This window comes from Thermobia domestica, chromosome 8 (assembly GCF_964235325.1).
Source record: "Thermobia domestica chromosome 8, izTheDome1.hap1.1, whole genome shotgun sequence".
Lineage (NCBI taxonomy): Eukaryota > Metazoa > Arthropoda > Insecta > Zygentoma > Lepismatidae > Thermobia > Thermobia domestica.
The window spans coordinates 209,210,065-209,265,935 of NC_137461.1; the positions used below are offsets into that span (position 1 = coordinate 209,210,065).

The 55,871-nt window shown below is 36.1% G+C and overlaps 1 protein-coding gene across 1 annotated transcript; it reads right to left on the minus strand.

The window, feature by feature from the left end:
• Nucleotides 1-13,184: 13,184 nt before the first annotated feature.
• Nucleotides 13,185-14,871, minus strand: LOC145692439 (uncharacterized). Its single transcript, XM_081767748.1, has 2 exons — nt 14,047-14,871; nt 13,185-13,988 (listed from the first exon to the last, which is right to left on the minus strand). Exons 1-2 carry the CDS (start codon nt 14,869-14,871, stop codon nt 13,185-13,187), a joined length of 1,629 nt encoding a protein of 542 aa, XP_081623874.1.
• Between the last annotated feature and the right edge of the window lie 41,000 nt (nt 14,872-55,871).

The following is a 55,871-nucleotide window of genomic DNA, read 5'->3' on the forward strand; positions in this document are numbered from 1 at the left end:
TTGTTGCCATTTGAAAATTTGAAGTTGGCTTCTGCGGCCCTATGATGGGGATCCTGGGGGCACTTGCTTCTCACAGACTTTTATCACCCCCTGACATTGGTACATTCCTGCACATCTGGATCCGTCACATTTTTGTTCATTTCGCAAATCTTTCAGATCACAAAGTTTGGTGGGACACCCTGCATATTTCCACATAGACCCAACCATGACATAATGTTCACTACTTCTATTATCGGTTGTTGGCTCAACCCAACCATTTCAGGTTCCCCGACTTGACATTGCCTCAATCACTCCAGCATTGATGCATTCCAAGTGATGCCTGTTGCCGGAATTATCTTTTTGTGAAGCGAGTGGCCTAACTATATTAGAATTGTCTGGATATTCATGGCCAGTGTTGTCAACTTTGGAACTCGTTTTTCTTTTCGACTTTAGGTACGTCGCGTCGGTTTCCTGCATATTCGGTGCTTCTTGTTTTGTTCATTCTAATATGCACAGCCCGTGATCTAATGTGGTACATTATGGCCAACTCCGTCTTTTCTCTATTTTTCGTACTTCTGTTTTTTCTATTTTCTTTTGTTAGATTGTACCACCGATTATACACTCCATATCTTATGTTCTATATGACAGATTGACACTGAATATTGCACTCACTTCTTATAGTGCTCTTTGCAAAACATGTACTTTTCATTGCAGTTGGCAACACTGTTAACCCCGCTGGTGGCCTTCATTTATTCCCTATTGTGGCAAGTCTCTTTCTATACATCACTTGTCAGCATTGTATTTTGCCGTGCCCCATCTTTTTTTTTTCTCGGAATTTGCACTTTTCCTCCTTGTCCAACCTTGCTGTTTCCCGAACTTCCACCCCTTATATTTCTTGAGCCTATTGCTATGGGCAGCTAATTTTTTGGGAATGAACATCTCTGTTACAGCTCCTTCCATTGGCATAGGCCACATCTTTCACTGCAACTATCTTTCTCAGAAGGTTCCCTTGTAAGTCATATATCCGTACTGTTTGTATTGGTTATAGGTGAAGTACTATAGTGTAATAAGAAAAACATTGGTTATCACTAACACAGTCTCATATCACAATTTTCATTTAGCAAAAAAATGACCGTGGATTCCTCTGGAGAGAGTAATTTTATATACCTTTTAGTTTCTACTTTCCTGATTTACGAACGGAAACTCATCAAACTTTATAATAATATCCCTAAAATCTTCATGAATCAGTTGGCTACCAAATTTTAAATAAATTAATAATTGGAGAAAAACTTTGAATGTTTCTAATCATATCTGTGTATTTTGCATTGACGGTGTTCACTTCTCTAGGAGAGTTTCTGAAATTTTCTTCGTATCCTAAAGGGAAGGGTAATTTAGTGAAGAGTAAAAATTATAAAATACAATTATTACTAAAACCTCTAATAGTTTTTATACGTATATCATTATTTCAGTAATAACTCTATAACGTAGGATAAATATTTTTTTTCAAAAAAATCTACGCGTACTAATTTGTGCATTGCAATGTGTTCTTTTCGAAGTACTTTCTCAGAACGTAATATTTTAATGATACATTGGCTTATTTTTCATAGATATACAGTTCATTAATAACATGATAGTGTCATTTATTCTGAATAAATGTACAAGGGGTGGTGTCCTTACACGTAAGATATTTTCAAATATTATTCATCCAATTTTTTTCACATTTCATAAATAAATATTACATAAATATGACAAATAATTTACCACTAAAAAGTTCATGACGAATATTTTATTCTTAAAGATAAAGGACACCGTAGTAAAAGCATTGCATTTCCTCGTGTGTCCCATTTGCGTGATTTTTGGATATGTTGTAGCTGAGGATCTCCTGGTCAATTGTTCATATCGGGTAAGCTCCCTATGACCAACCTCTAGAGGTCACCAAAAGTCACATAACGGGTCTTGGCAGAATGGTGCAAACTTAGCATACAAAAAATATTTGTGTTATACTGGGCTACGTCAAATGAGGATTGTGCACGTAACTAACCGTGTGATCTCCAGAGGCCACGAAAAGGCACGGGCCGGTTGCACTTGAAGACAAGGTAGAATGTGACACACAGTATACGTCTGAGGTTCAATTAGGAGAAGCCGGTAATCTGCGTGTGCTAATGCTCTCCCGGTTCTCAGGTTCCATGGAACAACAACTTTGGACTGCACTTAAACAACCCAGCTATATGCACCCCGAAGACGACAGCGAGGAATGATTCGAAGATCCATATATTAGGTTGCTAATGCACGTGCAAAAGCAGAGCTGGAACTATTGGTTGTTGCGCACACGTTGCTACGTGCTGTGGTACATGAGTTACGTAGACATGTATCAATTATTCACTATCCCAGCAACAGACTCCTGTGTACGTTCCTTAATGCTGCAGAACGTTAATTGAACGTTACTTTTGAAGGAGACAATTTTGAAAGTTCTGGAAATTTAAACCTTACGACCAGTTGTAGGCAACATCAAAGCATGAAATCATGTAGCAAGGCGATTCAACCGGTTGTCCTAGTTAACAAATGTGCCAAGGAAACAGAGTAATCGTTCCTTGCTTTCCACACAGGTACTGGAAGAAGAAAGTCTAGTGGACCATTTCGGGGAGAGGGGTAAAGTACCCTGCTCCGGGCAACATTAAGACTGTTCTGCCGGCTGACGTCACCCACAGTAAGTTTTGATTGGTGAGCTTCCATTATATCACTACTGCATTTTGTATGCCAAGTTTGCGACAGTTCGGACAAAACATAGTGTGTGACTTTCGGTGACCTCTGGAGGTCACAAGGTTGGTCAAAGAGAGTTAACTCCATAGAAACAATTGACAGGTCGGTCCTCAGTTTTGACGTATCCAAAAGTCACGCAAATCGGACAGACGAGGAAATGCAATGCGTTTCGTATGGTGTCCCTTTTTCAAACATTTTTTAAAATAACTTAGCCGATTTTGTTCATGTCTCATAAATAAGTATTTGATTAGTAATTATATAATGGTGAACCAATTATTTTCTACGACAATATTCACAATTGGTAGTTTATTTTTTGTTATAAGTGCGTTTTCACAGTTTTCTCAAATAACACCCATTCGATTTTGTCGAAAATTACCTCATTGCTGTATTTTCAAAATAAAAACATATTTGTATGTTATTTATCTACGTGAATTGAAAAGCGAAATCATTCAGAAATAAGAGATACTCATGTTTACAACTGATTTTGAGAGATAAATTAAATTTTTAAGTAATCACTAACTTACGGGTAAGTACATGTTAGGACCACTCTTGCAAAGGTATAATCAACAGCGCCATTAGTAACTAAGAAATGGGGCATATTTACACAGATACCCACACATATTTGCTTACGATATAAAATATGGCATGCCTACTTAAGGGTTTATAATTTTATTTACAATTTGAACTTCCGTATTTTGATACAGAAAAATATAATCCCTGTGTTTCCAAAAAAAAAAAAAAAAAAGGTATTTTTATAACTAGAGTAGGCATTAGGCCATGCTGTTGATAGTTTACATTTCTATCAATAATATTGAAGTGCATATCAGTATATTTTATTCTTATTATTATTATAAAGGTTAGTCATACGCCTTATAATATTTACATAACCTAAAAGTACTCGCTTTTATACACCATGATAGGCCGTAAATACAAGATAAAACTAGTTCAATAGGGGTAATCTGACTATTTAACACAGAGTCCGCTTCTCTGTCAATATTTGGCGTGGGAGACCCGGGTTCGATTCTCGGCGGGAGCTCATGTGGTTCGGATTCCACGTAAATCAGTAGGTCCACGTCTCATATAGCCTCGCTGCTGAAAGGGACGCTAAACTAAAATCAACTCAACTCAACTCTCTGTCAATATTTTCAGTCAGTTCTTTTAACGGCAGTGACTAACGCCTGATGTGTGAACTGTTATTTGATGGGTTTAAACTCGAATTTAACTCTACTGTAATAAAAAAAGAAAGTTTGTCAGAAGAAAGAGGAATTTGCAATGAATCATTTCACATCAATTTGTTGGTTCCAAAAATTTCGTTCAGTTCTAAAATGTCCAAGATCAGCGTAGGTCCAGCTGCCCTAGATTAACGATTCTGAGATCATTCAACACGTTATTGACGAAAACCAATTCAACAGGACACAAAGATTGCAAAACCAATTGGGTGTATCCCAGTCCACTAAACCGCGTTACCTTCATTAATCTAATAAAGCATTCAGCAACTCCAGCATTGTGTTACATATTAGGTTACATAGGATGACTCAATATCAGGGCCGGAGGAAAGTAGTTGTGCAGAGACAATTTCTGAAAAACTCTCGTTTCGAGCATTTTTCTGAAACTGAATGTCACAAGTGATAAAACGTGAGTGATTTTCCCGAAATTCTTAAATGGAAAAGCAATGGTTGAGAAAGCATCTACTATCAAAACTGGTTGTCAAACATAATCGTATCGATCGTAAAGTCCAGCGGGCCATAGCAAAATTTTCAAATGGGCAAAGTGCCATTTTGGTACCCCCTAGCCTATATTTTACATTTTATTACAGTGAAATTAATATTTTAAACCCATTTTTCAAAAATAAAAATTAACACTCAAATACATGATATATGTGTAAATAGTAATTAAAAATATATACATAGTATCAATTACACTGTGTTTTTATTATTATTATGTACTGATATGTATAAACAAAAACAATATCGAACAGCATTTATTGAGTACTTCTAGCCTTGACATGATTACCGCTATATTGTAAATTGCTTTGTTATATTAATAACGTCAGCATTCTACCTTATATATCCAACTATGTAACAATCTAGTCTAATAATAACATGGAATACCAATAAATACATTTCACATAATATGTTGAACGTGTTTTAAGCACAGCAATATAAACAACCATTTTTATGTAGGTTCCCTAGTAGTTGAAGTCCATAGCATTTATACTAGGAATGCAATGGATATACTCGATTGCAATTCAATGAGCTGAGCGAGCTTAAGCAACGTAATCAGTTTATTGTGACTTTTTAAAACAATCAGTATTTTCATAACAATCGCACAATTCTTCGTCTTGACCTTTTGTTCCGGCTAAAAAAAGTTTAAAAAATCGTTAATTTGTTTTTAAATTGTGATTAAAATTTAAAATTTTTACGCTAAAAAAATAAAAGGGCTTCGCCGGAATTTTTGAAAATCACGCGCAGATTTTAATTGTTGACAAAAAAATCACGTGAAAACTTTTTCCCCATGTTAAGCCTATGGAAGCGTTTTTCGGTGATTATTCCTCGATGGTACATCCGATTTTTTATTTCGACCTATGTTCTCACTCAGCACGACATACTCTATCAGCGTGCTAAGTTTGGTTGAGATCGGCCAAACGGTCTAGGAGGAAGCGTTTTTCGGTCATTATTCCTCGATGGTACATCGGATTTTTGATTTCGACCTATGTTGTCACTCACCACGACATACTCTATCAGCGTGCTAAGTTTGGTTGAGATCGGCCAAACGGTCTAGGAGGAGTTCGCGGACAACCAAACGGCTAACCCGAGTATAAGAGCTTCGCTCGCTCAGCTCAAAAATGTATCTTATGATTTTGTACAAAAGCTAAACACTCTTACAAGACTAAGGCTTAATAACCGGTTTTATAAAGTATTAGAAATCCTCTAATTTTAGTAAGTTTGCAGCTTCTAAACCCTCCTACGTTGTTGCAGAGTGGTATATTTGGTTTCACAAATACTGTCGAAATGAACGATTTGGAGAAAACTATACGCAGTGAAGTGAAACAATACCACCTCCTAGACACTTTTTTCAACAAAGGCTGACAATTTGGCGAGGCTGTGTCGTTTTTAAGAAATAATGGTAAATGCTGTATATACACTGTTCCCTTTCCACTACCATTCTACAAGAGTAACATGTATAAAATCCAATAACATTCATTGCCAGGGAAAAGTTCACAAAGAACATTTTCCGCTATAAACAATACCAACTCCCCCACTTTTTCGTCTACATGTTATCTCCTTTTGTCGATACAGAACCATCTAGTAATATGTAACCCTCTTCTTCCGTGGTGGAATGGAAAAAGGATGTAATTGAAGCTACTTTACAAGAATATAAACCAAAAAAGTTAGTAGAAAATATGTTATAAAATTTACATTCTGAGGCTCTTTTTGGAAACCTTGATTGTGGCGCTCCGAACAGTTGTCCGGATGACCCGGCCCTTGGTTCGCCCCTGGTCATACTTTGTATGTAATATAAATACGAGCGGATTGTTCACTTCAAATTCGTCATTAACGGAAGTACCATCAATGCTGACCTTTATTCCGAACAGATCGAGAGGAAATATCAACACCACTCCAAAACGGTTTTGCATTGATGAACTGACGTTGCTTTCTGCTGGTATAATATAAAGCATAACCAAACTCGGATTGGAAAATAAATCAAATGCGGAGCATCTTCGTGGTTTGAAGTTGCTTCTATTTCAACAAATAGCACTAACGTTAACCCGGATTATTACCCGATTTTACTTATAGAACTCTGCCTGAAATCAGATAGTAGAAAATGAAACAACAATGACTGACTTCTTTGTCTCTATGTGCAAGACATACAGAGGGTGTTCAACTTACATTGGCCAATTTCAACTTACCTAAAAATTAAGAGGAATCCATGGGGCCAGGTCCGTAAGTGCTCGACGTGTTTCCCTTGGTTCCTAACAATAACCCGATAGTGTAATTTCCACTGAAATAGGATTCTCTGAAGAACGAAGAGGGAGATCTTGTCCCATTCCCTTTGCAGAGCTTTCCAAAGTCCTTCCACAGTTGTCACATGCCGTTTCCCCAAAGCCAGCTTCAGCAATCCATAGGACTTGCATCTGAAGATTTAACAGGTACCTCATTGACTAGCAGGTCCGCCATCTCCCTGTAGAATGCGAGGGACGATCGTGAGGTATGTTATGAGGCCTTGTCCATGTGAATGCGCACCAGATTGGCGTCATTACCGTACATTGTTGGAATCTTATGCTCGTAGATCAGCCGCATGATCTGTTCCTGAAAATACTGCGAATTTATTTTGCAGTTCTTCGTGACCCTACGAGTCTTCATGTTTACCTCGGAAACAGTAGCCAGTAATGACCATGAACCCTTTTGGGAAGGACACGGACCCACCTTTTGAAGTTCTTGGCGCCTTTCTCTCGGTACATGATGGCTCTCGGTTCGCCGCAGTCGGAAAGATAAATTCATGCTTCATCGAGCGTTACGACGTTCATCCACCTTTGTTTTGCCAGATGCTGTTTCCACAGCTCCCGAGCGTTACACTTTCGTTCCTTTTGGTGGGCATCCGTGAGAAGATGGGCGCTAGCTTTCGTGACTTTTTCCAGCTTGAGTTGATGGTGTAAGGTCCGGCTCACAGCCCCCAAAGACACGTCAAGACGATTAGCCATACATCTTTGTGTTGGCGGATTTTCTTGCATTGCCATTTTGCGTAGTTTCCTCTGCATGGTGGAGGTGGCCTTGGTGCATTCCCGCTTCTTAGTCAACTTAGTTGGTGATCCAAATGGTGGAGCTTCGTTGCCCTTATACTTTCAATAACATTTTTATTCCATTTAAATTGATGTTGCAACCATTCTTCGTGCACTGTTTTCTAATGACAGAAACACTAAAGTGTTCGTCATAAAGAGCCGCAACATAGTCTTCCCAAAACCGGCTTAGTTTGGGTATCATTTTGGTCACAGAGCAGAAATCTACACACTTAGAAATAAATTTAACACAATACTCACAAGAATGGTCCTGTTTAGTGCGTTATTTTCGTCCGCGCGGAAATGCAACTCCGTTTCCAAGGAGCCATTGCACAACACTGCAGAACGAAACGAGCGATCGGGTGAGTCCATTCTGCCCGGGAGGGGGAATGAACGAAATCGGCCAAACGTAGGCTGTAAAATCTCTGTAGAATATCGTTATCCAGAAATCCAGAATATCGTTATCTTCAGCTGTTTTCAAAAAAGTGGCCCTGTAGTGGCCAAACGGTCACTGATTTGTGGTTGTGTTCATTGAGACTTTTTCTCAGTAAAACCATATCTAGAAAATAACATCGTTTTAAGCAATTCCACCGAAATCGAATTTCCATAAGGATTGTGCGGGGTCTTTTGTCATTTCGAAGGGGGCCATAGCCCCTGGAACCCTTTTCTCGCAAAAACGGTAGAACCCGTATTTCCTACTTTGAAGTCATCTTTGCATCGGGAGAGTTTCGTTTGTTTAAATTGGCCCTTTTAATCAAGAGGGTAATTCTTTGCAAAGGGAGCCTTTGCCACCCTACACCTATTTTCCAAAAGAAACAAAAAATACGTGTCGATTTATTTTCGATCTGCTTAATCAAAGTTGTAGTACATATAAGTAATACTACTGTAACAATAACGATATGTTAATTACTTCTCTATTCATGGTCCTAGTTATATTAAATGTCCCGAGTTCGAGACCCGTAAATATTCTTACTGAAATACCTTAAAGTCATCCTCGCACATTCCGCTCTTTTTAGCATGCGATAGACTCAGTCTAGGACGCTGATAGTAATTACAAGAAACATTCAACGACACTTCATAGATGCATACTACAGAACATGACAGTATGAGATCGAGTCTCCTCGCAAGCACTTTATATGTAGTACACTCTTGAACCTTGATAGAACTTTGCTTACCTTTTCTTCTTCTCTTTTGGAGAAGCACTTGGTAAATTGGTAACCACTAAGCTATAATAAAATCAAAAATAGTAAAGCAAATATTACTTGAGGTGTAGATTTTGACTCTCGAAAACACCAGTAACATTTGATTACACGGACACGCTAATTTACGTCCACTCCCTTTCACTCTTCTAAATACATATCACTAAATATAATTAAAAAACCTGTACATAACATTTTAGCACTTATCACTGCAACCTTTCATCTACGCGCGGCGTTCGTTTTGGAGAGGTGTCCATGTCCTTCTTCTTCTCCGGAATTGAACACTTCCACCAACTAAGCTGAAATAATAAAAACACAAAGCCTGAGATCTTAAGAGAATAATCTGGAGAAATACACAAGAACAACATACTAGTTTAATAAAATAATAGAATATATAACACACACGTTACGAACAAATTAATTAGTAAATTTATTTTGAATTGTACTATTAAAACACTACGATATTGGCAAATACAAAATATTGTCTGTGTTAATCAGACTTAATTTTTCATGACACGCCGGTTGTAGATCAGCTTGACGCTATTTTAGCCCTCCAAAATGAGCAAGTTGCGATCAGCGCGTTCTTAATAATAAACAACAACCGTTAATTACTCAACATTAGCGGAATTTTTAACTAAAATTTTTGAGACAGAAAATTTATAAATCAACCAACTGAAGGCCAGAGATCTACGTCCGATAGCCGTAAAATCGCACAAATGACAGGTTAAATACAATTTAATACACATTATTCCCAGAGTCTCGAGGAACTTCAAACACACTTATTTTCACGGACTCGATGCTTATTATTACTTTGCGTGTGAGATCTTTTCGTTTCAGCAATTCTTTTCCAGAAAACATCTACCAGTAAGCCAGAAGAGGTAAGGATCCTGAACCGAGTTAAGCCCATCACTCCGGATAAGTAATGAGTATCTTTTTCTATTTCTATATTATATTACCATACCACTTAATTAAGCACAAATATTATAAAAATAGTAACTATTCAGTGCACGAGATAAAATTAATCTCAATTAACTTAAAGTATTCAAATTCATAGTAATGCATAAAAGTATTCAATACAGGGTTTTCATAAAGTATGGACGGATTTAATTCGCTTATAATTTACATAAAAATGCTCATATTGAAATCAAATAAAGTGCGAACGGTAGCGGAAGAATTAAATTTTTACATGTAATCTGCACCAGCTCAGTGCATTCACCGCCACACCTCCAACTGGGCTCCCTTTACGTCCACACATTCGCGTAGGCTGCGCTGGAATCCACTCACAGCGTTCCGCCGTGTTTGATCCGAAATGCCAGCCACAGACGCCCTGATTTTGTCCTTTAAGTTCTCCAAACCACTTGGCTTCTCTGCATAAAGTTCCGTTTTCACATGACCCCAAAGCCAGAAGTCGCACGGGGTAAGGTCGGGTGATCTTGGCGGCCAAGCGGTTGGGCCACCGCGGCCAATCCATCGGTTAGGGAATTTCTCGTCAAGGAACAGTCTCATTTTGATTACATAGTGAAGGAGTGCGTCCTGTTGGAACACGATGTCGTTCTGGATTCCACGTGCCTCCAGTTCCGGAATGAGGTATTTCTGCAAGATATCCAGGTACGAATCTCCATTCACGGTCTCCTCTTCAAAAAGGAACAGTCCAATCAGATGATCATAGGACACAGCGCACCAAACGTTCACTTTAGGGCTATCTCTCTCATCTGTCTCAAATTCATTTGGGTTTTCCGTGCCCCAAACGCGACAGTTGTGTCGGTTAACCTTCTCGGAGACATGGAAGGTTGCCTCATCTGAGAACATGATGGCTGAAAGGAGAACGTCGCAATGTTCCAACTGCTTGAGCATGGCGTCACAGAAGTTAAACCGGATGTCCAAATCTTCATCATGCAGATCCTGGACTATATTGATTTTGTAACCTTTCGCATTGATCATCTTCTTGGCTATCTTAAACACGGTTGTCTGTGAAATTCCGAGTTCCATGGACCGTCTAGGAATCGACTTCTGTGGACTGTTGATGTTTTCCCTTACCCTGCTCATTGTTGCAAGCGATGTTGGCGGCCTCCCACTTCGAGGACGGTCCAAGACGCTTCCTGTCTCCAAGAACTTAGCATGCCACTTTCGGATTGCACTCTCAGTCGTTGCCGGCTTTTTGAACTCTTTGGTGAACTTTCGACACGCCAGAATTGGTGATTTTAGCTCTGCGTACCACAGAACACATTGTGCTTTCTCTTCCACGGACGCCACCTTTGATACGGTAAAAAAATAATCTTCTCAGAGGAGTTTTTCATTTATTTATTTCTTTAAAAGACACACACCAATACAGCTTACAACTTACTTTTAACAGTCAACATTGAAACAACAATGAAAACAACATTGGATGGAATTTGGTAAGAAACTGACCCTTGCCCTCCCTCTCCCTCTCTCAACGTGTTCAGAGTTGCCGCTTATCTAACAGTGTTGCCAACTAAACATTTAATCCTTCTGCTACCGTTTGCACTTTATTTGATTTCATTATGAGTATTTTTATGAAAATTAAAAGCAAATTAAATCCGTCCAGACTTTATGAAAACCCTGTATTAAATTTGAATCCATGGTATGGAGTAACAGGTAGTAATTTAAAAAAAATGACTTGAAGAATACTACACAAAATCTTATAGGAGAGTAAGTAAAATCTGGCAACAGACAGGTTAACTGGAATAGTCAATACATTATTGTGCGTAACTATGGGATGAATGTCTTATCTTGAACACTGTATGTATACTAGCTAATTATAGACGTAAACTAAATATGATTTCATTTAAAGGAATGATGCATGCCTTCAGAACCTACCAAATTTCATGAACTTAAGTTTAAAATACTACTACTACTACTGCTGCTGCTAATAATAATAATAATAATAATAATAATAATAATAATAATAATAATTATTATTATTATTATTATTATTATACATTTGAGCTACTAGTTGACGTGCATTCACAAAATACAAGAAGTATAACATTTTGTGTTAGTGTATAGATAGAATTATAAGTGATCAATTTCTGAGAATTGAACATGGAAAATTTTGAGAAAATTTGAATATTAAATTTAAATATTAGAAATGCTCCCAGGTACTTTAACTAAGTATGATCATAATAATAATACAGTTAAAAGTTTGTAATATGCTTCTGCAACATGGAAATTAATCATCTCTTTTGAATTTTTTTTTTCAAACAGAAGACAAGAAAGGGTAGATAATCAAAGCCTATAAAGGATAATAGTGCTGTACACATACTCAACACATTCCATACTTATAAACATATTATTACATTCCCAGATAACAGTATATTAAGCAAACCCCACCCTCTTATTCTAATATTAATATATAAAATACTTATCTGACAGTTTTTACTGAAGTCTCTCTATTTCAATGGCTTCGATTAAAATGACTGAACTTCAGCGTCAACTACAGTGTAAAGGACTCTCGGCCACACCCGTTTCCGTACAAGAGACCCCTTGCTCTTTTTGATCACCGAACAGGACCAAAAATCTTGCGGCTGACGATGGATTTCAATCGGTGTTATGCCCTGTGCATTCAAAAACTTTATTACTGCTCGCATTTCACAAGCGGCGGTAGCTAGAATAGGAACGTCCATTTTTAACCACGGCCACGACGCTACTGAGAGCACTAGGAAAGTTCCCCTAGTACATATGCCATGCTAGGACCTTACTCTTTCACGTACTCGTAGTCGCTTCGCGCAACATACCGTTTCCTAGCTATGGGACGCGTGGGAAACTTACTTTCTGGATGCGCCTCGTATATATGTTACTCCTTTAGAATAGTAGTAGAGAGGCAACAGTGTATATACAGCACTTACTGTTATTTCTTAAAAACGACACAGTCACGCAAAACTGTCAGCCCTTGTTGAAAAAAAGTGTGTAGGAGGTGGTATTGTTTCGCTTTTTATAGTTTTCTCCAAATCGTTCATTTCGACAGTATTTGTAAAACCAAGTATACCACTCTTCAACAACGTAGGAGGGGTTAGAAGCTGCAAACTTACTAAAATTAGAGGATTTCTAATACTTGATAAAACCTGTTATTAAGCCTTAGTCTTGTAAGAGTGTTTAGCTTTTGTACAAAATTATAAGATACATTTTATAAATGCTATGGACTTCAACTACTAGGGAACCTACATAAAAATGGTTGTTTATATTGCTGTGCGTAAAACACGTTCAACATATTATGTGAAATGTATTTACTGGTATTCCATGTTATTAGACTAGATTGTTACATAGTTGGATATATAAGGTAGAATGCTGACGTTATTGATATAACACACCAATTTACAATATAGCAGTAATTATGTCAAGACTAGAAGTACTCAATAAATGCTGTTTGATATTGTTTTTGTTTATACATATCAGTACATAATAATAATAAAAACACAGTGTAATTGATACTATGTATATATTTTTAATTACTAAATACACTCGTCTTCTCCTGCAAGACTTTGAATTGCTTTGTCCACGCCTCCTCGTGGCTCTAGAAAGGAATTGGACGAGTTTACTATACAATCACCAGCTAACGTCGTGATTGAACCGTAATAAAGCGCAACTTTCTTATTAATGTCGTGGTTGACGGCAAACTTAGGTCTCTCCAAACCTTCCACTGAACTTGTTTTCGGACCCACCTGATCCCAAGATGGTAGATCGGACATGAAGACAACTTTCCTTATAAACAACGATTCTAATTGCGTTTCGTTATCTGGATCTTGGAATTCCATCAAGAAGGAATTTACCTTGTCCACTTCTTGGAGATTTTTATCCGGTACTCCCTCTCCTACTACATCAATCTCAGATGTTTCTAATTTACGTAAATTTTTAGGCAGTCCTTCTGGAGGAGGATAATACTTTTTTAACCTGTCGATCGCTATAGAATCAATCTTTATTTGACCTCGGGGAGTTCGGTATTTTACATAGTAACTATTGCCATGCTTACGGGATACTATTTGTCCTGGTCCAAAATATTTTCCAGAGAATGCACTACAGTCACCTTTCCGTTTCGTCGCATCGTAGATCCACACAAGTTGACCCTTGTTAAATGTCTGCTGCTCCCTCTTCTTATTATGTGACTTTACAGAAGTCAGATGTTTATTGCACAAGTTTTCCTGGGCCTTGTCCCTTATGTACTGAAGTTGCTTAATTCTGTCTTGATTCTCAGAAAACTGACATTGCGTGGCTAATATAGCAGAGTGTAATAGCCGTGGGGGAATATCCATGAAGGGCTTCGAAAGGACTAAAACCCATACTCAAGTTACAAGTCACGTTGTACGAGAACGTAACCTGTGGAAGTAATTCTATCCAATTCGACTGATCATATTTGTCCAAAGCTAACTTCAATTGCTGTTCTATATGCCGGATTACGACTTCAACTGTTCCGATACCGTAATGCCCTTGTACATCTGCAAAGTGTATCTGTGTTCCTAGGATGTGACAAAGCTCTTTAAACACAGCACTAGTGAAAGCTGCTCCGCGGTCACATGCGATCTCTGTTACTAATCCATATTTCAGAATAACGTTCTCGTATAGAAAAGAACTAACGGAAGCCGTCGAAGCATCTGGTAAAGATCCAGTGATACAGAATCGTGTCCCTTCATCCACGACAACGATGAGAAACTTGTGTCGTAAGATATTATTACAGGGGTACACCCCTCCTAAATCAACATAAACTCTATAGAAGGGTGGAACACAAGGGTGTGTCTGCAGACTTCCGTAAGGTTTGCCACTACGCTTTTTCAATACTTGACAGCTAATGCATTGTTTGCATTTTTCATAAACGAATTTCTTCATGTTTACAAAATAAACAGATTTCACTAGGAGGTTATACGTCTTACTGAAACCAGCGTGATTGGCACCTAATTTCTCTGAATGGGCCTTCTCGAATACTACATCCCTTAACTTGGTGGGCACTGCTAACAGAAAAACTTTCCCCAATGGCGTCTTGTTAACTTTATACAGGATGTTGTTACGCAGGGCAAAATGCGATGCTCTCCTCTCATACTCCGGGTCTTTGTCGGGACTACCCTCCAAATACGCGATGATTTTGCTCAGAAATCCGTCATTCCTCTGCTCCTTCTTAAGGTCAATGCTATCCAAGTCTTCGATCATGAAGATCCTTGGGTCTGAGGCACTCGCTTTTTCGTCCTCCTCGTCTCTTCGATGTTTTACAAAGCGGCTGATGGCGTCTGCTTCTAAATTCTCGGAACCAGCAACATGAGAAATCGTGAAGTCATGAGAATCAATCTCTGACAACCAACGAGCGAGTTTCCCTGTCAAGTTCTTACTATGGCGAAGAAATGTGATAGCCTTCGAATCAGTGTGAAGATGAAAATGACGTCCGAGAATAAACTAACGAAAGGAGCGTGAGGCGTAGAGAAGGGCTAAAAGTTCCAAATGATAGACGGACAAATTCTTCTCCGATGGAGCAACTGCTCTGCTCGCATACGCAATTGGCACCAATTCAGCATCCGGCTCATCTCTAGCTGGTTGTTTGGCTACACAGGCCAAACCTTTCTTGCAAGTATCTGTAAAAATGTGCAGCTCTCTTTCAGGCTTGTAGGCCATTAAAGTTGGACTCTCCAAAATCGCATTTTTTAATGCTTCGAAGGATTGCTGCTGTTCGGAACCCCAAGTAAATTCTTCGTCACGCCTCATCAATTTCTGTAAAGGGTGCGCTATCTGGGCAAAGTCCTTAACATACCTTCTCAGGAAAGAACAAACGCCGAGAAAACTCTTCAAGTTCTTCTTTGTCCTTGGACGTTGGTAGTCCTTGATCGTGTCCAGCATCCGGTCAGAGATCTGTAAACCATATTTCGAAAGTTTATGGCCTAAAACCACCATAGAGTGATGTGCTATTTTCGTCTTCTCGGGTGACAATTTTAACCCACGTTCTCGAAGTTTTTGGAAGAGGATGGTGCACCAGTGTATCATCTCGTCCACAGTAGAGGCCACTACATAAAAATCGTCAATGTAATACATTATATTCGAACTCGGGACGCCTGCGAGAGTCAATTTCACTAATCTATTCAAAGCAGCTGCCGAGGACACATGGCCCATAGGCAGAACTTGGTAAACATAACTCGAAGCACCTGGTACGGAGAATCCTGTACACTCCTGACTCTCTTTTGTGATTGGAATTTGGAAGAATCCCTGCTTCATGTCACTAGAAGTGTAAAGAAGACGTCCAGCCATAGGAGCAAGCAAGTCATCAATCGATGGCGTCGCAAAGTTCGAGGGGAGCGACTGCCCATTGAGGAGGCGCAAATCTGACACAAATCTGAACTGTCCATTGCGTTTTTTCACTAAAAGAATAGGGTGGTTCCATGGAGACGTCTGCTCACGAATCGTTCCTTGTCTTAGCATAGTATCCAGCTGTTGTTTGAGGACTTCACGTAGGTGGTAAGGTACTAAATAAGGTGTTTTGTTTACTGGCGGGGGGTTGGAAAGTCGTATCTCATGCTCAAAACCACGGGCGAGTCCCACATCGTCTTCCGACCAACTCCAAACATCGGCAAACTGGTGAATTAGGTCATAAAAACGCTCCCGGTCTTTTGGAGACAAATCTGGGTTGACATCTACTCTTTGCGGGTCACACATCTTTCTAGACTGTTCCAACTTCTCTGGAGACGGTAAAGATTCTTCTGACGCTGTCAATGTCCTCGTTTCTGGTTCATCTGGTACTTCCTCGAACTCCTCTGCATCACCTATCTTCGTTCCTTGGCGCAACTTCACGGTGTTGACGGTGGGATTCGTTACAAACACCACTGGGAACTCACAATCTACTATTACTCTCGGGACGAAAATTCCCAACATTTCCTCTATACGCTGAGATGGTAACAGTAACGCCTTTTTCCCCGTAATGTCCCAACAGGAACGTAACTTCACTAAAGTGTGCGAACGAGGTGGTAAAACAGTATTCTCTAAGACTCTAAAAATAGCTCTAGATTCCCGAGCGATTCTCGCTGTTAATACTTCCGATAAATTGACCTCTAAATTCCTAGGTGGTAACTTCCTGGACGGAGGACGTCCAAAACGATACAAAGTCAAATTTTGCTTATCATAGCTTAAGATGGCTCTATGTTTTTCTAAGAAGTCTGCACCAACCAAAGGACCATAATCAAAATTTGGGATTATTCTAAAAACGTGAGTAAAACACCTGTTGCCAAGGAAAAATTTCAACAAGGCAATTTCGGATACTTGAATGCTTTTTCCCGTAACTCCCTTCAATCTGGTGTTAAGACGAAAACGTCTTGCGTTCTTCGGAACAAGATTCTCCCCGAGACAACTTATTTGGCTACCAGAATCTATCATTATCTTAACTTGCTGACCATCTAAAAGGGCCGAAACATGTGGTAAGTCGTTAGAAGATACAATGGGGACTATAACGCACCTCCGAGCAGATTCGTCCCTGTCATCTACTCTGTTTTTGAGTTTAAAGACCGTACCGTGCAATATGGTTAGGCATGTTACATTTATAACATGCAATAGGACCCTTACTAGGAGTCGAACTCTGGGTCTGTGAAGAAGATTGCGTGGAAGAACCTGAATTGCTTTTATTATTGTTGTTATTATTGTTTCTACGGTTTTGACGATTATCACTTCTCTCGTTATTACTCTGACCTACATTCCTTTGCTGACTTTTCTTATTTTGTGCATAATCGCTACCTTGATTGTCATCATTTGAGGTTAACGCGGATATCTGAAGAGTCATTTTAGCTAATTGCTGTTGCAAGTCATTCATTTGATCACTAATTGCCTTAGTCTGTTCTTTCTGAGCTGTAGCTGACTGAACAAAATTCTCTTGCCTGTACAGCGGACTTTGAACTGCTGACTCCGCACTTCTACATAACTATCAACTTGGCTTGGCGGAAGCACTGACGAATGCAAGACCGCAGAATTCTTTTTAAAGAATTTTTCCAACTCTTTTCTCTTGAGTAATAGCCGAGTCTTTTCTTCCACTACTAAATCACCCAATAACGCAGCTACCGTATTATATTCTTTACGAATGACGACCTTGAAAAAGTCGGGCAATAACCCTTCTATGATCAGTTGTATTTGTTTTCTCTCAGGCGCGTTAGGATCTGCTCTCAGAATGAGATCCTGTTTTGCATATACATAATCAACAACTGACTCATCATCGCCCTGTTCCCGTCCTCGCATTTGGGCCTCTGTCAACTGAGGAACCAAATTATCCTTAAACGCTGTTATTAACGCCTGCTTAAATTGCTCATAAGACAGCTGAGCAAAATCCGGCTTTCTCTCCATAGATGTAAACCATGATTCAGCTGGAAACCTAAGCAAATTCCCAAGTACAAGCTTCCGTCTCATCGCATCCCAACCATTGATGTCAGCAATAGATTCATATTTACGCACAAAACGTTCCACGTCTTCCCCTAACCTAGCGTAGAAAGGCTCTGGTCTTACTATGGTATTAAAAATAAGCAACGGTTGGTTATCGCCTCCTGACGCCATGTCTAAACTGGGCTTCTCAACGGTAACTTCTAAAGAATCGGGTGTAATATCGGATAAGACCTCTGAAAATTCTAACTTTTTCCGAAGCTGGTCTAAATAATTTCTGGTAAACTTAGCCGATACAGGGCACGAACAAGCCGCGGGATCGAAATAAATCGTGTCACTAAGATTTAAAAAGTCATCACCCGGTACTAAAAATTCGTCAACAAGACGTCGCAACATATACACAAAAAATAAACTAAAATGGGCACTAGTTTAACGAAATACACAGTGTACATATATAACTACTTAAGTCTAAATAACACATGAAAAAACTTAGAGGGAGGAAGAGAGATAACAGAATGTCTTAAAGCACAAGAGGTATTTGGGGTTTCTCCACCACTCTTCAAAGGATTGAAGAGAAAAGAAAAAAATCTTGCGAATAAGAAAAAAATAAACTAATAGCGTTTGAGAAGCGTAATACAGAGAGGGTGGGGGAGGGGTAGCGGTGGTGAAAATGATTAGAATAAAACTTAATTGAAAAGTTGTAAAGAAGAAACCAGTATATCCACCATTTTACGGGGGGGATAAAGGGACAATTACTGATAAAAGATCAGCATCTCCGCCATTTTACGGGGGGGAGAGAGAATAAAGTAGAAATTACTAAGAAAGAGCCAGCATCTCTACCATTTTACGGGTGCTTAATTTGAAAAATATTTTCAAAGAAAGCTGTGTCGTCAAAGTGAGATTCTTGGGATGTTTCTCAAGGGTAGAACGGGTCCTGGAACCGGACGACACCAGTCTGATTTTAAAAGAAATAAAAATAAGAATTTTAGCTTTTCTTGGAGAAAGAGAGAGAATGGATAGGTGAGAGGTGAGGAAGAGAAAGGAAGAAATCTGACGTCACAGTACCTGAAGCTTCATCTTCTCTGCTGGGCTTCGTCCTGTTGTTCGTCTGGTGTTCAATATATCGAAAACCGAATTATAGACTGTTCGGTTTGTTTTCCAAGTTACTCCCGAAGTGCCCGATTGACTGCCGTGCACTTCCCGGACCGACTCCGATGACTGTCTTTTGATAACTTCGCGACTAAAGACCTCGATAACCGACTTCAAAGTCTCCAAGCGACTCCAAAGGCTCCGTGTGACTTCGAAGGCTCCGTGTGACTCCCTGTTTCCGGGATGGAGGGAGTATTTAAAGACAAAGATCTTCTGGTAATCCTGCTGACTCCAGACACGTGTAGATGAGATGTTTTCGTCCCAACAGGTACTCATGACGTCAGAGATGGACAGATAGTTAGGAAAGGAGCTTTCTCAGCTTTATTACATAAAATACACATTGACATAATACATTATATAACATAAACAAACACTTCCACGATTTAGCCACGAAAACACAAAATTACGGAAGAGAAACGTAGACTAAATTCTCAGACATACATGAATTTCATAAACTAAGACATCCGAATAACTAGCGTTCTTCGACACATAAGAGATAGCTTTATGAAATTAGGAAGAAAAGAAAAAAAAGAATAATCTCACAACACCGAAGATAAGTCTTAAAGAATAAATGATTTTGTGGGAGATCAACGAAAGTCAATAAATATTAGTCTCTTCACACTATGTATATATTTTTAATTACTAAATACACTTATATCATGTGTTTGAGTGTTAATTTTTATTTTTGAAAAATGGGTTTAGAATATTAATTTCACTGTAATATAGTGTAAAATATAGGCTAGGGGGTGCCAAAATAGCACTTTGCCCATTTGAAAATTTTGCATTGGCACTAACGGAGTAGTAAACTTGATAATGCACCACTTAAAATACGAGCTAATAATAATGCCGGTAGGAATCCACCCTGCTGCATTAATAAGTGCTTCTTCTTTCCGATGGAGTTTCCTTTGTTCACAAGATATCGAAGCGTCCTCTTGTATCGTGTTAATCTTGCTTTCTGTGTCTTCGTAAGAGCTACATCCCCTTTTAATACATTATAACAACATTCGCAAATACTACGAATCACTGCAGAGTCTGTATTTGCCACTATAGCTTTACGTAACTTAGGATTTGCTTTGCACAGCGTACGAAGAAAAGCTCACTGTTTTACTCTTTTTTCTTCTATTTTGTTGCAATATGAACGTAATGATGAAAGGAAAGACATTTGTTTGAAAACTAAATTCATCTCGCGTATCTTGTTTTAAATCAATAAATAGATATCCTTATGGTAACAGTTGCGTCGTTGAAACTTTCTTGAAGAAATTTCGGATTCTTTGTGATTTATCAATTAGATTTTTAAATAGTACGAGATAAGAACAATTCAAGCTCATATCTCTCCTTCCTTTTCCCTGAAGAAATATGTTTTGTGTAACAGATAGTACACTAAGATTCCTCTGTTGAGAATCCTTTGTAAAGAAATCATCTATATTGTAGCTCACTTCACACATATGATCATCAATAATAATAAGATGAGATCCAGTTTCAGGTAAAAAGTCTATTGCTCGAGGTAATTCTTCAATAAATGTACTTTCGTGGAAATTTCTCTGTACGCATTTTGCCATTCTGCATAGCAAAAATAAATATGACGAAACGATGTATTAACCATACGTGATAAATTAGACAGGAATCGTGTTACAAACGAAGTTATTCCACCTCTACTTGGTCCGCCAATAATACATGAAAGGGGATGTTTACACACGTATCCATGTTAAGAATACGATAATTCTCTCCTCATGCGGATATTTATAAGGGCCGTATTACATTTCTCTTCTTCCTTTGTTGGAAGAAGTGTAGCCATATGAAAGAGTTTCATATAAATTTAAAATTCTATTCTGTTTTATATAATTTACCTTATATACTTTTGTTTCGAGCAAGCTGACGATAATAGTATGACCTTTGCTGCGGAAATTTTTTTCTGATTTGTAATTTTGAGTTGGGTGGGACAAGTCTTCTTCTTGTTGTTCTGCCTCCTCTTCGTCATCTACTATAATTTTCTTCATTACATCAAAATTTAAGTCTATAGAAGATTCATAGTTTAATGAAAAGCCTCGTATCTTGCATACTTGATACTCCTTCTTCGTACTGGGATCAAAAATACGTAACGCGTAATTCTTTGATCCAGCCGATATATATTCTGAGAAATAGGCCTCTTTACCATTTTCAAGTAATTCATTTCTTAAATCACCTAAAAAAGTCTCCAGTTGGAATTGTACTTTAACCATTTATTTGCGTATAAATTAATGAATCAATATCACAATACAATACTCTTTCTTGTAATTGTTCTCAATAATTGTACAATTCCAATCTTGCTTGCGCTGTTGTGTATGCGGCTATGGCAAAGCTTACTGCTGGTAGGGAAACAGGAACTTCATCTGTGTATTGCCAATATACATAGAGCATATCATTATTTACTGGAAATATTTGACGTACGTCTATACCATGGGATGTTAATTTACCATATAATTCCTTGGAATCACTAATAATGCTTACATGCCCCATGTTCTCACGTTGACAAAATTTTCCTGAAAATGAATTTATCATTAATTTAACTAAACTCCGAAGTGCTGGATTATGTTTAATTTTCTTTACATCTAGACGTATTCCTCCCTTTTCATAAAATTGCTGTATGTACTTCTCCATTAGCTCATCTGTATCACACTATGATGGCCAGCCACTAGCTTCCGTTCTTCTTTACAGAAAGGTGTTTATGTACTCTGCAAATGAGCCGCCACTTTTTGTTTCTTCATCTAATTAAACAACATCAAAAGTCCAAATTTCATGAATATCCATTATTTTGTATCCTTTTTCCAACGCTTTTTTTTTACTTCATCTGCTACCCATGCACCATGTAGAACTCGGTCTTCATCGCTGTAATTACAAGGTGTCTGGTTTAATTTATCACAACATGTACAACAAAGTGGAAACATAAATCTATCATTTGATTTGTCAGGCAAAACCAGATGGAAGAGAGTTTTTGGAAGAAGAATGCTTAGCATAACTAATCCTTCTAGTTCTTCAATGCTGGGAAAATTTGAATCTCCAGGCAGATAGATAATGGGATGAAGAATTGGAAATTTCTTAGTTTCACATATATAAGGATAAAGACTAATAACATATTTGTAAGAGATTGTTTCTTCTTCAGACTCATGTGAGTTAATACAAACGTATGGTATTCACAAGTCCTCCATAAAAAGCGTCACAAATATTCAACAGTGTTTTCTTTGTGTATGGATGATTACTAATATACTTCTTCATCTCTTCATTTCCTGCCAATTGTTTATTAAATACACAGCCTCATATTTCGTGAACTTCACAGCCAAAAATCTTTTAATTTTTGAATCTTCTTTGTTGCTTCATATGGAAACTCCCTGGTGTCTGTAGCATTGTTATATATGGATTTATCTCTGTCGTTAGGGTAGCAAGAAGTACGTCCATGTGTGAAACATTATTCATACTCCCACACGTGTATTCTTCCTGTATTGGGGTTTGTCCATTCACCATCTACTTTCATTGATACAATTCGTTTTTCCTTAGTACGTACAGCATTGGTAATTTGAATGTTTCTTGTTTTTTTATTCCCAAGCTATCCTTTGTACTGCTACAATTGATTGCACATCTCTCCATCAATACCCGTTCTTTGGTATGATACCAATGGCATTTTCTTTTAAGAGATTTATTCGATACACCAAGTTACATCCACTAGCGATTATAATATAATCAAGTAAGGGATTTACATTCGTTTCTGACTCAAATGTAATCATAATGGAAATACATGCTTGACGTAGAACTACGATATCCTGTACAAAATACTTGATGAGTTATTCTATCATTCTATCAGTATACTATTGCAGAAACTTTTGTCTTTCGTCTACTTTCATGGTATCTGCTCCATAATACCTAATGTCTGGAAGTGTACCTTCGTATGTTTGGTTCTCACGTCGATTGAAAAAGTCTGGGAAATGTGCTTTACGGGATTGAAGATCAAACGCACCACTTAATTTACTTAAGGGCATAGGCATAGTGAATCAATAAATGTTACGTTCGATACTTTAAGAGAATTTTCACCCCATTCATGATCACTTCTGGAGTCCAACTCATCTTCCTAACCATTAACTTAATGATGAAATGTCCATCATACCCCTTCGAGTTGTGTGCAATGCATTTTATTTTGTTTGTGTTTGGACGTCGTTTTTGTAAATGTGTTAGAAAGTGCTCAATTACAGTTTCTTCATTAAATGTATTTTCAAGTTTTCCACAAACGATACAATCATTTTCATGTTATTTTCATAACAAGCTAACATGCATGCTGACTTACCAAGACATTAGGTATATGTTCATACATGTTTGCATCATCCTCTTCTATTTCGTATGTTTTGTGCATTCAATATCGTAAAAATGCAATCATACCTTTCTTCTCCATGATAATTGTTTCGTTGACTTTTTTATTATTTTTTCTTCTTTCGTACACCTTCATGCAACATTCGTGAATAGTTGGTACTATAGTATAGAAAATATTGAAATACGTTTCTCCACATAAGTGAGATTCTTCTTCTTTTTTCAACACAAATTTTCAAACACTGGGCACATTTCACAATTGAACACAAAGACTTTCCATTTTGATATGGAACTGACTTGTGATTTTCATAGCATTACTGACCATAAAATTCTCGATTAGAATCATTGCATGTAATATGGACTTCTTTAATGTCACATGGTGGCTTCTGATGACAGCGATAACATACAGTTGTTCAATGTTTCAAATGTTCATGTTTGTTTTCATATTTCTTACGACAGCTTTCGCAAAAACAACTTCAGCAAAAACATGCTGTCAAGCTTTCAATAACGTTGTAATGATTATCTAGTAAAGTAAATTTGAAGGTGTTCTCTCGTTATCACTTGGTGGTGCTTGAAACATGACATCATTTACCGAAAATCCCTATACACTGTAATTTTAAAATCCTCTAAATGTTCTTAGAATTTACGAATTTCAGTAATTCCATCACTATGATTAAGATCTACATCGGCTGACTCACATAAGTCTTCTGCTTCTTGTTCTATTATATATTTATATTGGTTTACATATCTTTTGTATTCAGTTTGATTTCTCCCCTTGTGTTTTTAGTCCTATGGCAACGACGATTACACGTGCTAAGCATCTTGACCTTTGTCCTTAATTGTGATAATGTCACGTTTTCCCTTTATATATTCACTGGTATTCATAACATATTGTTTCAAATTACCTTGTCCTCTTGACATACCTACATGGTGAAAGTTCACTATGCACACTTCATTTATAAGAAAAGCCGCATTACTTTGTAGTACCTTCTCATAATTCCTCAATAATACTTCTACTGAGAGGTTTCTTGCTTCTGTGAATGATAACCAAAATGACGACGTCCTTTTCTCTCATTTGTGATTTTTATTCCTACTTAATCATGTTGGTACACATTACGTAGTAAATAAGCTATTTGAGCCCATACCTTTTTTTCGATTGCCGTGAAAGGGTTTTCATCTGCACGCACTGAAAATAATCGAATACTTAGCATTGTACCCTCTAAATTGTATCTTCTATATTGTCTTCTACCTTCTCCTATTTTATGAAATCTATTGTCTTCATGATCACGCCTGTTATTTCCAAATCAGACTTGTACATTTGTGTTTCGTTCTGATCGAAATTTAGATAGCAATTAATCCATTTTTTTTCCATTTCGTCTAAGTCAAATTGTATTTCTTCATGATCTGTATTAGCCTCTGCACGACCCGCTCGGGAGAGTAATACTCCCGGAAGTACGTTTTTCCACGCGCTACTCTAGCCAGCTGTTTTACGCGCTATCCTAGCCAGTTGTTTTAAGTTGGTCACAAAATTTATATCATGAAGTACAATGGGAACAAAACGAGCCCTATATCACGGAGTACAAGGGCACAAGTACTACAACTACTTATCTGCACAAAAATAAATAACTTTTTAAGTATTATTTTGCTATTATTTTAATTTAATAAGTGTAAAATATGTAGAAAAAACTTTCCTCGGGACGGGTTTGAACTCTCGCCAAAAGAGACTTCCAGTAGTAGCATATAGCGCTTGCCCACTCTGCCACGGAGGCCGACAGCAGCAAGCGTTTGATTTCTGCTATTTTAATGCAACGTGGCAAGTACTGGATAACGCCAACCAATCAGAACTGTGTTCCTCGTTTCTACTTCCGGGAGCATTACTCTCCCGAGCTAGTCCTCCCTCTGCTAATATTTCCCTAAATGATGGATATATTTCTTCTTCGTCTTCTTTTACAGGGTTGGGAAACAAATTGTTAAGCCAGTTTTGTAGTTCATTTACGTAAAACTCTTTTCCTTCTATATTTTTCTTGCTTATTGTAAGCATCTCCTATTATCTGCGACAACATAAGATTTAGTACCTCCTCTTCATTTGCCCTTTCTTCGACTTCTTCTTCTTGCAACATTTTTAAAATGTTTTAACACATACGGATGCTTCATTTTTCTCTTCTTGTTATCAATCTATTCCCCCATTTCCTAATATTTCTAATAGTTCTTTATATTTCTCTTCTTCTTCATCATCTTTTTTCCTCTTCTGTAATTTGAATTTAATAACTGCATCTTTTTCTTGTTCTTCTTTGGCATTGGTGATCATCTCTTCTTATGCTAATTCAATTTCATTAACTACATCTCTTTCTTCTTCTTCATTTTGCGCTATTGCAACTGTTGGTAATCTTACTTCTTGCTTATATGTTTCTTACTTCTTCTTCCTTTCATCATCGTCTTCTTCCTCTTTATGGACTCCTTCCTTCCTCTCATGATGGTCATCATCTTCTTCTATCCCGATTACGTTATCTATTTCCCTTCGAAGAACTTGCGTCTCTTTATTTGGTACCTCTTCTTCTTCTTCTATGTCGTTAATAAAGGTCGTAATCTCTTTTAATAGTTCTTGTGTACTCCTCTTGTTTTCCATTTTATTCCCCCTATATGTATATAAGTAATTGAAAAAGGATATTTTCAATCCTGTTCTTAATCCGTAGAAAATACGAAAACTCAATTTAGGGGGCCGTTTAAAAATTGTGTGACCCCCTAATCCAAGATGCATTATATTTTGAATCATTTTTTGTACGCCTTATATTGGTGAACTACATATAGTGTATCCACATCCAAGCTATCACTTAAGTAACTATTATGTTCCTATTATAAAAAAATACGACAAGTCGATTTAGGGGGCCGTATAAAAATTTTGTGACCCCTGATCCAAGTTTCAATAATTATATTTCATTAAAATATTTTCTTGTACGCCTTATATCTGGATAACTACTTATAGTGTAGAAAGATCCACGATACTTCAAACCCCTTAGATGATGTGTTAATGAGTTCGGACTTTCATCACTGAACACAACGACACCAAAAACTATGGATTTGACACTAATCTCGATCATTTTTATTTATTTTTACATGCCTCGATATCACCCCCGGGGGACCCAAACTTCTATCCCCTTAGATGATCTGGTACTGAGTTCGGAGTTTCATCACTGAACACAACGGCCAAGAAAACTTTGGATTTAACACTACTATCGATCATTTTTTATTGCTTTTACATGTTTTGATACCCCCCTATTAGTGTGGTGCTAATTATCTCATGAGAATTAAGATAACTTTCAAAGTAACGTGACTGGAGTTTACCATCCCAAAACGCTTTGTCTTAGTATAAGACCATGACCAAATTTTGACAACTTTTCGGTTCCCTTGTCTGAAACCCAGATCACAGACAGAGAGGCAGATAGCCAGATATACACTCTTATTTAAAGCTGTCATATGATATTATCAATGGCTAAAACACACATATCTACGCTTGTCTTGGTCTGAGACCATGACCAAATTTTTTATAACTTTTGGCTTCTTTGTCTGACCCACCAGATCACAGACATACAGATATACACTTTTATTTAAAGCTATCATATGATATTTTCAATGGCTAAAACACACATATCTTCGCTTCGTCTTGGTCTGAGACCATAACAAAATTTTTGATCATATTCAGGCTCACTTGTCTGATCCCCCAAGACCATTTACAGACAGATAGATATACACTTTTATTTATATTTCATAGGTACAGGGGCGAATGTTTATTGCATCTGTGCTGTGATTTGTCCTCTCTCTCTCTCTCTCTCTCTCTCTCTCTCTCTCTCTCGTTCTATATTTTGTTCTATTATCATTCACTTAGGGGCACGATGGCTCAACGCTTCGGGGGTTCTTGGCTCGATTCCAGAGGGAAAGACGTTTCATCTTCTTTCTACAGCTGGTAAGTGTCCAAGAGCATGAGCATAGTAACATACTAGTTTAAGCCGGTTTAGGCTCTCACGCTGACCAAGCTCCTGATCTCTATTTTCACCTTCATGAATTACAGTGTGCATTTCGTTTATGAATTCTGGATGTCTTTCATTGGTTGGGATTGATATCAGTGAAGAGTACGGTGGTAAATTCCTCAATTAAAAGCAAATGTATTTTCCTTTGGCTGTACTGTGCACGGAATCCCTTGTTACACACAGCGGCGGAAATCTGTCTTGAACATTGAATGGGGTGGCTAAGACGGATCTAGTAACCTTTTTTAAGCGATGTTCAAAATATTTATGAAGCAAAACAATGCTGTGGAGGGTCAGGAGAGAAGAATTGTCTTCAACATTGTCAGTCGGGGAGATTTTAGGCTTATTCTAAGGGAACATCAATTTCATTTCACTTTCCTTTGAAGCAATCGGACACAAATAATCAAATTTCTCTGCAAAAAACACATTTCAAATCGGACTATAGGGGGGACAATCGCGCAGTGCCAAGATTGGAAGGGACATGTCCTTCTAATCCCTCCGGGATTTGAGCCGGTGGTTATACATGCATACTAGCTATACAATATAAATAATATCTTACTTCTGCCAATACTGATATTAAGAACATGTACTAAGTCTATACAGTATTGAGTTACATTGAGTTAATATTTCCCTTTTAACCCTTCAAATTAATTTTTCTATTTTTTATTTTCATCTATTCGACATACTTTTTTCTGCTAAAATATTGGTATCCAGTTTGAATAGAACAGTTGACCTGAAATTGTGAATTGGAAGGTTGCAAGAAATTTAAGATTGATTTCCTTTGCTCACATGTATTTTCGGACGGAGTATAGAACCAATATTGTTTTGTGAATACAAACAGAACAAATTAATATTAAATATCAAGTGAAAAATTCTGATTGTAAAACTTACAGTTTGATTTCAGATGATTTCAGATTATTTAATTGGAGATTATTGCCTCATCTTATCTCTCATGGTACATGACATGTGGATTAATAATTTAAGGTGGAATACCAAACTCCATAGATTGTTCAAATTTTCAAAGCAATCACACCGAGAATCCAGTACAGGACATCTTGAACAAAAGGCACTCGCGTTATCTCCTGAATCAACTAGGAGTTTAGCTATTCATTGTGATTATTATATAATGTCTAATATAAGACATTTTAGTATTATTTCGCAGATAAAAGCGGTTTTACATTGTGCAATTACGATATACTTTAGAATTCTGTGAATCCGAAAGTGGTGAATACAAAAGGATAGACTCTAAAGATATTCCTGAATTGTTGCGTCACTATCTTCTCAATCTATTATTAGTTGTGCATCATAATCTTTCGAGTTGTATGCAATGCATGTTACTGATTGAATATTTGGACGTCGTTTTTGTAGATCGTTTAGAAAGCCTTTTTTACATTTTCTTCATCAAATATATTTTCACGTTTTCCACAAACTATACAATAATTTTTCATGTTGGTATTTTCATAACAACGGTAACATGCATGCTGACTTACCAAGACATTAGGTATATGTTCATATATGATCGCACCATCCTCTTCTATTTCGTATCTTTTGTATATACATTCAATATCATAAAAATACAATCATAGCTTTCTTCTACATGATAATTGTTTCGTTAGCTTTTTTTATTTTCTTCTTCTTTTATTCACTTTCATGTAACATTCATGATTAGGTGGTACTATAGTAGCTATACGTTTCTCCACACACGTGAGATCCTTCTTTCACAACATAAATATAGAAACACTGGGTACAACATTTCACAATTGAACACAAAGGCTTTCCATTTTAAAACGGAGCTGACTTGTAATATTCATAGCATTACTTAGCACAAAATTCTCGATTAGAGCGATTGCATGTAATATGGGCTTCTTTAATGTCACATGGTGGCTTCTAATGGCAGCGATAACATACAGCTGTCCAATGTTTCAAATGTTCATGTTTGTTTTCATATTTCTTATGACAGCATTCGCAATAACAACTACAGCTAAAACATGCTGTCAAGCTTTTAATGACGTTGTAATAATTATCTATGTAAAATAAATTTGAAGGTGTTCTCTCGTTATCACTTGGTGATGCTTGAAACATGACACCACTTCCCGAAAATTGTCTATACACTGTAATTTTTTAATCCTTTAAATGTCCTTAAAATTTACGAATTTCAAGAATTCCACCACCACGATTAAGATCTACATCGGTTGCCTCACACATGTTTTCTGCTTACATGGTTTACATATCTTTTGTATTCGGTTTGATTTCTCGCCTTGTGCGTTTTAATCCTATGATAGCAAGGATTGCATGTGGACTATGGACAGTCGTCCAGTAAGCTCAGTGGTAGACAGCGACGCTTCAAATCATGAAGTAGTGAGTTCGATTCCCGTTCGTGTCGAAAGATTTTTCTATGAAATTCTTTTCCTCAATGTATGGAAAATTATATAGAATAATTATAATAAAATAAATAAGTTATATATATATATATATATATATATATATATATATATATACAATCATTTCAGGGCATAAGTAATTTAGCATCTGAGACGTGGGAGGTGTTGACACAATGTCGGTGTATTATATGTGGGTACTGGATTTATCTGCAGCTATTTCTCATACTCAGGTTACTTCCCAATATTCTCATTACGAGTGTTTTACGTCCTTCAAAGGTAAAGAAAATATTCAGGTATAAACTAAAACAAACTCGAATCTTGGTTCCATGTAAGCAGGAAATTACGAACACCAAGTCATGTCTAAGAGACTTATTTATACTGTAGAAAGAAGGCAGAATAGGATATCTTTCTAAGGATTTGGGTTCAAACTTTGCAATGCTTTTGTATATGAAAGAGGTCACTTTCTCTCCCCTCCCTTATATATATATATATATATATATATATATATATATATATATATGTGTGTGTGTGTGTGTTTGCTAGATATAGTACTAACAGTCTAAAAAAGAGTACTGTCAGAGTAAGCTATTGGAAGTTAGAGGGGGATATGTATGTATATATCTATATCTATATATATCTATCTATATATATATATATATATATATATATATATATATATATATATATATATGATGAAGCTATGATATTATTGCCGAATCCATAGTTCTCGTTCCCGCAGATAATAACACAACCTAGATAGCGTTAAAGACCAAATTGAATTCCCACCCTAAAGCACATTTGTGCCTAAGCGTATAGCGTATACGCTTTCGGTGTGGGAGACCCAAAAAAAAAACGACGAAAAAGCTCAAATAGGAGAGTTATAACGCAATGTACCATGAAACACCCGTATGGTACAAATTGTACCATGGGATCCCCAAAGGGATAATCTTTATTATAAATTAACTAGAAATGTTACAGTTTCGGAAGTATATCACTTCTTTCTTCAGACTACTTCTCCAACTGAAATCATAGATAATATTACATCATTTTTATCTTTATCAATCAGGAATCACTTTTCATTAAAATTCAATATATGTGTCCATTGTTGTGATAATTTTAAATTCCTTTAACTTATATTAACTAAAATAAATACTAATTAACTACCTAAATATTGACATTTTCTACTTGAATATTGACTACTAATTAACTATCTCAATATTGCATAAACAAACTTTAACCCTTTAACCTTATATTCTACCGTTCTTCTTTCTTCTCTTTTCAAAATGTCCTCCCGGTCTTCATTAATTCCAGTTCATAGCTTTATCGTAAATTTGTTTTATGCTCTTCGCTTCTTTCCACTTTCTAACCAGTTGTATCCCTTCATATTCCAATATTTTCGCTCCTTCCCAGTTTACTTCGTGACCTGTTTCATCGACGTTCTTGTAAATGGCATTAGTGTCTCTCTTCAATCTTATATCATCTTTATGTTGGTTTAAACGTTCTTGCATTCTCTTCTTGTTTTCCCCTACATACACCTTATCACACATACCACACCGTACTTCATATATCACTCCTTTTTTTTTTACATAATTCCGCTGACGTTCTCACCTTCTTCTTCTTGATGAGATCTATTGTCTTCATTCCTCCTTTCCTGTACGTCTTAATACCTTCTCTCTTAAGAATTCTTCTTATCTTCTCTGATATCACCCCTGCACTTTCAATACCATGTCATCTTTTTTCTTGTCCTTTTCTTTCTCTTCTTCTTCTTTCTCACTTTTCTTCCTTCTCTTCCTCTTTCTCCTATTGATCTTCCTTCATATTTATCATTCTGATCCTCTCTTCCATATTCCTTATGAAATCCATTTTTGTTCCTTCTTCAACATCACTTCTTTTATTGCAGTAAGCTTCTGCCGCACATTCTTTCTGGAACCACGATAGTAGATGTCCCCGCGTATAGATGGCCGAGTCAGCGAAATTTGATCTTGTTTTCGTAGAAATCGATATCATTTCCTGGAATTGGGAGGCAAGTTTCGACAAGCCTTTAGTTGTTATGTTCATAGCCTTTTACGGCTAGCACAGAAGTTCGTGGGAAAATGTTTGTTTATGAGAAGAGCCTGTTGCTATGGTGATAGTCTTGGATGGCTTCATAGTCTTGGATGGTCATACTCTTGGTCAGATCAGAGTCCTATCAGTTATCATGATCGAAACTTCCCAAATGATTGATTGATTTTTGTCTTTTCGTTATGGATTTGAATCCCCCAAACCCCCTGCACTCCCTCCTGCGAAGAACGTAAGCGAACGTTGTTACTATGCTCATACTCTTGGACGGCTATCGGATCTTGATGAGAGTCCTTTCAGTTATCACGTTCGAAGCTTCCACACTGATTGAATATCAAGTTCGAAGCTTCCCAATTGATTGATTGATTTTCGTCTTTTCGTTATGTATTGAATAGCTATTTTGCATAGCAAAGAGCATACTTAATGTCTTAAAATATTCAATGCTTTTTCATCGAGAATCGAACCTGAACACTAAATATGTTTTCATTTTGAAAGCTTTCTCATTGAAATTGAACGCAAGACCAGTACTTCACGATTTAGAATTGAATTAATTCTTGCATGAAAAAAAAAAAAGAATTTCATGTATTGATTTTAGCGTAGCATATGATATGTACATTGTTCGAAGCTCTTCATTTCGAAGCACTATAATGCCTTCAAGTGTTCAATGCTCCCTTTCTCTCTCTTTGTCTCTATCATCGAGAATCGAACCCGGACCAAAGTGGTATTAAAACATAAATAACAACCATAAAAATACATTTAAAAAATACAGCTTCACATTATTATTGTTATTATTATTATTTTGGTCATGATTTTAAAGTTGAACTAGTCCTTGCATGAAAAAAAAAAGAATTTCACTTCGTTTTCACGACAGAAAGGATCGAATTAACTTCATGCCTTAAAATGTGTAATGTTTTCTCATCGAAGATCGAACCAGCAGGACACGGGAATCAAACGCAAGACCTGTACTTCACGACCATTGAGTTGAATTAATCCTTGCATGAAAAAAAAAAAGAATTTCACGTATATAGCACTTCGTTTCATGACAGAAAGGAACGAAATAGAAATATTTAATGCTCTTTCACTAAGAATAGAACCAGAACCCTAGCAAGACCTGTACTTCACGACCATTGAGTTGAATTAATCCTTGCATGAAAAAAAAGAATTTCACGTATATAGCACTTCGTTTCACGACAGAAAGGAACGAAATAGAAATATTAAATGCTCTTTCACTAAGAATCGAACCAGCAGGACACGGGAATCAAACGCAAGACCTGTACTTCACGACCATTGAATTGAATTAATCCTTGCATGAAAAAATAAAAGAATGTCACGTATATAGCACTCCGTTTCACGACAGAAAGGAACGAAATAGAAATATTTAATGCTCTTTTCTCTAAGAATCGAACGAATCAGCAGGACACGGGAATCAAACGCAAGACCTGTACTTCACGACCATTGAGTTGAATTAATCCTTGCATGAAAAAAAAAAAAAGAATTTCACTTCGTTTCACGCAGAAAGGAACGAAATAATTAATTTAATGTCTTGAAATATTTAATGCTCTTTCACTAAGAATCGAACCAGAACCCTAAATATGCTTTTATTTTGAAAGTTCTCTCATCGGAATCGAACGCGAGACCAGTACTTCACAATTTAGAGTTGAATTAATCCTCGCATGAAAAAAAAAAAAGAATTTCATGGAGTAATCCAACTTGAGGTGAACACTCTATCACTGAACGTCAGTGCCTCGCATATAGATTAGATTTTATTTTTTAAAAAAAAACTTTCTGTCTTATTTTTTTTCTAGTCGTCTTGTATTGGGTAGCTAGATTCCCCCTCAGCCCCCCAGACCCATCTTGTAATGCTAAGAATAGAAGTTCCCAGATTTTCTGCGAAGAGTTTGAGGAGTTTGACCTGGTCTTATTCTCACGAAACGTCTGGAAAATTTTCGTTTGGGACCTTCTCAGGAAATTGAGTTGATAAGACGATTGTTGCAGTTCATGGATGTTTTTAAAACGTATTGGTAGCGGAAGCTTCTCATAGCATATCATAATGTTTTAAAAACGTAGGATGAAAAAATTTGTATGCTCAAATCAGCGGGGTTGATTGTATTGCATGTGAAAAGTATTATATGGATATTCACATGATGATGTCTGTTATGACAAGTAATTAAAATCACTTAAGTTGAAGCCGTGATGAGATATTGCGCTATAACATATTCCCATAGCACAAAACATTACGCCCCACGAAATGTCTGTAAGTTATGAACTATTTGTTTTATCTAATTTGGTCTTGGAATTCTCACGAATTCACTTGTAAGTGTTCATGGGAATAGAATTTGTTTGCAGACTGTTCTTTGATCGAATAGACCTTAGTTGCTCAGGGGAATATCGCATTGCATGAATCGTGAATATCGTATTTTCAAAAATATACAGCATTTGAGATTACATGTATGTTTGTTGTCGTCTTCACATACGAACATACTCACGTGCGACTGAAGATAATGTAATCTGAATGCGAAAACGCTGAGTTATGTGTAATGTAAAATCATTTTTTTAATAGATAAGATTTACTAAAGATGATATTTTGATACACCTATCGAATAATGTGTGTGAATAAGGAAATGAAACTTTGTTTCAGATGTGAAACTGAATAAGGATATTAAATGTAGCAGGGGAGAGGTGGGGAGATTTTATTCGCTTGGAAAAGCTCATATGTTTCTTGAAAACAGTTATCATAATAAACTTGCTTTATTTTTGACTTCCAATGCTCTCCCATTCGTAAATCGAACTCAGGACCACGTTCACCACACGTCCGTGTTAGCTATTAGATCAGCTGGAGGTGCTGAAAAGATGAGCAGACGGCACAGCAGCAAAGCGCTTACATTTGGTATATGGTGGTCCGTAGTTTGACTACCGAATATATTAGCTCATGGTGCCTTAGCATAATGGGCATAATCGTAGGACATTAAATAAATTTGTGATGGATATCATCGTGTTCGTTGATTCTCATGTGGTATTTCCGCTTCATCTCATAATATCATTTCATTTACCTTAATCATCCTTTCATCTTAGCCTAAAAGAGATATTCGTGGGACGTTAAACTGAAAGATTTCATCTTTATCGTTGCACACAATTGTTTTCCCAATCAACATGTGTAATATTCTACATTTAGTCGTGTTTCTGTTCTTATGGTTAGGTTTGGAAATTTACATTTTAATAAAAAATAAAAGAAACGAAAAATCGTCTTAGACGTTCCTTAAGTAGAATTACTTTGAACAAGAAATCTTAATTCTGTGGCGAGGGTACGTCCCTCATGATATAGTTCATTCTCGAGACGAGATAGAATACATCGAGAAGCAAGATCGACGATACTTTTACAAAAATTTATGATGAGATTCAATGTCGGACAGAACTCCTTATAAAAGTCATAGAAAAAGGATTCATTCTGTTTTCACTGTTGTAAATTAAGGCTTTAATTGGAAGATATCCGTTAAATCGTGTAATATATCAACTCGACTTGGAAGTACAAGACATCACATACAAATTTTGCCTTCATGTATTACTAGTCTAGATGCTCAGTATAATAATAAGGGCGTCAACGCATCTCTCTCTGTTTAAGACCAATCTCATAGTTCGTGAAGAAAAATTTATTACTTTTGGGTCATTCCACCTCAGTTCAACCACCCCCTCCCAGTGACCATCTTGTATTTTCATGAAAAGTTGTACACACAAGCTGGGTAGTATTAAGAGATAAAATACCAAATTTAAAAACATTCCGGTAAATAAAACCAAAGTTATAACAAGATACGCACCACAGTGCGTAGGCCCAATATTTGTCGAAATAAGCAATGTTGCCTGCGGCACGTTTTCTGAGTCCCAAAACTTTTTCATTATAAATGACATCAAAGTGAAATTTACAGGATGTACAGAACTAAACACATAGTTTGTACTAACAGCAGCAGAATGAATTTCCAGCACCAATTCTGGCTGATATATTCATTTCAAATCAAAAAAAAAAAAAAACCAAATAGTAAAATGTTACAAAGTTCAGCATTTTTTTATGGGAAGAAGAAAGTAGGTGGGCGAACCTCTGCCAGTCCTTGGATACACCACCTTGCCGACTTTCAAACAGGGTAATAACAAAACAGTTGGTTATTTACTTTTGTTGTAATTTAACAATGGAAATGCGAAAAAAAGCAAAAACGACGAAAAATTACACAAGTTGGCAACGCTGTAGCACAATTCTGATAGCTCGTACGAACTTCTATACTTGCATACATGATGACCATAACATAGTGTAAATGTCACATAAATTACATCTTGTTACTCCAAGGTATGTGGGAGTTACGAATCAGTAAAACATAACTGATGAATGAAAAGCTCGTACCGTAATATGCCAATATGTGGTGAACAATTGACTATGTGCATAAGCATAAATATGAATATTCATAATGTAAATTATTAACAAGAAACCTGTTGCAATAGCGCTGGACATTAGTAAGCGTTATAACAGTAAAGTTTACAACCCTGTGCACAATTTATGTTTAAATTTGAACAGTGGTTAGGCAGTATTTACGTGATAGTACATGTATATCTACGTGGTTGTACAGGTATATCATATTCTTACACTTGGAAGATTAAAATAGAGACGTTTTCACCTTTAAATTACTTATATTTCTTTGTAAACGAGTCCCACTTTTCGCAAATTTTTGTGTTGATGCCTTGGTCAATGTAGTACTGCTTGCCAGTGGCTGTGGAGGGAACTGGTAATTCCATTATGATATGTTCAAAGGGAACCCAGCGTTCGTCAGGAAACTGAGGCCAAGCAAACGTTGTAGCAGGTCCGGCTGGTGTCATGCAGTTCACCAAGATGTCTCCCTCCTCTTGGCAATATTGAACTATACAGCCCACGTACCAATTGCTGTCATATGCAAAAGCAACATAACACCCTGGCTTGATGCTACTCAGAAGTCTTTGAAAATCAAGCTCTTGCTTAGTATCTACACGAACACGCACGCAGTACCTGAAGTTGTCTCCAGATAGTCTGCTCATTTCTAGTTCACTGCAATTAACAGGACGAAAATAATGATGACTTCTGGTTCCGGCAACAGTTCTCACATGTTGCATCCTGCTCTGTTGCACCAATTCACACTTTCTTACATCATCTGCAGAAACAAAGAATAATTTGATGCCATGAATGTTTTCGTCCGCCCATTTAAACAACTGTTGGGGTGTGAGAATTTGCCCATCAGTTGTGTGTTGAAGACTTGCTCTTGCTACTAGTCTTTTAATTGTCCCACCAATACCATCACAGACATTCTTACCGTGACTAGTAGCGAAAAAATTCCACTCAGCTTGCAAATGAAAATCACTGTAATGCATACATAAGTTTTTAAAACTCTTACAGTTTTTGTAATGGCTAGCTGCACCATCAGTAAAATATTTCACCGATCTAACATGGGGCATTTTTTGTTTGATGTAGCCGATAATAGTTTCGATGTGTACATGCACTACTGTTGAGTCATGTACTAAGTGATCACTAATAATAGCAAGACTTAGCACTGCCAGTTTGCCCTGTTCATCTTTGTAGTATATAGCAAAAGGGTGAATTGTAGCTTGACTGTTGTTCCAGTGAAACCCCTGAACTTCGTCCTGGATGATGAAGGAATAATTTTCTGAAAAATCAAGTATTATTATTATTTCATTAGTGGCTAAATTATCTTTGGATTGTCTAAGGTACGATGACTGGGCTGCCGCTGTAAAACTGTGAACAGTTAGCTTATCTACTTTTTCACAAAGTGAATGTACAAAATCTGCAACTGTCTCTTGTTTGGTTTCGAGAGTTGTATGATCAGTATGTGCCCACTGTTTGAATGTGACCATGTCTTCCTCATCCATACACAGTTCATTGAAAATGATATTTTTTACATATTTCTCGAGTTTCCCTTTCCCTGGACACTTTTCACATCTGTGAATCATGCATGTATACGAATTCGAATCGCAGGTTATTACCTTCATTGCCTCTTGATGGTCCAAATTTAACTTTACAGCAGACAGCATTAGCTTCACATTTTGGTGTGTCTGGCACACACACATTATGTGTACCTCTCGCACCAGCCAAAATTACCCAATTTGGACGAAGACTATAAAACTTGGACACACCCACGTTAACATTGGGATTCTTTTGCTTGAATAAGACGTACAATTCGGAGACATTACACAACAACAACCGTTTTTGTATCTCAATTTTGTCTCCATTAACCTTCACTGATATATAATCTTTTTTGCCTGGACACATCCTACTATTCTCATCGTCTTCATAAAATTCCTGGACCACCCGTTCAGTTTCTTGACTTACAGCCTCTCCTATTAGTTTTGTAGGATGTGCTAGCGGTCCATCGCTCATCTTCAACTTTCTAGCCTGTTTGACGAGATAATGCGACACCTGAAATTCATGAGCAGTTTTTTCTATTGACCAACTGTCTGGAACTAGAGTAAGTACTGTCAATTTTTCCTTACGTGTTGACATTACGCATTTCTTCTTCATGTCCTCCAATATTTTATCAAGGTCTGAACATTTGCCACATTTGGACTGCTCTTTCGTTATTGTTAATTCATGCTCATCAATCGCGAAATCCTCACTTAATTTACGTTTTGCCACTGAGTCAATCTGCCGTAGTTTCTTTCTTGCATAACTACCTCTGTCTCTTACGCTAACACTTTGGGGTTTTATCGGTGAAATACCTAAAGCACTCACTGATGTCTGTAACTCAGGAGATACAAATGGCACCGTAGAGGGTTCATAGTCCTCATCACTGTTGTCCACACTATTTTCTTCCTTTAGTCTAACAAAGCACTTGGAACACAGTTTCTGGCCAGGCTTCATGTCCACCCCTGACATCTCCTTCACCTTTAGAACTGTCGACATGTTAGCTTCACGAAGGCTACGTTTGATGACCTTCTTGTGCACTTTGAAGGGATCAACACAATTCCTTTGAAGAGAAGGAAAGTAATCCACATACATCTTTTTGTGGTGGCAGCACACAGTCATACACTCAGTCATTACTGAACTTGACCCAACTGTCTGCATACCACTTCTCCACAACAGGAAGTTTCTATCAGGCAAAGGTAAGTCAGTCACATGTATCAAGCCACATTTAGAAGTATATACTGTTCTGTGGCATTCATCTTGAACAAACACACCAACACTACATGTCTCTAGTGCAGATTCATTGTAATCACTCAATGCCACAGCCATCTTACCGGTCACAAACACTCTTAATTACTAAGCAGAAAGAAAGGAAGCATCAACAGTATGATCATACTGATTGCACCACATCAACCAAGTCCTTTCTCAGAACGCATGGATGTCATCACTCCACAGTCACATGTCTGCCGTTCTGAATTTTCCATTGCAAGCATTTCCAGGTGTACGATTCTGCAATAAACAACAGCAGTTCGTTTGGTCATGATTTACATTACAAGTATTCACAGTTTTGTTTATGGGGCCGCGGTGGATCAGTGGGTAGAGCGTTCACCTCTGGTGCACGGGATCCTTGGTTCGATTCCAACTCGCACCAAGTGAACTTTGTGATGGATTAACAGCGAGTGCGTGGGTTTTCTCGTCTCCTCCCACTTTCTTCATTTCACCATTTCCTTCATTTTTTTATCATCACCGTACCCTTTAGCCTTGCCGGCATAACTTTAGGACATAAAATTTAAAGATTTCATTTCGGTTCAGTTCAGTTTTGATTATACATTTTTTCAATTGTTGACTTCATTATTTTATTTATTATTTATTTGCTAACAGACACCAGGTACAATTCAGACACCATTTTACACTAGAAACCGGTATAGAACAATAAAAAAGGGAAGGAATTTCTTAAGGTATCGGCCAGGACCTGTATGCTAAGGTACTACCCCGGCATTTGCCTGATAGGACTGAGGGAAATCCTGGAAAACATCAGTCAGGATAGTTGGCCGCGAGACATGAACCCGCGGCGTCCTCCCGAACGTCATTCCAACGCGCTACCAAATGCGCCACGGCGGCTTGGTGCAAACGTTACTGTTCGAGATTTAAATCAATTAGTTAGATTTACAGATTCATAACTCCCACATACCTTGGAGTAACAAGATGTAATTTATGTGACATTTACACTATGTTATGGTCATCATGTATGCAAGTATAGAAGTTTGTACGAGCTATCAGAATTGTGCTACAGCGTTGCCAACTTGTGTAATTTTTCGTCGTTTTTGCTTTTTTTCGCATTTTCATAGTTTAATTACAACAAAAGTAAATGACCAACTGTTTTGTTATTGCCCTGTTTGAAAGTCGGCAAGATAGTGTATCCAAGGACTGGTAGAGGTTCGCCCCACCTACTTTCTTCTTCCCATAAAAAAATGCTGAACTTTGTAACATTTTACTATTTCGTTTTTTTCTTTTGATTTGAAATGAATATATCAGCCAGAATTGGTGCTGGAAATTCATTCTGCTGCTGTTAGTACAAACTATGTGTTTAGTTCCGTACATCCTGTAAATTTCACTTTGATGTCATTTATAATGAGAAAGTTGTGAGACCCTGAAAACGTGCCGCAGGCAACATTGCTTATTTCGACAAATATTGGGCCTACGCAGTGTGGTGCGTATCTTGTTATAACTAAAACTAACTAACTAACTCTATGGCCTATGGAACCCGAAGGTTCAGTGCCGCGTTCACAAAAGCTCTCCACTGACTTCTATCCTTAGCTAATTGGATCCAGTTTCTACTTTGTATTCCTATCTCTGCGAGATCCATCTTAATATTATCCTCCCATCTGCGCCTAGGTCTTCCTAATGGTCGTTTTCCTATGGGTCTACCAGTCAAGACTTTGAAAGCGTTTCTACTTTCTTCCATTCTAGCTACATGACCTGCCCACCTAAGCCTCCTAGACTTGACGACCCTAACAATGTTGGGTAAACCGTATAAACTATGTAGTTCCTCGTTATGAAGCTTCCGCCATTCCCCATTCTCGTTCCTCTTGGGTCCGAATATTCTTCTCAGGATCCTGTTCTCAAATACTTTCAGTCTATGTTCTTCCCTCAGAGTTAGCGACCATGTTTCGCAACCATACAGAACAACAGGCATGATTATCGTTTTATATATTTTAAGCTTCAAATTCCTCGACAGAATTCGCGACGACAAGAGATTTTGAACCGAATAGTAACACGAATTCCCTGCTTTTAGTCGACATTTAATTTCTTCGTGAATATGATTTTCGTCTGTTAATATTGATCCTAAATATTTGAAAGTATCCACTTTATCAAAAGTATTATTTAATATTTTAACGCATCCACAATTTGCCGTATTACGGTCCCGACGCATCTTGTTATAACTTTGGTTTTATTTACCGGAATGTTTTTAAATTTGGTATTTTATCTCTTAATACTACCCAGCTTATGTGTACAAGTTTTCATGAAAATCCATGATGGTCACCGGAAAGACCTTCGAAAATTGGTCGATCTGAGGTGGAATGACCCTTTTAGATTCATTTAAATATACGTTAATTAGTTTAAATAACTTTTTTCGGTATTTCAAATTTTGTTTCCCACATATTCGAGCGTAGGCCTTTCTGAAGTTAATAAATAATTGATAGTAATAAAATTAGTGTAATAAATCTTTTGTACCCATGATAAGTAAATTCTCTCATTACACTATTCGTTAACTTACTTAGTTGCAAATTTCATTATTTATGCAATTCAGCTTATTTCGTTTACGATTTACTTCCTATGTGATCAAAGAAATGATCTTTGTTCGTGGGATTTCTTAAGACATCATGTTCTCACACAATGTTAAGGAAAATCGATGAGCTTGAAAATTTTCAATCTTGTGTGAATGTATTAAGTTCTGTGTTTCACGCAGGAAAGTCCTTTATTATTATTATTTCCATGGAGAGATAAGAAAGGTATTCTGCGAATTCTTAAGACAATGAGGACAAGGTGATTTAATGGTCATACATATTGAATACGTCTTCGAGAGTGAACATATTATTCATTAGTTAAAGATGGCATCAACGACAATGGTGACTAAGAAAGTGTGTTTGCTGTTAAGTGTCCAATATGGACTTAGTTCAATGAAAACAAAATTAATTTGTATTGGTTTGGATAGTGATACATTTGAGCCAGTGATCCGTATTGGTAAAGGAATTATTTTTGGAGTCGAGTTAAATTTGTCGAAGTGGGAAAAACTTGTACATTTGATCCCATTTGTTTTGGATTATTTAAATTCGCAAGTTGAAAGTACATCTATAAATTCTCTTGGACGAAATAATGAACTGCTGATGCGAAACTTGATGGGTGAGAAAATAGTTATAATAGAGAAAAAAGGTACACTTCATCCTCCTCGAAACAGTGTATACTTAAATTCAAGCGAATGGTTTCATTTTTTGGAAATATTACCGTGTATTGAGCATGCTGTAAAAAAAAGTAAACTTTGCATTGAGGTGGTACGTGAATATTTTCAATTGTGTACAGTGACTATTCGCAATCATGTAGAATCGCAATGTCTTGCATGTACTGGACTTGAGGCAATTCATACGTGTGTAAATGAACAAAATATTATTAGTGAAATGAACAATAGTTTTCCGAATGTATCTCCGGCTTTGAAGAAGAACGGCGATATAAACATTGATGATGAAAGATTAAAATTGGAAATGAAAGTAAACAAAAAATTATAGAATCAATCAGGGATGAATTATTTGACAGAATTCAAACACAATCATGGTGGGGGGAAACTGATACTCAACCTGTGGATGACATCGATGAGATGGATATGTATTGATAAAAAAAAGAAGAAAAAAATATTTTTCAGTGTAGTGATTTTAGTAAAAGTGATATATATTTTTATGACGTAAATTGAGTGACAAGAGGATATCTAACTGTCTGAAAATAATATGCATTATCAAGTTTACTATACCAATAGTGAAACGAAACACGCAAAGAAAGAAAACATATGTTTCAGTCTAGTGATTTTATTAAAGTGATATATTTTATACATTTCTGAAAAATGTATCATTCATTAGTGAGTAATATTTTACGTTGTATGCAAAAATTGTATTTGAGTTCATTATTATGAAAAGAAAAAAAATATTTTTTTCAGTGTACTGATTTTAGTGAAAGTGATATATTTTATACATTTCCGAATATGTATCATTCATTAGTTCACTAATATTTTACGTTGTATTAAAAATCGTATTTGAATTCATTCACCAATAAAAAAACTAATTGAAGAGAGAAAGAGAGAGAGGGAGAGAGAGAGAGAGCTATTAGGTTTAGATTTAATCTTGTACATTTGTTTGGAAGTTTTACATTTTAATAAAAGTGAAAGAAACGAAAAATCATCTCAGACGTTCCTTAGGTAGAATCACTTCGAGCAGGAAATCTTAATTTTGTGAAAAGTTATGTATCAAATTCACCGTTTGAATATTATTATTATTATTATTATTAATTTGGGGGAGTAGATTCGTTTGATATAAAGATTGTGTACACAAAATTCTACTTTGTTCAGGGAGCTGAGACCGAATTTGGTACTTTACGATTTAGGGTTGAACTAATCCTTGCATGAAAAAAAAAAAGAATTTTACGTATATAGTACTAGGATGACAACTAAGTCCCTGCCGTTACGATTTAGGGTTGAACTAATCCTTGTATGAAAAAAAAGAATTTTACGTGTATAGTACTAGCATGACAACTAAGTCCCTGCCGTTTTGATAATAATATGTCAACATGTCTAAAGCACAAGTAACATGCTTCATAATTGATAAAAATAATTGTACGAACACGATGAATAACATTTATCAAGGTGCTGAAACCTCAAAATACTATTACTTGGGTAAACTAGTATTGTCAACGAATCGATAAACTTTTCGGTACGAAAAGAGATAAGTCGCAAATCGACAAGTACATTTTTTCAAATTCGAAATGAAACAGAAACATCCGAGACTCATAGACAATACTAGTTCACTCAAGTTTTAGTCCTCAGACACTGTTTTAATGTTACATGTGGCATATATAAATACTTTAAATTGATATAGCAATTGCACGAACACGATGTATTTTCAAACTCAAGACAATACAGAAACATCCGAGATTTATGAGTAATACTAATTCACACACATCCGAGACTTATGAGCAATACTAGTTCGCCCAAGTTTTTGATGAGCAAGATGTCCACATTAGACAAAATTTACAGAAAATTCGGAATATTAAGGAATGGTGGTGATCTGACCTAGAACATACCTTTTCATTACAGTAAACAAAGAACAGGAATGAACATGAATTGTACCTCAAATGATGTGTACGGGTTCGGATTTAATCACAGTCCCCATGAAGTGAACTTTGTGGTGTACAAACATCGTGTGTGCGTGAGTAGCGTTTTTGTTTCTAACTTCTTATTCGAAGATCCACAAGATAGGTTATTTCTTATTTAAATGCCTCTTTCAATATTCCTACTCCATCTTTGTTTTTAAATCACGTTCACATTTTATGTTTTATCTAATAACTACAGAGATATAAAAGTAGAAACAAAATGTACAAATGAAGGGAGGAATGAAAGATTTATTATGAAGATCTAAAGCTGAAACCTCAAAATACTATTACTAGGGTAAAGAGTAATGCCAACGAAACGAAAGAAACTTCTCGATACAAAAAGAGGCAAGTCTCAATTCGATAAGTACATTTTCAAATTCGAGATGATACAAAAATATAGGTACGTTCAAAAAAGTTTGTGATAACTTGATCCAAGATCCACTATATTTTGAATCAAAAAGTTTCTTTTACGTCTTATATCTGGACAACTACATAAAGTATAGTCAGATCAAGATTGAAAAAAAAAAACATAATTACTGCAGACGTCACGTAAATAAAAACGTTAGAACACAAGTTGCAGCTCTGGGAGAAACTATTATAAAACGAAGGTTTGATACATTTACCAATTTGTGTTAAGTATGGAACAAGTATAAGGCACTACTTTTCAAATAATATTCCAATCAATTTCTTCTCTTCTTTCTATCTGTCTCCGGGAACAGGAGTTTGAACCTGGGACCCTCACGTACACGGTGTTTGTACACCACAAAGTTCACTTGGTGGGAACAGGATTTTGAACGCTCTGCCACTGACTGTTATTATTATATGTAGGAATTTATAGCACATTGAATTCCGTCTTAAAAAGTGTTTAGTTTCAAGAGCAACATTATATTCAGAAAAACGATATCGAAAATAGAAATTTGTACACGCAAGCCCGTTATCAGCGATGATTTTTGATTTATATTTCCCCTGTTAGCAGTGACTTTGGGAAATTTGCTAGAGTTAGGAGGATATAGATATTTTTTTTTTATCCGTAGTGTCATCACTTATCAAAACTTGTTGACCATTACGTGATGCAGCTTTTTTTTTCGCATTAAAGGTTCATCTGAAAATTTCAGATTTGTGCAATTTTCCGAAGTGTGAGTGGTCAGTTACAGTTACAGATTCGATTAACCGAATATAAGTCTAGGTACATCTTTAATAGTGTAATTCAAATTGTGGACCTGACGTCAACATGTGCAGAGCTATGTAAAAATGCATCATGTATTATATCAGAGAATACTACATTGCTAGATCTAACCACTTTCTCAGATTTGTTCAAAAAACGTAACACAAGACTATTGTAATTCGTCAACTGAATTACCTTTTCTTATTTGTCTTAAAAAGCAATACATCTTCGCGGATAATCATTTAGCGCCCATACAGCCAGTTGAGAAAATTTCTTTTTCTATTTCAGTACCGACTTGACAAGTTATCAAATTATAACTATTCCAAAGATAACGTGAAAACAGATTAATTCATTTGTTCACAAATTAATGCGAAAGAGAAAATTTGTCAACTGAAGAATACTTTCTTTTTCGTGTGTACAGGAAGATTATATGGCTATACGTAATAATGATGCTACTGTATCTCCAGTAAATATAGATCAAAACTTATTGGCCATTACGTGATGCAACCTTTTTTCGCTAGTAATTCAAATTGCGGACCTGATGTCGACATGTGCAGAGTTATATAAAAATGCATCATGTATTATACGCAGAATATTACATTGCTACTCCTTCTGTATATAGGATAGGTCAGTGTTTCTTTAGATATATGCTATCTTTTGTTGTTCAGCATTACGTCAGAACATCACGTTAACACTTCTCATTTTTGTTGATGAATGTCTTGGTTTAATATTTATCTTCACACGTATGTAGTTCATTCTTTTTTTTTTAAAGTAAACTTCGATGTTTCAAGATTATGATGGTGAACGTGTACAATAGATTTCAATCTTTTAATGAAGTCATTCGATTCATTTTTAATGTTAGACTTTCGTTTTGAAAAGTAATTAATTTTCTAAGAAACGATTACATGTTACTCTTGTGCACATCACATCTTTGCAAATACTATCTAATGTAACCACTAACGTTTTGAATCAGGTCCAGTTGGAACAAAATTTTCTAAAAGGGACCATGGACATGCCAATTTTTGGTTGCTAATCATGGGCCCCATGTTCGCCAAATATTAGTAATTTTAAGCATTACCTCATTAGCCTCCTGTCTCCTTGGTATTATCACAATGGAAAGTTCGCTGACGATATTCGTAACTTTTTGTAAAAGAGTGATGAGTAATCACAATTTAATTTTTTAACGGTCATGATGGATCAATGGTTGAGTCCCAATGGTAGATTGGCAACAGTCAGCCCCAAATGTAGGGAGATGGGCAGTAGAAGTTAGGAAAGACCCAATTCAATCATATTTTAGTTCATTTGCAAGCCTACCTTGATAATTTTAGGGGCGCTCGTCATCCCTGTGGATAAGGGCATGGGTAGAGTGATTACTTCTGGTGCTTGTGGTTCCTGTCTCAATCCGAGTTCATGTTAATAGGTAATTGTGGTAAACAAAAAAAACTGTGAGCATTAGTTCTCCTGTTTACTTCTACTTTGTTCATTCCTGTATTTTTTATTTTTATGTTTGTTATTTTTCTAAAGCAATTATGTCAGGTTAGAAGAACATGTATCTTTTCTTTCTAGTACGTGTATCTTGAGAAAAAAAGACATTATTTTATTCGAAGTAGGAACATCCCGAAGAGTCGAAGAGAAAATACACGCCTTCTACTGTTTGGTAAGTCCTTCAACCTTGTTTACATAATTAAGTGCGCCCGATGTTAGCAAAACTCGTAACGTCCCCGATCTGCATCAATCACCGATATTCTTCAAACACTCCTGTTTTACCATCTACCTTTCCTAGCAGGCAGTACCCACCATAATACTACATTTGACTACACATTTTATGTGAGCAGTTTCTGGTTCCTTTTCTCATATTTTCCCATGTCAATCAAACAGAGTTGAGAAAATATATTGTCATTCTATCGGCGCACTGCACTAATGGTTTCAATCTCTGTAGTAATACTAGTCGCAACATTCTGTATGTTATATACAGTAGCATACAACGCAAACGTCACGAAAAGTACTACCAACCCCCTAAAATTAAATTATCTGTTTGTATACTATTTTATTAAATTTTTACAAATTTTATCCTATTTTGTGGTACAATTTATGGTGATTTTATACAATTTATGGTGATTTTATGATATTTTTATACTGTTTTTGGTAATTTTTCTCAGATTTTTGCCATTTTATACTGATTTTTAGTCTTGCCATCCAACAAAAATTATTGTAAAACATTTTTGACAACTTGATATCTAAGTTGGTAACACCTAATGGAAACACACAAATGGTTAAGAATACAAAGTTAACTTATCATCCTTCCTAAGCCTCTCAAGAAACTTGTTACTTCCTTTTTTTGTCCTTCCCTGAAGCGGGGAAGAGCAGGTGAATGAACTTGAAGAAACTAACTGGAAGTGGGGGAGGAAGGAGACACAGGTGCATTAAAGAATGTTAGGAATTCCTTTGTTCACGGAGTAGAGGGCGGAGACCGTTCACATATGCAAATTACGGTATGTTTGGCAATAGGTCTTTGTTTACAGGAATGTTGTTTAGCCTTGAGTACACATATACACGTGTACGAACAATGGATGGAATTTAAGCACAGATGTTTGTATGTGTAATAAATTAGGGTCATTGACATGTCGGTTTCCTTTATCCTTTGTAGACAGAGAAGTAGCTGAAGTGACTACGTGACTGGATGCATGTACAGAGGATTAACTTGTACACATGCAGCGCAGCTGAATGTTAATTTTTCTATTCATGAAAGGAATGATTACGTGACTGGATACATGTACGCATGGGTTGAATGTTTTGATTATATTCAAGAAAGTAGGTGGAATTTCTGGTAATAGGCTGGAAAGATAAAATGTTTAATAATTGTAGGCAATGCAATTATATGGAGTGAGTGAGGAATTGCCTCTTAACTGCTAGGTGCAAGAACAAAGCGTCCTTGTTGTGTTGTAGTATTGGTTATTGATATTTTTATTGATAGGTAGATAAAATATTCATATTATGGCTAGAGAACATATTGATAGAATAGAAGAAGGAAATCGAATCACTTATGTTAATTTGTATTAATTTATGTTTCAATTTGCATGAAAAATATCACTTTTTGGTTCTTATGAGATAGGGAAATATACCACGGTAAGAGGTAGTTATTTCTGTTCTAACTTGTTTCAGCTTCGAGGTAAAAGTTGGAGCTTGTTAACTTGTATACAAAGACTAAGACTAAAGGAAATGAAAAACCAGAGTTGGAGACGGTTTTACAACTTTTTATTCTGCTCCGAAACTTCTAGGAACCAATAATAAAAGGATATAGGAGGGACTAAGCAAGAGCCAAGAACGAATGATAATTTGTTTCCCATTGCTTGGAGGAGGTCCTTTATGCTTAAAAGAACCCATTTCAATAGGCCTATCACCTGTCAACCATCTTGTTTTATGACCCTGCCACCTGAGGTTAGGGAACATCAACCCTTCATTACCTGAGTTTATTATTATTACAGGATGCAATAAACTCTTAACCTGCCTTTAGGTTTATGAGAGGATACAATAAACTCTTAACCTGAGCGGAGTCTTCCTTCTTTCTTTTGCAGTTAGACTTCAAACAAGATTTCTTTAACATATTTTTGCATAAATTAATTAGATTAATGAATTAATTAATCATGAATATTGATTAATTGGTAATGAAAGGGTTAGAAAGAATGATTGTTTCGTGTTTAACGTTAGTTTGTGGTAAATCATGATGTGTACACTATAGACTAGTATATATTGTACACACATACAGCAGATATTGTGGGAGGAAACGGATACAATTCTAACAAAATTATCTTAGGCATTTATATGGTCTTTTCACTGGACGATACTGGACTTTAACGAAGAATATAATCTTTTCATTGATGTTTAGGGATAATCGTGTACGAAACTAAGATAAATCACATATTACGTATGTTTATAGGTACATTTCCTCAATGGACGTATGTATACATGTTCTTTAATATGTGGACAGGAATATTTGTACCATATTGCATGCATATTATGTTCTCTATGGATGTAAGTGCTTTAACCTTTCCTTTAATGTAATGTGGGACTGCATAACATGTTGTTATGATTGTAATGGGGTTGCATAACTTACACTTTTTGATTTGTATTGTAGAATTATGTATAGTGACTCTTTACGTATGTAAGTGTTTTAATCTTATCTTTATCGTAATGTTGGGTTCCATAACCTCTCCTTTAGTATAATGTTGGTTGCATAGCTTTTATCTTATGGGATGTATTATAGACATATCTTGCAATTCTTTATAAATGTAAGTGATGTAACTTTGCCTTGACTGAATTGTTTGGGCTGCATAATCTCTTGTTATGATTGTAATGGGGTTGCGTAACCTTAACTTTGTTTGTAATGTTAATTTATGGTTATATATTATGATTATTTCATATGTAACTGATTTAACCAAGCTTTATTTATATTGTTGGGATATATATATTGTAACTTTTACGTATGTAAGTACTTGCTAGACATATCCTAGTTGTATTTTAAGCACATATGATATCAATTTTTAATTGAAGTTTTAACTGAAGTCTAATTTGTAATTAATTTATTTTTGCGTGCCTATTGAAGACATTATAACGTCATTGATTTCAACAGGGTTTGCAGGACATGCTGATTTATCGTAGTGTGTGATATAAATAACTATATAGAAACCATATGTATTCCTTTTATCTTATATAGAATACAATACTTTTTATACGATACCAATATTTTGTATAGTCTTCAGCGCACATAAAGTATTATTAAAGCATGTAAAATTGTATGTATGAGCGGTAAATACTTGATACGACGCAGTATGTATTCTTCCTTTATCTTATAAAGAATACACATACTTATTGATATGATACCAATAATTGTTTTACATAGGTGATCTTCATTTGAAGTAAAACAGGTAATTGAAATTTGTGTTAATAGTTTATTAACATTTATTCTTGTTCTTCAAAGACATACATTGCACTTTATGTTATTGATTAGAGATGTTATATACACATATTTAGATGAGTGATATATTTATAAGTATTCAATATAATAAATAATTATATATTTACAGTATTGTTTAAATAACGCATTCACAATACTTGCATACTTACATTATTTACAATATGTTATTTACATATTTATAATATTTAAAATAACAATATTTACATATTTACATGTATTGAAGTGCCAACCCGAAGCGCGAACCCGACCTACGTAATTTTGATTTTCTAAAGTGTTAAATAAATATGGGAAATCTCTCTTCTTCAAATTTCCTAATAGACCTAAAGTTTGCGAGTTTTGATAATTTAAGCCCCATGCATATCAACAATTTTTCCCTGACATTGTTACTGCAGTTGTATGATGGTGGGTCATTATCGAAGTTTTAGCACAGAATTGCATATCATAATTACTCCGATTATGGGAAAGTACATTGATTTTTTAAACACTGGTCGACTTATTAATACACGATTAACAAATCCATCAATATCCTGGAAATCAAATCAAGGAAAGCCACTTTTATCTCCGCACACAAAGCATTGATCATTTAGCTTTGTGTCATTTCACCTGTAGCAGGAATGGATATAATTTACAAAATTCACGTAATGTTCTTGTTCTTCCTGTTCATTTTTAGGAAGTAACATCGTTTCTATATCAAAGATGATGTACTAAAAAGTCTCTACATTATGCAATGTAGGAGCCTGAACAAAACAAATGCGGTTATCGTTCACATACGTATAACACGTTATACAATAATGTTCACCACATTCGTGTTCGGACTTACGACCTCACATTTCAACCAAATCACTACATTCGACACAGATTCTCTTTGTTTTGCATAAAGTCTTCCCACGAGAAATCACCTTTTCATGATTGTCAAAACATTCTTCTGAAGAAAACAGTCTGCGACAGTCATCACACTCGCGTTTAATATTGGCATCATCAGAAACATCGTGATCCTTCTCGCACATCGTACATTTGAAGTTACACTTACGATTTTCTGCATTGATAATATCCTTCCATACAATACTGGCAATACCCATGTTCAATAGAGTTCTAATGTTAGTAATTAATTCATAGTGTCCTTCAGTATACAAAATTAAAATTTTCTTTGATGCACGTATTCCCGGATAAATTACAGAATAGTCCTGACTCGAACGATTGTTCTCGTAAATTACAATTTGGTAATGAGGCGCTACATTATATGGGAACTTTCTACATCCTCAATAGTACATTCATTATGGAAATCTATGTCAAATCTAGCACTGATGCACAAATCCTTTGCTTGTTTCAACAACCGTTTAGAAGGATTTTCAACTCATATATGTAGTTACGACGATGATCAGGCTTATCCTGCCCAAGAACAATGCTCTTGGGAAGACAATACACATCCTTTTCCATGGGGATAGTACACTGTTCCAGGTGTGTCACAAGACTGCTATATTTTGCTGAACCCAGGTTCGACCCCTACCTTTACGCGAATCAACAATATGAGTTGAAAGTTACTTTGTCCCCAAATAAATAATTTTCGTTAACAATTTGAAACATTTTCAGTACTCAGAAACAGAACCTCGGGGCTCAATTGTAACTTCTGACGGCACGATATGTATATTGGCTTCTTGATCATGGAAGCAGAACTTTCTATTGTCATGCCAACATACATGTTATCGTCGACGTCGTTTAACGTATGTTCTTTTTAAAATTCAAATATTGAATTAATATATTTTTCCGGTTCATGAATTCCACTGGTGCGCATACGATCAATGACAACTTCCTTTCCTGTTAGTCCAAAATAAGTATAATGTTTGGTTGTGATATTGACAATACGGAAATATTCATTTGTTCCAGCACCATACATTACAAGGTCGGGTGCAAGACTAGTGCAAGGTTTTTTTCTTAAAGATAAAATAGTGAATTACGTTCTGCTTTGTAGACTTTTTTCTTGTAAAGTCATTTAATAATTTGATTTTCTGCTTTTCTCAAGTCGTTTATTCTTCTTTTAAGTTAATATGATATTTCAACTTTTCCGTTACCTCAGTAGTTTATGTAGGTGAAAATGCTATTTTTGATTTTTTATAAGATAAATTGTAGGAATGAGATACGCTTACAGCTCTTTTGATCTGTACTGTATTACTGGTCCAGAAGTTCCCTAGATAAGATAATCTCAATATTGGCAATTGTGATACTCTTTGGTTGCAAGTTATCTCAGAAGTTTACTATATATTAAAAATAAATTAATTATTTTGCTTCCAGGCCAGTATATATATTTACGTAAACAATTTACTTTTAAACATAAGAGTTCCCATTATATGCACCCACGGTTGTTTTCTTTTTTAAAAACAACTTCTGTATTGCCCCGAGTTATTTCAGACACAGTTAAGAATACAGTAACTGCACGACTCGAATAAAATATGCCCTGATAAATGAATGCTATCTTTCACAGAACTCTTTAGATATATGCTATTAAACAGAACCCAAACAAAAGTACAATTTAATAATTCTCGGCGAAACAATAAAGAGTAACACTAAGCTCTCCCTCTGCCATAACACTGAAGAATGGCACCTGCCATGATATTTGATACAACAGTGACACAACTTTACCTGGTGAAAATGAAATGAAATTCTTCATTTAACGTCCCACGGAGGAGTCGAAGGGTAGGATGATTCAAGTTTAATCCACACATAGTGTGCTGTTCCCATGCGGTGTACCGGCAGGCTACCTTGAAGAGAAACCAAACGCGGCCGTGCCTCGTCATCCGTGATGCTTCGGCTTTCTTCGTAACACGAAGTGACAGAAGTTTTCCTCCTTGCAATCCATCTTGAGAAATGGTATAGAAAGCACCAACGGCACGGCACGGCATGGCATGGTATGTGTGAATGGTCAGGGACAAAACATGCCCACAGCCCTAGTAGGTGTTAAATCAACAAACATGGTAATAAATTTCAATCGGGTGTAAAGAGCCGTCCTGTGCAATTATTTAGGATACGTATGATAATTTCCCAGTATCTCTAATTTCGAAGTACCACATAACGTGAAGAATTACGAATTTGGAAAAGTATATAAAAGTAGTTCTCTGCATGAGTAATATGTGCAGATAATCCTTTATGAGAAGGTTGTCCTGCTCTTCCACCTTCAGGGTCCCTCAGAAACAAGATAAAGTAGAGAAAAAAGTGAAATTTTTCGTGCTCGTTGGGATGTGAAGTATAGCTGCTAATCCACCAGGTATTTGTAGCATTGATTTTAGAGCACAGTATATCATGTGTATGAAAATATGTAGAGGAAATTACAAGATTTGTAATGGTATATGCAAAATATCCCTAGCCATCGTATGAAGATCACTACAGGCTTAAGATCAGTAAGGCTGTTTGTATTTCCAATACACCAGAAAATAAAGGCAAGGAGACTTCGTTGTAGCAAGCTCTCTAGGAGGCAAATTTCTCAAAGCCCACGAACTGTGTCAAGACTATGTGCCGGATTTCATCTGCCTTAGTTGCAGAGAGGAAGATAATTAGCTTTTCCATGCTTTAAACATTCGATATTCTTTCATTTGATCTGTCATGTTTAGCTAAGCCTGGTTTGTTTATATCCATTCTGGAGCACTAAATTCTCTTCGTGTTTTATTATTTCATATTGTAGCTATTTCATCAACTTTAATGTTTTTTTAATTTATTTTACTAATAGTTTTTGTTTAGTTAATCTAATTTGATTTCATGTATTTTGACCATTTAATTTTCTAACATTTGTTTTTCTTGTGAGTTAGATAATATTTAGCTACATAAGCCTGTTTTTTCTAGCCTTGCTATAGTAATCAATTCTCTTCATGTTCTACTATTTAATATTGCAGCTGGCCACTGTTTTATCGTGTGTAATGTTTTTGAATTGGTTTCAGTAATAGGTTTTTCTGTTTAACTTATCTAATTTCTATTAAATGATGAACGTTGTGTTTACATAGAATTAAAAATAATCAATAAACTGTAACTATTATGAAAAACTGTTGGTGCGTGCACATATATAATTCAAATCCAATCAGTTTGTAACACTTAAGTCAAGTTGCCATATAAGATAGTGGAGCTAGTAACAAACAGGCACTACTGCGAAATTACGCACACCTCTTCCGAAATTAGACATACCTATTGCGGAATTAGGACGCACAACTGCGAAATTGGGACCAATTGTAATTTGTACTTCGACGAAACAATTTAAATTTCTAAACACAGCAAAAAATGCAAGACCATCCTCTCATGTTAATATTTACCTCCAAAACAATGAACTCTGTTGTTATTTGTCATTTATATATTTGATAATATATATGCAAATATGCAATTTATTGTGAAATTCGACATACTTATCCTATATCTGTCACGAGGAAATATATTGAGCTATTCCGAATCCAAAGATAAGGAAAAATGCCCGAAATAATGCGAGTTGATGATCCATTTTTACATATGATATGAGGGGCCCAGCAACAACAATTTTAGGGGGACAAGAGTTGGATGACTGTCTTTATTAAAAGGGTCAGTTGGTTTATAGTAGCCAGAAACCTCGTATTTCTAAAGTTCATATTAGCTTAAGTCATGTGAATTCACCTCGATGTATTTAAGGACATAATCATACGTGTATATACAAAATAATGTGAACTGCCATGTTTAAAAGTAAATATATTGACGTGAATTGAGTGTGAAATCAAAATAAATAATTGGCTTTCAATATATTGTGAGTGGATGACAAAACCTGCCACCTAACACTGCCACAATTGTCAAAAGTGAGACTATCTTATCTAAAGAACTTTTGGGCCAGTACCACAGAACATTCAAAAGAGCTGTGTGCCTATCTCGTTCCTGCCAATTTATTTTTTTTAAATCAGAAAATAGCATATGTACTGGCACTTACCTAAACTACTGAGGTAACGAAAAAGGAAACATTAAACAGATTTAAAAGAAGAAAAACCGATTTCAAAAAAGTAGAAAATAAAACTATTAACTAGGTTTAAAAGAAAATATCAAGAAAGCAGAACATAATTAATTAACATTATCTTTACCAAAAAAAGAAAAATTAAGTTCGTACCAAGTCGAACAAATTAATGCTTATAAATTCTAATTGAAACTGTATATTTCATATTAGATATTAGTTAATGTGAGCTGATTCCGAAGACTTTTTTTCAAAGATTCCAGCTCATTCTAGATCAGTAGAAACTCTCTTAATCCGTATCTTTGAATAGCAGCCCGTAGGATTCTGATACTGCTTAACACATTCATATTCTTCAATTCTTATTTACTAGTAATACATTAATTAGTAAGTTAATTAATTTATTGTCTATGGTAATATGTTCACTCTTAAAAGCTTCTCAAA

Excerpts from the sequence above, each read along its gene's own strand:
- LOC145692439 (XM_081767748.1), bottom strand. The coding sequence starts at position 14,871 with ATGATCGAAGACTTGGATAGCATTGACCTTAAGAAGGAGCAGAGGAAT. Across the intron at positions 13,989-14,046 it reads GGATAGAATTACTTCCACAG|CCCTTCATGGATATTCCCCC; the intron begins GTTACGTTCTCG and ends GTCCTTTCGAAG.